This window comes from Mustela lutreola, chromosome 10, assembly GCF_030435805.1.
Source record: "Mustela lutreola isolate mMusLut2 chromosome 10, mMusLut2.pri, whole genome shotgun sequence".
In the NCBI taxonomy this organism is placed as follows: Eukaryota; Metazoa; Chordata; class Mammalia; order Carnivora; family Mustelidae; genus Mustela; species Mustela lutreola.
The window spans coordinates 77017780-77089868 of NC_081299.1; the positions used below are offsets into that span (position 1 = coordinate 77017780).

General features: G+C 40.6%; 1 long non-coding RNA gene across 1 annotated transcript; it reads right to left on the bottom strand.

The window, feature by feature from the left end:
* Positions 1–3986: 3986 nt before the first annotated feature.
* LOC131809902 (uncharacterized) lies at positions 3987–51150 on the bottom strand. Its single transcript, XR_009345328.1, has 7 exons — positions 51014–51150; positions 47590–47813; positions 44503–44593; positions 26074–26317; positions 16653–16759; positions 12814–12914; positions 3987–4284 (listed from the first exon to the last, which is right to left on the bottom strand). It is a non-coding gene; the product is annotated as an uncharacterized LOC131809902 (long non-coding RNA).
* Between the last annotated feature and the right edge of the window lie 20939 nt (positions 51151–72089).

A 72089-nucleotide genomic window follows, 5' to 3' on the forward strand; every position in this document is an offset into this window, starting at 1 on the left:
TTCTATTGTTTTTTTGGTTTCTATTTCATTGATTTCTGCTCTGATCTTTATGATTTCTCTTCTCCTGCTGGGCTTAGGGTTTCTTTCTTGTTCTTTCTCCAGCTCCTTTAAGTGTAGGGTTAGGTTGTGTACCTGAGACCTTTCTTGTTTCTTGAGAAAGGCTTGTACCGCTATATATTTTCCTCTCAGGACTGCCTTTGTTGTGTCCCACAGATTTTGAACCGTTGTATTTTCATTATCATTTGTTTCCATGATTTTTTTCAATTCTTCTTTAATTTCCCGGTTGACCCATTCATTCTTTAGAAGGATACTGTTTAGTCTCCATGTATTTGGGTTCTTTCCAAACTTCCTTTTGTGGTTGAGTTCTAGCTTTAGAGCATTGTGGTCTGAAAATATGCAGGGAATGATCCCAATCTTTTGATACCGGTTGAGTCCTGATTTAGGACCGAGGATGTGATCTATTCTGGAGAATGTTCCATGTGCACTAGAGAAGAATGTGTATTCTGTTGCTTTGGGATGAAATATTCTGAATATATCTGTGATGTCCATCTGGTCCAGTGTGTCGTTTAAGGCCTTTATTTCCTTGCTGATCTTTTGCTTGGATGACCTGTCCATTTCAGTGAGGGGAGTGTTAAAGTCCCCTATTATTATTGTATTATTGTTGATGTGTTTCTTTGATTTTGTTATTAATTGGTTTATATAGTTGGCTGCTCCCACATTGGGGGCATAGATATTTAAAATTGTTAAATCTTCTTGTTGGACAGACCCTTTGAGTATGATATAGTGTCCTTCCTCATCTCTTATTATAGTCTTTGGCTTAAAATCTAATTGATCTGATATAAGGATTGCCACTCCTGCTTTCTTCTGATGTCCATTAGCATGGTAAATTCTTTTCCACCCCCTCACTTTAAATCTGGAGGTGTCTTCGGGCTTAAAATGTGTTTCTTGGAGGCAACATATAGATGGGTTTTGTTTTTTTATCCATTCTGATACCCTGTGTCTTTTGACAGGGGCATTTAGCCCATTCACATTCAGGGTAACTATTGAGAGATATGAATTTAGTGCCATTGTATTGCCTGTAAGGTGACTGTTACTGTATAGGTCTCTGTTCCTTTCTGATCTACCACTTGTAGGCTCTCTCTTTGCTTAGAGGACCCCTTTCAATATTTCCTGTAGAGCTGGTTTGGTATTTGCAAATTCTTTCAGTTGTTGTTTGTCCTGGAAGCTTTTAATCTCTCCTTCTATTTTCAATGATAGCCTAGCTGGATATAGTATTCTTGGCTGCATGTTTTTCTCGTTTAGTGCTCTGAAAATATCATGCCAGCTCTTTCTGGCCTGCCAGGTCTCTGTGGATAAGTCAGCTGCCAATCTAATATTTTTACCATTGTATGTTACAGACTTCTTTTCCCGGGCTGCTTTCAGGATTTTCTCTTTGTCATTGAGACTTGTAAATTTTACTATTAGGTGACGGGGTGTGGGCCTATTCTTATTGATTTTGAGGGGCATTCTCTGAACCTCCTGAATTTTGATGCTCGTTCCCTTTGCCATATTGGGGAAATTCTCCCCAATAATTCTCTCCAGTATACCTTCTGCTCCCCTCTCACTTTCTTCTTCTTCTGGAATCCCAATTATTCTAATGTTGTTTCGTCTTATGGTGTCACTTATCTCTCGAATTCTCCCCTCGTGGTCCAGTAGCTGTTTGTCCCTCTTTTGCTCAGCTTCTTTATTCTCTGTCATTTGGTCTTCTATATCACTAATTCTTTCTTCTGCCTCATTTATCCTAGCAGTTAGAGCCTCCATTTTTGATTGCACCTCATTAATAGCTTTTTTGATTTCAACTTGGTTAGATTTTAGTTCTTTTATTTCTCCAGAAAGGGCTTTTATATCTCTCGAGAGGGTTTCTCTCATATCTTCCATGCCTTTTTCGAGCCCGGCTAGAACCTTGAGAATTGTCATTCTGAACTCTAGATCTGACATATTACCGATGTCTGTATTGATTAGGTCCCTAGCCTTCGGTACTGCCTCTTGTTCTTTTTTTTGTGTTGAATTTTTCCGTCTTGTCATTTTGTCCAGATAAGAGTAAATGAAGGGGCAAGTAAAATACTAAAAGGGTGGCAACAACCCCAGGAAAATATGCTTTAACCAAATTAGAAGAGATCCAAAATCGTGAGTGGGGAGAAAGGGGATAAAAAGAGGTTCAAAAAGGAAGAAAGAAAAAAGAAAAAAAAAAAGAAAAGAAAAGAATATTTTTAAAGAAAGAAAACACCTAAGAAACATGTAAAAAAAATATATATATATATATTAGATAAACTAGTAAAAAATCGTTAAAAAAGAAAAAGGTAACAGTTAAAAAAAAATTTTACCCGAAGGCGAGAAAAAAAAAAAAAAATGAAAAAGAAAAAATTAAATTAACTGCAAGACTAAAAAAAATCACAGGAAAAAAGCCATGAGTTCCGTGCTTGGCTTTCTCCTCCTCTGGAATTCTGCTGCTCTCCTTGGTATTGAAACCGCACTCCTTGGTAGGTGAACTTGGTCTCGGCTGGATTTCTTTTTGATCTTCTGGGGGAGGGGCCTGTTGTAGTGATTCTCAAGTGTCTTTGCCCCAGGCGGAATTACACCGCCCTTACCCGGGGCCGGGGTGAGTAATCCGCTCGGGTTTGCTTTCAGGAGCTTTTGTTCCCTGAGCGCTTTCCGTAGAGTTCCAGAGGACGGGAATACAAATGGCGGCCTCCTGGTCTCCGGCCCGGAGGAGCCGAGAGCCCAGGGCCCCACTCCTCAGTGCGCCCTCAGAGAACAGCGCCCAGTTACTCCCGTCTGCCTGACCTCCGGCCGCGCTCCGAGCTCACCGAGCCTGCGACCGGTTCAAGGTAACACGGAGCTGCGAGCTTACTGTCGGCTCTGTCTCTGTAGCCGGCTTTCCCGTTCCAATACCCGCAAGCTCTGCGACACTCAGACACCCCCGATCCTTCTGTGACCCTGCGGGACCTGAGGCCACGCTGACCCTGCGTGGGCTTCGCCCCGGTTTAGCCTCTGGAGCGATATCCCTCAGCGGAACAGACTTTTAAAAGTCCTGATTTTGTGCACGGTTGCTCCGCCGCTTGCCGGGAGCCGGCCCCTCCCCCCGGGGTCTATCTTCCCGTCGCTTTGGATTCACTTCTCCGCCGGTCCTACCTTTCAGAAAGTGGTTGTTTTTCTGTTTCCAGAATTGCTGTTCTTCTTCTCTTCGATCTGCCGATGGATTTTCAGGTGTTTGCAATCTTTAGATAAGCTATCTAGCTGATCTCCGGCTAGCTGAAGCAGTCTCAGCTTGCTACTTCTCCGCCATCTTGACTCCTCCCCGAAGGAGTGCTTTGTTACACCAGCCTTGCCCCTTTAAACAGGTCACTGATTTCATTTCATTTCATTTTTGTTCACACCATACCTCTATCAGTTAACATTAATAACATTAATTTTGCTAAATTGCAACTATTTATTTTTATGCTAGTCATGAAAGGTAATACTGTATATTAATGGTTTCTGTACACCTAGCATATAGCTGACACACATAAGCGCCAATTCCAGTAAATATTGAACCAATGAAAATATGCATGCCCTGGCTGTATTTATATGCCCATATTTACCAGACAGATGTCTGATTGAATTAGCAGCTTTAAAGGCTGGCTTGTATCACTATATAGACAAAAATATCAAGGGGACTTAACATACATTTTGTTTCTGTTCACTGATCCCTCACAGTTGTATGGCATTCAACCATTATAAAGCCCCTCAACATACATCAACTCATTCAATCCTTAGAACAACATCATGAAGTAGGAAGCGAAGTCTCAGACCTAAAGATTACATAGTTCCAAAGACCAAGTAACAAGAATGGACTTATTCTGAGAAGCTGGACCTCCTCTGACATTTACTGCAGACTCGACTTTTAAGAAAAATCATAGGAATTTTGAGACTTTTATTTTGTTATTATTTTTAATATTTTTTAGAGACTTTTACTTTTGTTTTTCTGACAGCAAATAGACATGAAATCAACAACTTGGTTATTTGTTCTATTTTGCTCATGTCATAGATTCAACATATCAGAGTTGAAATCTTTCATCCATTCCTTTAAAAAGGGTCTGGCAGCTTTTGTTTGAATGCTCAGTTCTAAGAATAGGAGCATCTTATTTTGTGGAGGTAAAATGTCCATCTGGAAACTTGTCTCCATGGTCTCAGTTCTTTCCTCCATCAGCACAGACACTCACTTCTTCCTCCGCTCCTTGTATGAGATGGCGTCCAGGCTCCTTGCTGTTTCGTGAGTGGATAAAAGCTGGGCTTGGTATGTGACCTCAGTCACTCATTATGTGCCAACAGTGAGTAATTATGAGGATTAAAAGTAACAACCCACGTGACACACTTAGCTCAGGATTCAATAAACTCTTTTTAAAATATTATTTTAATTATTAAAATATATTTTTATTATCACTATTAATCTTGGTCACCCTCTGAACATATTCTAGTTTGTCAATGTGCCTCTTAAAATTCACCCCCCAAATTCAGACAAAATATTTCAGATGTAAGCCATATGTTTAGTAATTAATGAATTTGATTAATGTTCCTCTAAAACTTGGCAGATGAGAACATCTCTTTCTGTATGATAAAAAAAATCATATGCATAAATATCATGACTAGATTCAGACATGTAAATAGAGAAGTAATTGATCTACCTCACTGTATAAGTTTAGGTATATCATATGGTGGTTTGATTTATATATACTGTGAATTGATTGCCACAACAGGATCAGCTGACATCCATCTTTTCATATAGATACAATAAAAAGTTAAAAAAAAAAAAAGGAAAAAAGGAAAAGAAATTCTCCTTATGGCGAGAACTCTTAGGATTTCCTCTCAAGATTTTCATATATTGTACAGCAGTATTACATTGTAAGTATATTCCTAGTGCTTAGTTATCACTGGAACTTTGTACTTTTTGATCACCTTCTTCTGATTCCTTTTTCTTTTTTTTTTTTTTTAAAGATTTTATTTATTTATTTGACAGAGAGAGATCACAAGTAGGCAGAGAGGCAGGCAGAGAGAGAGAGGAGGAAGCAGGCTCCCTGCTGAGCAGAGAGCCCGATGCGGGACTCCATCCCAGGACCCCGAGATTATGACCTGAGCCGAAGGCAGCGGCTTAACCCACTGAGCCACCCAGGCGCCCTGGTCTCTTTTTCTATGGGCTTTTATTCTTTTTTTTTTTTTTAAGATTTTATTTATTTATTTGAGAGAATGAGCAAGCATGAGCGGGGGAAGGGGGAAGGGGCAGAGGAAGGGGGAGAAGCAGACTCCCCTGAGCAGGGAGCCTGATGCAGGGCTTGATCCCAGGACTCTGGGACCATGACCTGATCAGAAGGCAGACACTTAACTGACTGAGCCACCTAGGTGCTCCTATGTGTTTTTGTTCCTGTTCTTCTTTTGTTTTGTTTTAGATTTCACATGTGAGATCATACAGTATTCCTTTTTCATCTTATTTCACTTAACATAATGCCTTCAAGATCCAACCATGTTGTCACAATGATAGGTTTTCCTCATTTTTATGGCCAAATAATAACCCATTAGATATACAAACACCACAACTTCTTTATCCCTTCTTCCCTTGATAGGCACTTAGATTGTTTCCATGTTTTGGTTACTGTAAATAACGCTGTTATGAATATGGGGATACAGGTCTCTTTTCAAGTTAGTGCTTTTATTTCCTTTGGATATGTTCTCAGAAATAGAATTGGTGGATTATATGATATTTTTGTTTTTAACCTTTTGAGGAACTTCTATACTGTTTTACTTTTTTAAAAAAAATTTATTTTATTTATTTGAGAAAGAGAGAGAGAGAGCACAAGCAGGGGGAGAGGCAGGCAGAGGGATAGGGAGAAGCAGACTCCCCACTGAGCAGGGAGCCCAATGTGGGACTCGATCCCAGGACCCTGAGTTTATGACCCTTGCCAAAGGCAGACATTTAACCACTGAGGTGCCCAGTCACCCCCTCCCTACTATTTTCCACAGTAGCTGTACCAATTTGCAATCCCACCAAAGTGCACAAGGTTTCCCTTTTCTCCACATCCATGCCAGCATTTGTTACCTTTTGTCTTTTGATATTAGCCATTCTAACAGGGATAGGGGGATATCTCAGATACCCATCAACCTTTTATATTCCTTTGGAGAAATGTCTATTCAGGTCTTTTCCCATTTTTAAATTGGGTTATTTGTGTGTTTTTCTTTAAAGAGATAGGATAGAATTTTTTACTGTTTTTATTTTAATTCTACTGTATATTAATACAGTGTTATATTAGCCTCAGATGTACAATACAGTGATTCAACGATTCCATACATCACCAGTAGTCATCAGAACAAGTCCCCTCCTTAATCCCCATCACCTTTTTCACAACCCCTTTCCCCCACCTCCCCTCTGTTAACCATCAGTTTGTTCTCTATAGTTAAGAGTCTATTTCTCCATTTATCGATTTCTCTTTCTCTTTTGTCTTTGTTCATTTGTTTCTGAAATTCCACATGCGACTGGAATCATGCTATTTGTTTTTCTCTGACTGACTTATTTTGCTTAGCATTATACTCTCTAGCTCCATCTATGTCATTGCAAATGGCAAGATTTCATTCTTTTTTATGGCTGAAAAACATTCATATATATATATATGTATATACATATACATATATACCTATACATATATATATAGTGTGTGTGTGTATATATACACACACCACATCTTCTTTATCCATTTATCTATCAGCGGACCTTTGGGATACTACCTGTGTTTTTTTTTCTATTGAGTTGTATTAGTTCTTTATATATTTTGGATATTGACCTCTTATCAGATATATGGCTTGCAAATATTTTTCCCAGTTCTGCAGCTTGTCTTTCCACCTTGCTGGTGGTATCTTTTGCTTTGCAGAAGATTTCAGCTTGTTGTTGTCCCAATTGTTCATTTTTTATTTTGCTTCTTATGCTTTCAGTGTCATATCCAAAAAATCATTACCAAAGCCTATGTCAAGGAGCTTTATCCCTATGTTTTCTTATAGGACTTTCATGGTTTCAGGTCTTATAGTTAAGTCTTTAAACTATTTTGAGTTAGTTTTTTTTTTGGGTGGTGTGAGATATGGGTCCAGCTTCTTTTACGTGTAACTATTGAATTATCCCAGCACCACTTACTGAAGAGACTATCTTTCCTCCACTGAGTATTCTTGGCTTCTCTATCATATATTAGTTGATTATTTTTGCTTCAGTTATTTCTGGTCTCTTGATTCTGTTTCATGGGTCTATTTGTCTGTTTTTAATGTCAGTACCATACTGTTTTAATGACTACAGCTTTATAGTATAGCTTGAAACCAGGAAATGCGATACCTCTTGGTTTACTCTTCTTTCTCAAGATTTCTTTGTCTCTTCAAGTTCTTCTGTGGTTCCATATACATTTTAAGAGTGTTTTTTTTTTCCTACTTCTATAAAAACTGACCTTGAAATTTTTATAGAGATTGTACTGAATCTATATATAGCTTTGGGTAGTATTGATATTTTAACAATATTAATTCTTCTAATCTATGAACATAGAATACCTTTCCCTTTACTTTTGTCTTCTTCAATTTATTTCATCAATGTCTTCTAGTTTTCAGATTAGAGATCTTCACCTCCTTATTCCTAAGTATTTTACTGTTTTGGTGCTGTTATAAATGGGATCAATTTCCTTCCAGATGAATTTCCAGAAATTTCATTGTTAGTGTATGGAAACACTACTGATTTTTGTGTGGTAATTCTTTTATCTGACAATTTTACTGAATTCATTGATTAGATCTAATTTTCTTTTGGGTTGAGTCTTTTGAGCAAGTTATTTAAAGGAATTGTTTCCTAAGGTGATATAAGACTATGTGGTTTGACCGACACTTAAAATGCTGTAAGAATTCTTACACTAAATGTAAGTAAAAGACTTGCTCACACCAACCAAGCCTGTTCTGTCACTTTAGCTGAGGATGTTCCCCAGCAACAAAATTGAGTGTCGGGACACAGAAGGGAGTACACTGGAAGATGGGAGTTGTAATCTCATTATCAATAGCTAACATATTATGACCATGGTGGCCTACTGTTTTAATATTGCAGCACGCTAGGCTGTTTTTCACATACACTGTCTTCAGCCTGGAATTACCTATTGGAAAAATTCATAGGTCCTGCTATTGTTATGATACTGTGTTACAGACTAAAAGCTTTTCTTTACTCAGGTAGGAGCTAATACAAATAAACAAAAGTCAATAGCTCCCCCATTTCCTACTCCCTTTCTTCCATTAACTTAGAATAGGAAATCAATACCTTCTTGTATCTTTATAGAGTCTCATGAACGTACATGGATGCAAGGAGAGATTACATAGTTAAGTGATTAGATGCTTACAGAAAAACAGAAAGGTAGATAGAGGGGAGAATGTAGGAAAGAGAGGTAGATAAATGATAGATAAAGAGATAGGCAGATAGATAGGTAGATAGATATGATACAATATGATATGACAGAATGAGAAGTGGAGGATACTATTATAGAAAACAATTCTGGCCGGGTGTCAGGATACTTGAATCCCAGTCTAGACTCTGCCATTAACCTGCTTGTGATTTCACTTAATCCTTTAACCTCCCTTCATTGTTGCAGCAACTTAGAGGTGTTGCCAACCAGCATGTTAGGCCATACTGGTAGGTCCTGAACCCTTAACAGACAGCTCTGAAAATCCACCATTGTCGCCCTATTTGCCACCATTCCTCCCGGTCAATAGTTGGCCAGGATTCTTAGTAGAAGGCACACTTATTACCTATACCTCCCAAACATACTCTCAGAGATGTCCATTTCCAGAAATGAGAGGTGGTTTGGGGTATCTGAGACCAAATGATGTCTAGGTTCTAAATTCTATGATTCACCATACATAAACATAGCCTCTTAAAATTTGCCATTCAGAATATATTTCCTGTGAATAAAATCCTTTCTGTGAACACTAATTTTTCTAAAGTCTGAGGAGAAGGCCTGTTTTTGAAGCTCCCTGGTTTTCTTGGGCCTAGACCAGTCAAAAGTGCTCAAATCTTGGGCAAAATCATGACATGTGGAAATGTACATACAGCTTGCTTCAGCTTTCCCTTTTTATGCTGTATTTCCCTCAGTGACAAGGGCTTTTGAAGGGACCTAATAACTTCCTGCTCTTTTAACTCCCAACTCACTATAGAATAAGAGAAGTTCTGATAATTAGTAAGTACACATTATAAACTCCTACATCATTATGGTGTGAAGAAGCTTACGGATTTTGCTGGAGTGTCTGTTGTCAACTCAGTTTCACCACCATGTCTACCAGCCAAGAACTACATCTCTCCCAACCCCTTGCCCGTATGGTCCTGGCCAGAGACAGCATCTCTTTCATGAAGACACACTCTTATGAGGATTGACAGGATAAAGAGGAGAGGCCATAAATCTTAGGAGGCAGTTCAGTTAGATGAATGAGTAGATATGAGGTTCTAAAGAATTTCCACGTGAGATTCTAAAGAATTACCTCCATCAGTGCTACAGACGGAGAGAGAGGGCTGGAAATTTCCAGAGGTCCTTACAATTTATACTCTACTGAATCACCTGTGTTAGTATAGCACCCTGAGATCATTGCCACTGGCTTCCCGATCTTGGTTCTCCTAACTCTTCCAGTGATTGGTTATGCCTCTAATTCCCTGCACTGAAATTCTTCATAACTGAAATACACAGTGACTTCTGCTTTCCTTGACCACAACTGGACTCCATTGGCATTACCTGATTCAACTATTTATGGGTACGTGAGTCCACTTTGGGACATATCTGCTGAGTTGGCGTTCAATGTATTCTTAACACTTAAAGCAATATGGAAATTGCTTGCTTTGGAAACAGCCCATTGCATGGGACACCTGGGTGGCTCAGTCCCTTAGGCATCGGCCTTTGGCTCAGGTCATGATCCCAGGATCCCAGGACTGAGTTCTGCATCGGGCTCCTTGTTCAGTGGGGAGGCTGTTTCTTCCTCTGCCTGCCACACCCCTGCTTGTGCTCTCTCTCTCTCTCTCTCTCTGACAAATAAATAAATAAAATCTTAAAAAAATAAAAAAAGCCCATTTCGTTAAAGAATTGCCCCAATTGTTAGAAAGCATACCATAGTGTAAAAGAGAATGAGCATAGATTTTATTTTAATCGCAAAAGCCTGGCTTTGAAACCTGTTCGCCACTTAGAAACATTGGGTGGGGGCACCTGGGTGGCTCAGTCATTAAGCGTCTGCCTTCAGCTCAGGTCATGATCCCAGGGTCCTGGGTAAAGCCCTGCATCCGGCTCCCTGCTCAGTGGGAAGCCTGCTTCTCCCTCTTCCACTTCCCCTGCTTGTGTTCCCTCTCTCAATATCTCTCTCTCTGTCAAATAAATAAAGTCTTAGAAAGAAAGAAAGAAAGAAAGAAACAAACAAACAAACACTGGGCAAGTTGCAACACTTTTCAGCCTCAGTTTTCTTTTCTGTAAAGTGAAGGCAATAATTGTACCTACTTTTCAGGGTTGTTATAAGGACTAAATGAGATCAAGTTTAGAAGCCATCTTTTCCTTACACTAAACCAAACTGGCATTCACATAACTTTCACACTTTGGGCCTAATTCTGTTATCTGGAGTCATGCAGGCAGGGCCCCAGCTGGCCCACAGACCACCTTTGTCAGAGCAAAAGGCTGACTCAGCCTGGCATCGGGGCATATGGCTTAGTGAGCAAAGAAAGAACTGGATTTCACCCCCCACTGCCCCTTAGCTGAGCACCATTGAGCACCCTCGAGCCTGAACAACTAACTACTGGGTCACTGCAGACAGATTAAATATAATCTCTCATGAAAATCCTTCATCTATTTTAAGACATCTCTCAATTCCTCAAATCACCTTTCCTCTTCTGTCTAAACCAAATATTACCAATTAGATGAGGGAGAACTGCCCCCATACTGAACAGTGCACTCTTCATTAATGAATGACTCAGCCAGAGGATGGATATACTGGAAGACTAATTACATCATCTAAGAGTCGTTCCCACTAAAGTGTCACCTTAATCGCACAATTGCATTTTTAAATGTTACTGTAGAGGTTTATCCTCTTGTTGAAGACCGTTGAACATTGGGGACAATGTGGGGACAGATGTGTGGGTGTCTCCTGCTGAGTATGAGGAAGGGGAAGGTGTGTGGAATCCTCACTTGGCCTGCCCAACTAAACCTAAGGGGCTCTGGTTTCATCCTTTAGGTCAACCAGCCAGGAGAGGGTGGGACCAGGGGGTGATACCTACTTTCCCTCCAGGTGGCTGACCCACTTCAACTTTTGTTGGACCCCAGGTAAGAGAACAAATGGAAGCCTACAGATCATAAGTCTAAATATTAAGAAGCTCTAAATAAAGTTTAAAACTGCTAAACAAAATGTTCTATCTTACCTTGACAAATACATATTCATAAAGACAAAATTGAAAAAATATGTGTAAAACTATTTTTTAAATAACTGACAGCAAAGTATCAAACATGACTGAATTAATTATTATTGTGCATCTCTGGATGTTCTGTTGATGAGCTGGTGATACTTGGATGAGTAATAAAGACATCCATAATTCATTATCATATATTTGTTACATAAAATTAATTTGTCATCTTCATTTTAGCAAAATTACTAATTATATTGGTATAACAGAGATTTCCACGTGTTCTATTGACAGCAATGACAAATTAACAAGTATTTTCTCAGTCACCACAGTTCATATATGTAATATGTATATTTTATTTCATTTTGGTTTGGAGAAACTTCACTCTGCTAAGGCAGGAGCAATGGGAATTGTCAATAAAAGTCTTAAACCAACTCTTGAATTAGAAAATGAACTTTACATATGAATTTTACATATGCTTAAAAAACTGTAATGCAGTCACATGTAACAAAGTAGCACTTTTACAGAAAATATTATAAACTATTTTAATATCAAATGCACTATTTCATTTTTAACCTGAATATGATATAGGAATATCTTTTTTTTTAAACAGGAATATATTTTTTAAAAGGACTTTTTTTCTTTTCAAAATTAATTATTTTTATTAACATATAGTGTATTATTTGCCCCAGGGGTACAGGTCTGTGAATTGTCAGGCTTATACATGTCATAGCACTCACCATATCATAATCTTTTAGAGGAATATCTAGATATATACAGTATTATATTTTTATTTTACATTTTCTAATTGGGTTATTATAAAGGAAACAAAAATTAGTAGGGCATTACTTAACTTATTCAAATCTCTCTTCAGTTAAGACTATACTTTCATGTACGATGGCCAGAAATATGGTCTCCATTAAAATTAGAAATTATTGAAAATTACTTACACATGAATGATCTGTTTTTTTAATCAAGACTTTTATGTTATTTAAATAAAGCTTAATTTTAATTTTAGAAAAAATTATCTTATTAAGCATTTTCATCAGGGCAAAACTATTTGCAATTTTAGGGTTCAGAGGCCATCAAGTTACAAATGTAAAGAATAGGTAGCATGTGCCCTAAAGGTGACATCTAGACTAACAAATGCAATTTTAGGAGTGATATCAATTGTAAAATGTTCCTTTCCTACTCTACCCAACTGTAGTGAATGTTGCACCAGTTCCTGAAGACCTGGACCCAAGCTGGAACAGAGAAGCAAGAAGATGGATGCTTGGTGCTAGTGGGAAATGATACTTTATTATGCAAAAATCTATAACATTCACACTGTATGAGAGGAAGAATTTGACAAGTTCATTTGTCTTTTCTCTTACCTAAAGCGCTTCTGCCCATCAGATTCTCCCTGCACTCTGAGGCACCGTCTGACTCCTGCATAGAAGGTGGTATTGTCCACAGACCCTTGTGGCTTCAGACGCTGTTTAAGGGATAAAGGGCAAGAGATGAAGAGATACATTCTCCTGGGTCTTGAACTGTGTTAGTCACCACAGTGGGTCACCTTGCATCAATGCTAATCACCAATCCTGCGTGACAGAGGTGACTGTGTGCTCTTTAACATACACGTTTGTGTCTGTGTGTGTGATCTGCGGAGCCCCAAAAGATAATACTGCTAGGAAGCTTCCCTGCTCTCTGTGGAGGTCTGACTGACTCTAGCACAGGGAGGCTTTCTGATATACCTTAACCCAGGTCACATGCCCCTGGGCCTTTTTTGCCTGAAGGTTTAGTCTCTTCACTCACCTTCTGCTCAAAGTCTTCTACACACTTCTTTTTGTTTGGAGTGTCTTTGAAGCTACTGATCAAGAATAAACTGTTTTTGAAATAGTATATCCCCCTTTTTGATATCCTAGAATGAACCCCTCTGGTTACAAAGTTTCTTGCAAAAATTTGCCTCTCAATTAAGGGAGGTTCTACTGTAATTTATAAACTATACCCTGGACACATACCTTTTCTAGAGAAGGGAACTACCTTTAGGATAAACATCTCCTTTCTGCTTTTTACAGTCCAAGAATTAAAGAAATTTTCAATAAACAGGAGTTCTTGTTTCTTGGTTTTGTTTTTGCTTTTTTTTTTTTTAAGAATTTACTGTTTTGATTTACTATCTTGTATGCCAGGAATCTACTGATCTCAATGAAGCTTTTTATACTATGTTACAGTTTAATAAGATCACATGTACTCAGTAATCAAAATAATTTGAGGAAAGTGCTTAAAACAGTGCTTAGCATGAAGTAAGTACTTAATACATGTAAGCTTTTTTAAAAAATTTCATTTTTTATTAACATATAATGTATTATTACCCCAGGGGTACAGGTCTGTGAATCCCCAGGTTTACACACTTCACAGCACTCACCATAGCACATACCCTCCCCAATGTCCATAACCCCACCGCCCTCTCCCGACCCCCCTCACCCCAGCAACCCTGTTTGTTTTGTGGGATTAAGAGTCTCTTATGGTTTGTCTCCCTCCCAATCCCATCTTGTTTCATTTTTTCCTTCCACATGTCAGCTTTTTAAAATTAAGATTGCTATGATTATAAATTTAAATACGGCTTCCCATTCTCCTCCACACAAATTCTCTCCTGTGATCGTGCTGATCGCATCGTGAGGTATGCAGGGCAATGATCTCCCTTCTATAGATGGTACAAGTGAGAGCCAGACAAGCTGAAGCTAATGGAAAATCCCATACTTGTGCATGGTAGGCTACAGCCCAAGTTCTTGAATTCTTACTGGTCAAACAGAAGAAAGCGCATCTTTTGCCCAAAGCAGTTAAATCTGCACCCCCCCCCCTTTTTTGGTGTTTTCACCAAAGTAAGTGCCACAATAGTCCCCAGATAGCAAAACACCTTGAGCCTAACACACACCTAACACGGTCAACAGCTTCAAGATTCTGAGTATGGATTTCAGTAGGATGAAGTTGAGTTTATAGGACGTGAGATTCCAAGTTTCCTCCTTAAGGGAAGTGTAGGTCAGATCCGTGCCTGCCTTTTACGGGTAATGCCAATAGGTCACTGATTCAAGCAGAATGTAACTGGCAGACGGAGCGCCCATAGAAGTTCCCCAAATCAAAGTTAGCACATGGCTGAGAGCTGCTGGAGACGTGGCTTTACTTCTCTGGTGCCCCTAAAGATATACTTTCCCACTGCCCTCTCCACAAATGTTCTCTTTGTTTCCATGAAAGTTCTCATTAGGAGGACTGAAAGGCCTTTCTTCTGGTGCTAGTCATTCCTCATGGACTCTGCCCCCCTCCCAACTTCATTCCATGTACTTCTATTGCATGTATGGTCCCTACTACAACATTTAGCTTTGCAGTGTCTATCTCAGACAACAAGTGAAGCTTCTCTCCATAATTAGATTTTAAGCAACTTAAGGGAAAAAGCTATATGTACACTTTTATGCCCCTCATAGTACCCAGCACAATGCTGAACGTGGGTAGGGGTTCAATCACATTGGTCAATTCTCAAACTTTTTGCACTCTTAAAAAATCATTGAGAATCTAAAGATATGTTGTTTATGGGATTTTAGTGTCCAATACTTACCATATCAAAAATTAAAACTGAGAAAATTCTAAAATATCATGGCAAAACCAGACAATAGAAGTGTGATTTTTTTGTTATGCTTCTGTATAAATGCATGGAAAATTTAGGATTTCAAAATAACAATTGATTGGAAAATACTGAGGTTACAGAGACTATACCAGGTATATAATTGAAGATAACTACTTAAAGCACAGAAGTACAGAGAACAATTGAATTAATCCCAGAAAATGCATTTTTAAAAAGATTTTATTTGACAGAGAGAGACACAGCAAGAGAGGAAACACAAGGAAGGGGTGTGGGAGAGGGAGAAGCAAGCTTCCTGCCTATCAGGGAGCCCAGTTTGGGGCTCTATGCCAGGATCCTGAGATCACAACCTGAGCTGAAGGCAGATGCTTAATGACTGAGCCTCCCAGGTGACCCTGCATGTGTTTATATACTAAATTTATTTAACTACCTTAGAACATTCTAGAAAACACAAGTTTACATGAGCATACATTCCATAAATTGTCAAAAGAATGATATTACTCCATATTGTGCAGTCTTTGGAAAACTCCACTGTACACACATGAGAGAATGAGTGAAACAGGCCAAAATCATTTCAGTAGTACTGTAAAGGAAAAAAGAGAGAGAGAGAGAGTTCTGGCTTCGGGGATCCCCTAAAAGAGTCTTGGGAACCCCTAAGTGTTCCAAGACCAGACTTTAGAAACCAGTGGATTAAATTATAGTCTTGGTTAGTTAGACCACTTAAAGATGCTCATCATAACAAAATTACTACTAGAAAATTATAGGACATTGGAATCTACATTCTAGTGATTGACATTTGTAGTTGTTACATACTGCTGTAATGAATTAACTGTCTACTTGTATTAGTTATTTAAGTATCCCTAAATTTAATAGTTTACATCTATAAACATGTATTATTCGCAGTTTCTGTGGATCCACAGGCATAGTTTAGGTAGGTGCCGGAGACTCACGGTATCTAATGAGGACCAGGTCTGTGGTCTCATATGGAGGATCACTTGGCAGAGAATCTGCTTCCATGCCTGCTTATATGGTTGTCAGCAGGATTTGGTTTCTCAAGACTATTGAACAGAAGCTTTGGTTTCTCACAGTTGCCTGGAGGTCCTTGACATGTGGACCTTTCTGAGGGCAGCTCAGTCTGGCAGCTGGCTTTGCACAGAGCAGGTGAGTGACAGTAAGACAGGGGTCCCAAGATGAGAGCCTAGTCTGATGACAGATGTTATTTCTTAGAAGTGAGTCAACAAACCCAGCCCACACTAGAGGCGAAGGGACTTCCAAAGACATGATTACCAAGAAGCTGAAGTCACTGAGTCCCATCTTAGAGGCTACCTCTAATAGCATTTTTTTTTAAAGATTTTATTTATTTATTTGACATAGAGAGAGAGATCACAGGCATGCAGAGAGAGAGAGGGGGAAGCAGCTTCCCTGCTGAGAAAGAGCCCGCTGTGGGGCTCGATCCCAGGACCCTGACATCATGACCAGAGCCACAGGCAGAGGCTTACCCCACTGAGCCACCCAGGGGCCCCTAATAGCATTTTCTTTATTGGAAAGGGAAAGGTATGATTCAAAGAATAAATGATAAGCAAGTAAGCAGTTCCTCACATTGCTGTTAGCTTCTGCCCAGCTTCCTCTTGTCATCACACCAGTCCTTTCTTGCGTGGCTTGTACTACTACAACCTGTGAAGTCACTTTATATCCGTGAGAAGAGCCTTGGAGAGAAGAGACTAGCTTTAGTTTCTCTTATTTAGGTTTCATTAGGTTGTCTATTATAATGAACATTTCTCATGCTGGGCTCTGCCAGACTTCTAGCTGTCCTTCAAAATCCATCTTTTCCATATTTCTGGGTACATGCCCACCTAACAAGCAATTACATTTCTCAGCCTCCTCGGCAGCTAGAAGTGACTACGATCCTGAAGTTTAGGATAATGGGATGTGAGAGAAAGAGATGTGTGCAACTTCTGTGTCATCTCCAACTTAGGAAGGGCTCCCCATGCTGGATTTTGGCTCATCACTGTCCCTCTCAGCTGGAAATGATGACAACTGGAGCAGCCTTGGAAGCCATATGTTGGGATGGCAGATCCACCCCGGCTTCATGGAGCAGACCTGCCCGTCCAGCCTGAATCAGCCCAGCTGTTCTTTGAGAAAGAAACTTGTATTTTATTTAAGTCACTATTTAGGGGGCTTCTTTGTTATTCCCCAGCTGTTATTCCCCAGCTTAGACAAATGAGACTAGAGGCCAAGACAGAACTGTTTCACTCTTAGTTTAAAACACCATTTTAGTCTATAGTGGAGGATATTGTGTAAGTGTGGGGACAGAGGATATATGAAAAATCTTTGCACTTTCCACTCAATTTTGCTATGCACCTAAAGCTGCATTAACATCTATCAATTTAAAGCAAAACACTGTTATACTCTCAGTAACAAAAAATATTTTACACAGTCATTCATTTATACCATTCAATAAATATATGATCACCTACTATGTACCAGATACACTGAGAATATTGTAGTGAAAACCACAGTCACATTCTTTACTTTTGTAGAATTTTCTGGCTAGGGAAATCAAAGTTAAATAAGCAATTATTTATGCATTAATTAATTACAATTGTGATTAATGCCAAGAAGGAAAGTACGAGTGCCTTGTGAGTATATAACAAGAAGGCCTAAGTCTATGAAACTCTAATGGAGATCATGTATATTTTAAAATAAATAAATGTTTAATGAAAATAATTTCACATTGTAACACATTTTTATTTGTTGAAAGAATGCCCAAGGCAGTAAAAAAAAAAAGTTGGCAAGTGACCTTAGCTTTCATTTCCTCATCTGTAAAGTTCAAAGATCTAGATAATTTGCATATGGTATTTAGCTTTTCGCTTTCTTACATCTCTATCCCCATGCCAGATCTTTACCTGCCTAGTAAGACCTAATTTAAAAAAATTTTTTTTCAAATTTAAATTTAAATTCGATTAATTCACATACTGTATTATTAGTTCCAGAGGTAGAGTTCAGTGATTCATCAGTCTTATGTAAGACCCAGGGCTCACTATGCCATGTGCCCTCTTTAATGTCCTTCACCCAGTAACCCCATCCTCCCACACCCTCTCCCCAGTAAGACTTAATCTTTTTAAACAGCTACAACAATGTCAGATTTAGATAAAAGACATTCTTTGTTCCCAAGAATAATCTGAATATATATGGAAAGGGTCATGTTCATCCATGTTTCAATGAGATAAAATGTACCTAACGGAGAAATCAGGCGAAGATCAGAGAGAAATGAGTTCAAGATCAACTTGGCATTTCACTTTTTGTGTTGATCTGGTAAAACAAAACAAAACAACAACAACAACAAATGGAGAGGGGCACCTGAGTGGCTCAGTTGGTTAAAGCATCTACCTTGGGCTCAGATCATGATTAAGATGGAGCTCCTTGTCGGGCTCCCCACTCAGCGGAGACCCTGCTTCTCCTTCTCCTTCTGCCTGATGCTCTGCCTACTTGTTCTCTCTCTTTATCTCTCTGTCAAATAAACAAATAAAATATTAAAAAAAAGAAAAAGAAAGAAAGAAACGACAAAATGGAGATGATGAGACTCTCTTTCCAAAACAAAAACTAAATGTTAAAAAAAAAAGGGGAGGGGGGCAAGATATCTCCTCTGCTGACACTCTGCTAACATACTGATGACTCAAGTTTATTTCTGAAGTGCTTTGAGCTCTTTGGAGGTGAGATAGGCCCCAAGTAATACATCTGGGGTAAGGCCTCCTGAAGACGAGCACTTGGTCTCTGCTAGTTATGACATCAGTTGTCCTTTTGCTCTTCTGTAATTCCTTCCCTGTGCTGATATTATGGGAAAAGGATGGCAAGCTAAAACAGAGATAAGCTCAAACTTTGGGCCTATGAGAAGTCAGAGAGGCAGTACATAGTCAGTAATCACATAGGCACTACACCTAACCTACTAGCTCTGGCACTTACTGGCTGTGTGACTTTGGGTAAGTTACTTAACTTCTCTGTTCTTCTGTTGCCTCATCTGTAAAATGTAGGTAATGGCAATGACCCCATACATTGTTGTGAGAATTAACTGAGTTTTAATTCTATGTAGAGTTCTTATAACCAGGGTCTGGCATGTGACAAGTGATTATTAGTTATTATAATTAAACCCACTTGGATAAGAGCTTTCCTTTACAGTAGTTAGAGAATTTTAAGTTGGGTTAAGCCCTCAACAAAGAGGAGGGATGCAAGTAGAGGCAAAAAAACACAAAAAACAAAAAACAAAAACAAAAACAAAAAAACACCCCGCAAAGAAGAGTTCTTTGAATAATCGGCTGTATTGTTCTCAGAGAAAACTCTGTTTTGTACAAGACCCCAAAGCTCTACCTAGCCTTGCCTTGTCCTGGTTAGAAAAATGAAAGAAAAAGCCACTCCTGTTCCTTGCTCTTTTTTTGGTAGAGAGGAATTTTGGACCCTCGGAGTATGGCCATGATCCAATGAAGTTTTCCCACCAAAGCCTTCACTATACTTGAAGATACATACTTCCTCATCCATTTTTTCCCTCCATCACTGGAAAGAATTTAAAATCTTATCAAAATCACCAGCCTTTCCCAGCAAGTCACACATCCCCAAAGCCAAGTTCAATCACACCTCTCAGTGAAAGGAACCTACACTCCAGAAAGAGAGGGTCGGCAGCTCCTCAGCACAGCGTAAATTAATATCACAGCTGCCACTTTTCGTAAGAAAATCAAAACCAGCTTTTCAGTTTGTAAACATAAACTTCACAGACCACTGTAGGAAAGAGTGTTCCTAAGTATTCTGAATTTGCAACACCCAGAAAAACCTTCAGAGTGTTATTTACAGTATTTGCTTCATAGGGAGGAGAATTAACATTTCAGCGACTCAGGGAACCAATGCACAGATAGGAAAGCAAGCAAGCAAATTATTGAATGATTACTTTTTAAAAATATGTCACTGTGCAGAAAAGTGTTTGGAGATACACGGAAAGCCTGTGTCACTGTCTGACACTTCTTCATTATCACTTCAATAGCCATGCATCCAGGGGGTAGGAGCACAAACCCTTAGTATTTCTGACTTCCATGAAACACTTCATATAAAAATAATGACTTTCATGCTTGGAGCCCCACCCCAACATATTAGAAAATATCATGTTCTTACCTTAAAGCAGTGCTTTTTGTATCTCAAAATATTTGAGGCGCTGTTTATTGCATTTTGTGCTTAAATGCATTTAATTTGCAATTTACTGTTCTTGATGAAGTATTATCAATAATGTATTTTCCCCATATTCTACCTTTTTAAAAAACCACAATGGAATAAAGTAAAAACATATCAACGGAAAGATTGTCTTCACTTGGCAATGCCGAGTGAATTTGAACTTTCCCTTTCCACAATGCAGTCATTGCTGTAGAACTCCGAGGGCAGATTACTGCTTTTCTAGTACTTGAGTGTATCAGGACATGGATTTGCCAACAACAGCTGCAGCAAATTCCCCTGACTGAGAAGAATTACAAGTATTATCACCTAGATCGTTAAACTGGGTTCATAGATTGCAGAATGTCTTCAATCAATTCATCTTAGATAACTTGAAGCCAGCTGGACCCCCTCAGTGAGAACTTGACTTAATTGGCCAATAAGTGGCTGAAAAAGGTGCATGCTATTTGATAAAATTACAGACTGAGCAGGTGATTACAGTTTGGAGAAGCACCGAGTGTAGACTGCAGGTCAGCCCTTTTGGGGAGGTCTGAGTTAATGTCCACTATTAAGTGCTGCTGTGAAAAATGGTGGCTTGCTTGGAGCTCAGATGGAAAAGAAGATCCAGGTCAGGCTTCAGCTGATGGAGTGGGTGAGAGGCACACATTTATCATCTCTTTGGCCTCATTTCTGCCTTGGTAATAGTCCCACACTAACCACTCCAGCAGTTGCCTGATTTTCTGTTTCCCTTTCATTTTATTGGCATAACTAAAAATATTGCCCTAGCCAACAAATCCATCTGGAAGGAAAAAGCCACTTTTTCCTCAATAACATCCCAAGAGTCTTTTCCACTGAAAGGTTAAGGAATCAAGAAGTTGAAGAACATACCATTTATACATACATATCAATAGTTATCCTCTCCCTCTAGTGAGGGGGTTGAACTATGATTGTTTGTACGTTAGATTTCTACATTTGTATCAGCACAGTTTAAGAATATGGGCAGGGGCGCCTGGGTGGCTCAGTGGGTTAAGCCACTGCCTTTGGCTCAGGTCATGATCTCAGGGTCCTGGGATCGAGTTCCACATCGGGCTCTCTGCTCAGCAGGGTGCCTGCTTCCCTTCCTCTCTCTCTGTGATCTCTTCCCTTCCTCTCTCCTACTGTGATCTTTCTCTGTCAAATAAATAAATAAAATCTTAAAAAAAAAAAGAATATGGGCAAATCAAAATTGAAATATGTTACCAGACTGTTGGAAGAAACTATTAAATAGAAACAAGTCTTTCTTCGTGTTGAAACAAAGGTTTCTTAATATAGTGCTTCCATGGCATTTTTTTCCCCTGCCACTAAATGTTTTAGCCAGTTTGCAAAAAAAAAAAAAAAAAAAGAAAACTTTTGACAGATTTAGTTCAAGATTTCAGGTTAACAGACCTGCAACAACACATTGTCACTTGAATTATTGGTGTTAGACAATAATATGGCTTTATTCGGGGGGAAGTCCCAAGATGAACGTTCCAGTGCACAATGTATTCATTTACTCCGATTCAGAAATATACCTGTTTCATGAACTTTTACTAAACAAAGTAATTTTACTACATACTAATCATCATCAGGGCTTTTAGTAAGTAGAGAGATGGAAAATAATTCAAACGAAGGCCATAGTTTGAACTACAGCCTAAGCAATCAGACACATCTGAAACTTCCTGGTGTTCTTAAGAAAAATGAGTTCACCAGCTTGCGAATGCCAACTGCATCACTAGTATCCCTTCAACTCCATTTTTAAACTTACTTTGTTAGTCTGATCGATGATTCTGAACTTTACTTTGCTCATTAGTGTGCCGTTTGGACAGACATAACTGGAGTACAGTGAAAGAAATCTACATGGCACTTGAATGGCCATGTTCACTCCTTTATGGTGGCATGGATCTTCTTTCCACGCGGAAAATGTAATCCGACCTTGGAGTCTCAGCATCTGCTTATCCCTCTACCTGGAATACTCTTCCTCTAGCCTTCAGGCCTGTGCTCATAGACCTTCCCAGCCACTCTACCTAAAATCACCATCTACCATCCTATCCTGTTCCTTGCCCTGCTTAATCTCTTCCAATACTATAGATTTATGTGCTTATTTTATACCTCCACCAGTAGAATATAAGTTCTATAAAGATCGGGGCATGGTTTGTCTGGGCCTAGCATATATTATATGCTCACTAAACAGGGATGAATGGGTCTCTTGTCCAGGAGCCACTAAGAATATAATTTATAGGTTGTCATAAGACAAGCCACCAAGCATTCACCGGCAGCACTCCCTAGTAGAATTTGTCAGATAACCAGAGTAGTTCAATAGCAGATCCAAGTTCATAACATACAGCTCACCAAACTTCTCAGCACCCGCATGTCTCCCAGAGCCCTGCCACAGCCCAGTTTATTTTTCCCTGAAGCCTTTCACCTCTGCTCATACCTTTAATCTCTCCCACACTTTCCCACTCCTCAACTCTCTCCTCTGGCCACGGTCTCTCATTTTTTTTTTTTTTTAAGATTTTGTTTATTTATTTGACAGACAGAGATCACAAGTAGACAGAGAAGCAGGCAGAGAGAAAGGGGGAAGCAGGCTCCCTGCTGAGCAGAGAGTCCCATGCAGGGCTCCATCCCAGGACCTTGAGACCATGACCTGAGCCAAAGGCAGAGGCTTTACCCCACTGAACCACCCAGACACCCCACACAGTCTCTCATTTTGACTTTCATCCAGTTCTCTCATTTTCCTTAATATTTCATGTTTCCAGCTGGTTTGTAAGCTCACTGAAGGCAAGAAATGGGCTTTAGATAATGTTCCTCAATCCTCACTGCTTCAATCCCATAGAAAATATATGATAAGTTTATATAAAATTGGAAATATTTTCAAATAGAAGCTATTTGTTTGCATAACAAAAGTAGGTAACATTTACCTAGAGGCCCAACTCAGCCAGGCAATGTGAATTCCATTTGTGGAATGGAACTATGTCATTTATTCTTCCCACCTACCACAGAGGTAGTTTCTATTGGTAGCTGCACCTTACGAGTGAGGAATACAGGACCTAGGAGTGCTTGGATGTGCCAGAAAGACTAGGGTTCACCTGGCTTTAAATCCAGGTCATTCTGTTCCAGAGCCTGAGCCCTTAAGGGCATTGCTCTGTGGCACCTGTACCTTGCAGTCTTTTGACTTCTCTGCAAATCTCTCTTTGCTTAGGCCTCAAATCTTCCAAGGACAAACTGAAAGTCAAGCCTACTCTGCAAGTCTTAAACTGTTTGTCTTGTTTTTATCTCATCTTTGTTTTAAATTATTTGTCTCATTTTTTATCATAGCCATCAACCAGGTCTGACTAATGAGAAAGCAAATTGTTTTCAACGCAGCAGCTTATAAATCAACACCTTATGATACCTCAAATCTGCACTGATTTTCTGAATCACCTCCATGCCACCAGTCTCCTGCTTCTAAAATATTTTTTAAGACTGATCTTGGGGAAAAAAAAGTAAAGTGGGGGTTGGAGGATCAATTTCACAAGCTTTTTGATGACCATGTTGTTTGAGGACTACATCAGCTATTTGAAATGGAAATCAATTTCTGGGTGAGAGAGAGACGTGGCGGCTATAATTTCCTCCCCTGTCATTTATTCTTAGAGTGTTTCAGTGAAGAGTTAAATCAGGGGGCACTGGATGGGTGCACACATTTGTCTCTTACCCCGAGATATTTCAGGTGAAAGGGCAACACTGAATTAAGCATTTAGTGTATTCAAAACCTGTGACCCGGAGCTGGTGCCTGAAAGCATCATTGATAATAGGGTTGGAAGCACATTATACTTTCCTGGTACTTATCTCATCTTGCCTCGGACAATCTTCTCCAGGAGTCATAATTATCCCACTAGGAAAACTGTCCCATTGTCTGCTAGTCTTTGCTGGCAGGAAGTTTTTCTTGCTCTCTCCGACTGTATCCTTTCTCAGCAGGGCCCATTATTTCTCATTTAATTAGTAGCACTTGATATAAATAGCCCTTTCTCTTCATTTATGTTGTTTTCGTGTAAATAATTACACAGCACTATGTTCCCTCTCCCTATAGGCACTAGTTTTGCGGGCTGAGACACAGGATTGCAAACCACAGGCTTCAGGATATCTTTTAAGCATGACTTCACCTTTTTCAGATGAACAAGGTAAGCACAAACACATTTGTACTGATGGTGGACCTTCAGGAACATGGGAAATTAGACCCTTTCCTCTAGGAAGGGATACAGATGGTAACTGGCTGGCAGGCCCAACTACCCAAAGATACAGCTATGGCTGTGTCTAATGGAATGTCTGCTGGGGCCCAGGCACTAAGTGCTAAGGGTACAGTAGTGGACAAGCCAGCTGCAGGCCTTCCCCTCACGGGGCCTACATTCTAGACTGTTGAGGTGAATGGATCTGAGACAATGAAACAGTAGGGGGAGACAGTGCTGTCAAACATTTATGTGCATACAGATTTACAGGGGCTTTGTTAAAAGACGGATTCTAGGGGTGCTTGGGGGGCTTGTTTGATTAGTGTCTGACTTTTGATTTTGGTTCGCATCATGCTCTTGGGGTCCTGGGATCAAGCCCCATATTGGGCTCTGCTCTCAGCATTCAGTCTGCTTGAGATTCCCTCTCCCTCTTTCTCTGCCCCTCCCCCAATTTGTGCTCTCTCTCTCTCTAAAATAAATAAATAAAATCTTAAAAAAAAAAAAAAAAGATTCTGATTCAGTACATCTGGGTGGGGCCTGAGAGCCTGCATCTCTAACAAACTCCCAGGTGACGCTGACATTGCTAACCCAAAAACAAGATTTTGAGTAGCAAAAAGTCTAGTCTCATCTCTACTATCAAGAGAACTTTTGGCACTTGGACAACTTCCCTAAAAAAGTCTTATCTTCTAGCAAATGGTGCTCTAAGATCAATTCCACTAAGTTGTTGTGAAGTGAAATAAGTGTAAGAGCATTTGGAAAAATTTTAGGTGCTTTATAAATGAATAGTATCATAAGGAAATAATATTCTTGTACTCAATGCCTTTTTGAACGTGAGATTAACCAAAAGCTGATGTGACATTGTTTTGAATAGTGATTACTTCCATGTCTCTTAAACTGGGCTTCCAAAGCCCATATCTTTAATTTTAAGACCAAAGGAGTTGAGCTTCCAAGTTAAGATGCCATCAGTAAAGAAAGGCTTCCGTTTTTTAAGGCACCAGGACATCCTGACTTCCCTGTGAGATGTTAGTAGCACCAGGTACCACCATAAAACAGTCTTTGGATGGGACTTGAGTTTTTTGATATTTTTCCTAAAAAAGAATAGGACATCTAATTGGCTGGGAAATATTGAAATTGGGGGTTCTTTTAAGTAACTTTTCGAGCCATGGGTGTCATTAAAGGCAAGGGTTTGGCTTTGTAACTTATTAGCTATGTAACTTAGGGAAGTTTACATAAGTTACATAAACTCACTAATCCTAAGTTTCCTCGACTGTAAAATGGGCATAATAATGGTATCTAATTAAGGATGCTATGAGAGGGGGCACCTGGGTGGTTCAGTGGGTTAAGCCTCTGCCTTCTGCTCAGGTCATGATCCCAGAGTCCTGAGATTGATCCCAGGGTCCTGAGATCGAGCTCTGCATCAGGCTCTCTGCTCAGCGGGGAGCCTGCTTCCCCCACCTCTCTGACTGCCTCTCTGCCTGCTTATGATCTCTATCTGTCAAATAAATAAATAAATAATCTTAAAAAAATAAATGCTATGAGAATAAAATAAGTTAATGTATTGATGTCTTCAGGTCCTTAGCAAGCCAGTATCATTGTCTATTTCTCCTTACCAATATTTGGAAGAAATAAATGTGGCCTTGGTCTAAGTCGCCTGGGATCTTACACACGTTCTGGTTCTTCCTTTGGTCAAGAGCTTTGTGCTGGGTCCATGTCACTGTCTTCTGTGGGCTCCCATTCACACTGTGGGCTGAGCTCCAGGAGAGCCAGGGCTATTTTAAACCTCAGTCTTAGAGAAACTGGTCTGGTTGATAGTGAAGATTACTTTCAACATTCAGAATCATAGTCTCCATACACCTGAAATTAATGTAATACTGTGTGTTAACGATACTGGAATTTAAAATATTAATTAATTGATTAATTAATTTAATCAGTATTTTGACCTCGCCAAAAAACCACACAAAATCATACTCTCCATACAAAAAAAAAAAAAAAAAAAATGGTACAAAGAGGAAAAAGGGCAAAAGTGGTCTACTGCATCCACTGGGCTTTACTACATACTGGGGACTGGGGTAACACCATATGAACATTACCTGTGCCATTAGCTCCACTTTCCAAATGAGGAACTGATGTTCAATGTTGTTAAGTAACTTGTTCAAAAACCACAGCCACTATGTGAACTCAGCCATCTAACTCGGCGGTCTGTGGTTTAAAAACATTTTCATACACCTTAGCTCATATGATGCCTGCTCAGGTAGGACAGTGAATCCTCACCCTGCTCCTGGCACCATTCGTGGGGGCCAAGCTTTACACCCAAAGTACCTAAAAGGATACTGAGGTCAAAGAGGCCCAGGAGGATCTTCTTCTTCAGGGTCCACCAGCCAGCATGGAGGTGAGTCATTTGATCACCTAGCTTACTTGTTATAGGTCGGATTCCCAGGAAATAGACTCTGAGATGTGTGCATAAGAGGTGGATGGTGCGTGGGGGTGGGGAGGAGTGCTCTCCAGAACAACATCTGTGAGAAAGAGTATTGGGATTAAGGACAAAGGCCTCAGCCAATCCCCCAGGGTGCTCTGATGTCAGGACTGCCTTCTGAATTATCCACCTTGAAAGAAGACCCTTAAATTCTCCTACTGACCTGTCACTGGATGCAGGATGCCTGGGGGTGGGGGTAGGGACATGACCTTGATGACCTGGGGAGAGTGACTCAGCTGAGCCCTCAGCCATCAAGAGCTGGAAGAATGGGTGTGTGGGGCTAAGGGGTGGGGAAGCAGTCTGGGAAGTGCTTGTTTCTTGGCCCCTCCTCCTTCCTGGCCTTCTCTCCCACACCAAGAGGTTAATGCTAGAGGTTTGAAATAGGTGGGTAATCTCCTGGGATGTGGCAAGCTGCATTCACGCCTTTTCCTGCCTGGTAAGTTATGGGATGGAGATGGGAGCAGGGAAAATGGTACCCAGAATGCCCACATGGTTGCAGCGGCACACAAACTCATCTAATCCCAAAGCACCACACATTGAACATTTTATCTGCATCCCTGGGATTTTCAGTTAAAAAAAAAAATTTCCTGTATGTGAGAAATTAAAAATAAAAAAGGAACCAGAAAACAGTCTAAAAGCACATTACCAGGAAATTGTTTCTACTGTGTTTATGACTGTTCTTAATGTTTTATGAATATGCTAAAAAAAAAATGCTCGGGCATATTTCCTTGGGCACTCTAGTTAATTACTTATTCCAAGTGCTTCTACTCCATTCCTTGCAAAATGTGTTGTGCATTAATTCTGATTATGTACAAAAACCCACCTGCAAGGAAAAACTCTGAATCAGTAATGCTGATAAAATGAGCAGCCCTCCTGGGGCTCCACTGAGAAAGAGGATACTGGACAGAATTAGAATCTTGTAGCTAAGGCTATTCATAATGTCATTAACATAAAGGCAATTAAATGAGTTTTTAACCTACAACCCTTTATTGTTATTAATGAACATTAGAAAAACACAGGAGATAAAATTGGTAATTATCTCTGTACCAAGCTATGCAATAATGTGTTTAAATATAAAAACAAAACAAATGATTATTGTTAGTATTTTCAGTAGCAGAAACCCCAGGAGCAGCTCCGTCATATTTAATCACATGGGCCCACACCAAGAGGGTTAATTAAAAGAGGGTTTTACCTTCTATGTGCCTGGTTATTCAGTTTAATATGGAATCAACAAATGTAAATGTAAATTTGCAAAATATCCTGAACAGTTGTTTCTGCCTGCGGGTTAACCACCTTTACAGAAACACTGACTGATTCCTTTTCCTTCAGGACAATGGTCTATGGCTCCATAATCAAGGTTTTTCTTTTCGAAAAAATTACCACATGATGCTTTCAAAGTCCACTCCGGGAACAAGTGTATAAATCCAGGCTCATCACCTAAGCTTACTGTTCAGTAAAAATTATTTAAACATTTGAAAAAGATACATAGATTTAAAAAGTAATGGTAAATGAGATTTTCATCACTCGGCTATATTCAAAGAGCCTCCAGTTTGATTTTTTTTTTTTCTTTCTTTATGCAAGCTGTTTAACAGCCTATAAATTAGCCATTCTAGACAGGACGTGTTTATGAGGACATAGTAGTTAATGTATGATACAATACCCTGCATCTAATAATAGCTTCCCATTCATTAGTTTAGTTTATACATCCTACAATTCAAAAATGTTAGTTGTTCCAACCTGGTTTTGTTTCCAGAGCCCATTTTTAAGATGATGTATGCTTCTTTCTAATCTACCATTATAATGGATTTGGGGGCAAAGAATACTGTACAGCGGTGACCCTTGGAAACAGCTTTTGAACAACTGCCCGATGACCAAGCTGGAGCTTTCTGTGCTCGCCTGGTGTTTCTCATACAACCAATTCTACAAGAGAAATCACTTTTGCATTTTTTTTTAAAAGGCATTTTATAAAATAAAATAACCATAGCAACAACCGCTTACATGTGTATATTACTTTACAGTTTACAAAACACTTTTGATAACTTCGGGAGATACTGAGATCAAAATTACAACAGTCTACATTTACTTTCATAGACTTAGTCTGTCTTACATATTTTATTATATACATAGAGTTTCTCTATCTACGAGCAAACCCTTTGGGGGTACAGGAAATTTAGCCACACACCAGGATCAGAATTCAGATAAGGGAAATAAGAAGGAGCAAGCTTTTTTCTTAAATGTTGATTATGCCGCCCAAAGCTGCTGGGGCTTAGACTTTAAGGCCAAGAACGAATCTCACAAGATCAGCTACCCAATACAAAGCAGACAGAATCAGGTTATCCAGGAACAGCATCGAAGCGTTGTAAGGCAAACCCCTGGATTCTTATCCAGGCTGCTTTTTGGAAGGAAGGAGGCTCTTGACAGACACAGTGGCAGACATTCCTGTCATTGGCCCCTCCCTTCTGCCCCAGCACTGTCGATGTTATAGGCAGAGCAAGGCTAGGACCCAGCCCCCTGGGACCAAGCACCGCTCAGTGACAAGTCTCACACACAGGCCCACTGCCAGTGTCAGGTGAATCCATGGCTCAATGCTAGTCACCTTTTAAGTACCAGATAATCATTCTCATAAAAGGCTCTTTGTCTCCGATCTCATTTGGCCACTGTGCTGGGCTGGGATCAAGTCACGGCACATGGCACCTCGTGCTTCTCTAAGGATCCAGGAAACTCAAGCTTGTAAGGCCCAGACAGTCGGTCTATATTATACTTCTAGATTTTAGAGCAAGTAGTGACTTTACCCTATAAACTGAGAAATGTTTCTTCTCACACACAGAACTATGGGATGGCGGGGGCGGTGGGGGGGGGGGCGGGAGGAGGGAGAGTAGGAGGGGAGAAGTATTCATTGAAACCATTTGCATTTTCAAGTTCCATTATTCCCGATCCCTCCGAACATGCTGCCCGGCTGGTGCCTCTGCCATGTGGCAGACGCAAGCTCAAGGTCAACCTCCGGCTGTTAGCCAAACAATTGGGAACCACAGCACTCTAAACTTCCCCCTTTCTTGTCACCTTCCCTGGCTATTAACCACCCCGAGGGCACCCTCAGGGGCCGCAAATTTTCTCCTGGCGCCTCCCCTGACTTGTGAAAGTTCTAGGGGCCTGTGAGGTGAATGATGAGCAAACACAGGGCCATATGCAGGGCCTTTGATGATCTGACATCAGACAGCCGAGAGAGCAGGGATGGTGGCTGGGCGGCTGCTGTATGGTTGACCCTTTGATTTGACTCATTCTGGCTGCCCTGCGTGGCTGCTGCCAGTGGGCCAGCCGGAGAGAAGGTGGCCAAGCAGCAGAACAATAGCGCAGCCTTTCACAGCTGGAAAATCATTTTTTAAAGACCTCCAGGAGACACCATTTGGTCCTGGCAGCTGACATTTGATCTGGGGAGTGCGGAGCAGATGATGCCGAAGGAGGCCTCTCCCAACCCAACCCACTCCACTCCCACTGTGGAACTGCTCTTTCCTTCACCTTCCTGCCCACACCCAGGGGGAAAAAGCCTGGGGAAGTCTTTGTGCTAAATCTTCTGTATGCAAAGAGAGTGTCACCTGGGCTCCTCCAGCCCCGGCTCATTTTTCACTAAGCTCTCAGAGGGATAGATGATAAATACTATTTATAACACAGATTCCTGCAGGAAAGAATGGTGTCAACTTCACATTCCAGACACTCAGGGAAAAAGGAAAATTCTTTGCAAACGGTCCCATTTGGACAATTTTGATGGGCCACTTATCTATGCCCAGGAGAGTGATGCACAGTCACTTAAAGTGGCAGTCACTTTTTAAAAAAAATACTAATTGCATACAATTTGTCTGGAGTCTGTGCAGTTCGGTCTAAGTTTAAATGATTATGATTAAGAGTGACGAGTGCTATGCTTAGAGTGACCATGTGTTTTATCCCCCAAACTATGACAATTTTGAGACTGAAGGGGGTGTTAATAATTAACTCCCCAAATAGATGTAAACTGGGACTGTTTTAGGTAAACTGGGATTGCTGAGCCTTTCTATTGTTTTCACCTTATCCTCACCAATATCCTTCTCAGAGAAGAGACTATAAAAGTCATGGAGGTCAAATCTGCTTTCTAAGATGTCAGGGTTGGGGCAGCTGGGTGGCTCAGCTGGTTACACAGCTGACTCTTGATTTTGGCTCTGGTCATGAACTCAGGGTTGTGAGATCGAACCCCTTGTCAGGCTGTGTGCTGGGCGTGAAGCCTGCTTAAGATTCTCTCCCTCTCCTCCTGCCCTTCTTCCGCTCTAAAACTAATAATAAAAAATAAAACAAAATGTCATGATATTAGTTTGATCTGCTCTCTCTCTCTCTCTCTTTTTTTTTTTTAAGATTTCATTTATTTCTTTATTTAAGAGAGAAAGAGAGACAGAGAGAACAAGTAGGGGAGACGGGAGCAGCAGAGGGAGAGGGAAAAGCATATTCCTCACTGAGCTCAGAGCCCAACACGGGGCTTGATCCCACGACTCTGAGATCAAGACCTGAGCCAAAATCAAGAGTTGGATGCTTAATCGAATGAGTCACCCAGGGTGCCCTGATTTGCTCATTCTTAAAAGTCTTAATTCTTGATCCACACATCTGTTAAGTCTTGATCCACACATCTAATTACCATAAAGCAAAATGAGGATAAGAATAAAACCTCACATTGCTACATTTTGAAGAGAGTACTGGACTAGCAGTCAGGATACATGTTTTTAGCTGCTACTACTACTACTATTAAGTACTACTACTGCTACTATCCTGTGTTAGTCTTTCTACCAAGAATTACCATTTATTGAGCACTTACTATGTACCAGGTACTGCATTATTAAGTAAGAGTCTATGCAGAATCTATGGAGAGCCTAATAAGCCTTCATGAGGCTAAGCAAGAGTCTACACCAGCACTAAGCTAAGCAACTTTTAGACACAATAATCCATGAGCTATTATCATCCTCATTTTACAGAGGAGGAAGCCGAGGCTCTGAAAGTTCAGTAGTTCTGGCACAAAGTTCACACTCTTGGCTGCTATCACACACTGCCATGAGGAGCCTACTAGGAGCTGACTGGGATATACCTCCTCCTCTTCCAACTCCCCAGGGGCATTCGCTCAGTTTTAGTTATTAAATAGTTACACGTGTATAATACAAAATTTTAGGACACCTGGGTGGCTCAATTGGTTAAATGTCTGCCTTCAGCTTAGGTTGTGATCCCAGGGTCCTGGGACTGAGCCCCATGTCAGGGTCTCTGTTCAGTGGGGAGCCTGCTTCTCCCTCTGCCTCTGCTCCCCCTGCTTCTGCTCTCTCTCTCTGTCAAATATATAAATAAAATCTAAAAAATAATAATAACAAATAAATAGAATTTCATTCTGTGGCTTCACAGCCCCTGAAAATTTATAGAAGCATGGCCAATGATCAATAATATAAGATGATGTAGGGCAAAATAACTGAGGCTACGAACGGTCAAGATTCTGTGTTAGCTGGAATCATCTAAACTTAGGACTTCAAGAGCCAAGGGAACCACAAAGGCAGAGGAGGTCCTTGCCTGTGGCAGAACTCTGCTGGTATCTGCGGAATGGTTTGTCCATCTGATGCTCAAACCCACCTCAACATCCCTTTGCAGCCTCTGCCTGAGCATTTCCAGAGAAAGGCTGCTCACTCTTCACTAAGGGAGGTCATTTCCTTCTATAGCAGGATGGCTATTATAAATTATTTTCTTATGTTGAGCCCAAATTCCAAACCTCTGTAATTGCCACTCTTTGGGCTTGATGTCACTCTTTAAGCCCCTACATAGCGTTTTCTGCTCTAATGCTTTCAAATAGAGATGCTCCTCCCTTTACCAAGTTGTGACTTTCCACCTGTCCTTAAAGCCATTGGTTTCCAAGTCCACAGTGACTGAGAAGGTTTTGTGCCTGCAGTCCTTGGAAGCAGTTTTATAAAACAGAGGTATGTATTGGTACTTCAAAGCTTTCCAACCAGGCATACTCTTTCTTTGATGCTCTAGTTTTATTGGCTTCCTTTTCCATTTATAATCTAGCTTTATCTACACTAAATCATCTGTTGTTCATCTGTTGAGTCATAAAAGCTTCCTTTTCTGTTGATCTGTCAGGGTCATGGACACCCCTTAGCAGAAGTACAATAGTTGTACTTACCTAGTACAGGGTCTATACTCAGGGACTCTCAATGCATTTTGATGCTGTAGAGATTCAAACCTTTGACCTAAGAACCCTCTATGGCCTGTGACAAACCTTCAATGTCAATGTGCTCCCCAATCTGAGGCTACAAATTCTCAAACCAAATCTTTGGCTTTGACATCATAGTCTGGGGAACCCACCTTTTTTCCTTTTGAAAACTAGAATTATACTTGCTCATCTCCAGTAGTGGTTTCTTTAAAAATGCTCGATTTTAGGTTATTTTCCTTTCCCTTCTTTTACCAAGAGTTGGATGAACATCCAAGTGTAAAGCTTTCCTTTATTCTCTACAACCATGAAAAAGGAGCAGAGGGAAATCAGATGCAGTCCAAAAGACATTATAGGTAATTACTTAAAAATTAATAAGACTCGAGGGTGCCTGGGTGGCTCAGTTGTTAGGAGTCTGCCTTCAGCTCTGGTCATGATCCCTGGGTCCTGGGATTGAGCCCCACATTGGGTTCCCTGCTCAGAGGGAGCCTGCTCTTCCCTCTCCCACTCCCCTTGCTTGCATTCCTGCTCTCACTGTCTCTCTGTCAAATAAATAAATAGAAGCTTAAAAAAAATTAACAAGTCTCGTGTAGTAACATATTTCTGACTCTGCTAGATCTCCGTTGTGTGAGATATATATATAATATTTATGTTTCAGAAAAATTCTGGATTGAAACAGAATTGGGTTCTGCACATGATCCACTTTCCACTGATTTCTTTTTTAAAGATTTATTATCTACTGGGGGGGTGGAGAGAGAGTGCCCTCAAGTGGAGGGAGGGGCAGAGAGAGAGAGAGGAAGAGAGGGTCTTAAACAGACTGCACTGAGCTCAGAGCTTGGCAATCTCACAACCTGAGATCATGACCCTGAGATCAGACCTGAGCCAAAACCAAGAGTCAGATGTTTAACTGATAAGGCCCCCCAGACGTCCCTCTTCTGACCTCTTGAATATAAATCATTACCCTCATTTTTAAAAAAAATATTTTATTTATTATTTATTTGACAGAGATCACAGGTAGGCAGAGAGGCAGGCAGGAAGAGAGGAGGAAGCAGGCTCCCTGCTGAGCAGAGAGCCCGATGTGGGGCTCGATCCCAGGACACCGGGATCATGACCCGAGCTGAAGGCAGAGGCTTTAACCCACTGAGCCACCCAGGCACCCCTCATTACCCTCATTTTATAGGTGGAAAAACACAGACCAAGGAACCCTTGTCCTACAGCTCCTCAGTTTGTGTATCAGTAGTCACATGTGGCTTGTTCATCATGATTTGATAAATACTGGATGAGTTTGAATAAAGTTAAGACAAATGATTAATTTGGGTATAGAATTCAGATTTTAGTAGATTTATCAGCAAGTGTCATTCTTACGTATGTGCCCTATATCACACACATTCACTCATGCCTCAGAACTCCCAGCTCTCACTTGGTGAATAGTTTTGGGATCATGTTCCAGGAAAAACATGGACAACTTTGGCTGTGCTTTTGATGAAATGCCTTTCCATGTAAAATTCTGGAATGTTGAAGGACTAGGTGTCCATCAGCTGGAGATGTATTCTACATAGACTGTTCTCTCATTTTGGTTCTTTGAATCTTTTTTTTAAATTATTTTTTTTTGGACAGAGAAAGAGCAGCGGGGTTAGAGGAATAGAGAATCTCAAGTAGACTCCCCACTGAGTGCAGAGCCTGATGTGCTTTACAGTCATTGGACGTTCAGATCATGATCTGAACTGAAACCAAAAGTTGGATGCTCAACCGACTAAGCCACACAGGCACCCCCAGTCCCTTGAATCTTGATTTAAACTCCTTTCATAAGAATACCATGCAAGGTCTGGGAGGTGTTACCTTGCATAGTAATGGTGAGGAAATCTATCTTCAGCCGGACTTTGTCTTTGTCAAAATGCCCAATGTGTGTGTGTGTGTGTGTCTATGTGCGCGCGCGCATGTCTGAGCTCATTCCTACAGATACACACATAGAAGCACCTACCCAAATATACTTGAAAGATAATCTTGAGCACCTACCATGTGCCGGGCCCACTGCTAACTTCTGTCAATTCAAATTAATATAAAATATTGTAAAAATTCACGGTGTAGTAGAAGAGGCAAACAAGCAAGTACTATACAAAAATAGGAACAGCCTGTTTGAGAGACAAGTGTGCATGAAAGAGAGGAGAAGGTCCCAGAGAAGGCTTTATTTGAGCTGGATCCTTAAGAATGAATAGAAATTGGCTGATGAGTGAGAGAAAAGAGTAGTCTAGGCAGGGAAGAGCCCACCCAAAGGTGTGAAAGGGTGTGACACTGCAGGGAACCGAGCAGTTTAATGCAGTGTAGACTAATTCACACAGCATGCAGGCAGTGGAAGCGGGAGCAAACTTGGATGGGTCTTGAACATCATGTCAGAGTCTGTACTTTATCCCGTAGGTGTGTGAGAAGCTGATGTAAATCAAACAGATGGTTATGTAAGTTCCTAAGGTACTTAGTAAAGGCGTATAAAGAAAGTATTACATATATAGTAATATATATAGTTATGCTGTAGTGTTTGCTGTGTACCTTGGGTTCTCTCAACCTCACACTACTGGCACTGGGGGCCAGATGATCTGTGTCCTGTGCATTGCAGGGTGTTTAGCCCATCCCAGGCCTGTATCTCTTAGATGCCAGTGGCACCTGCCCCCCAGGTGTGACAACCACAAATGCCTCTAGACATTGCCAAATGTCTCCTGAGGGCAAACCTGCCCCAGCTGAGCACCAGTGATGTGCCTTTTGTGGTAGGTACTATGCCAGGAAATTCTTCCAGAGACAAAGTGAAAGTACAGAGTGAGTCAGAGGGGGAAAAAAAGAAAAGAAAAAGACAAAGAAAAAGAAAAAAGCAGTTTAAGATAATCTGCAGCAGCTGGAGAAGTCTGCTCTTTAAAGAACTCAAAAATTGTTTTCTACCAAGTAGTCTCTATTTCCCTGGTACTTTCAGCCCTTTGACTATGTAATTAAGTGGTCTTATTCCTGGCCATCATCCTGGGGTGATGCACGGGGGACCAGTGCATCCACTCTGAAAAGCATCCTTCAGCCAACTGCATTAGGTAAGGAAATGTGCTATATTCTAGCACCCGCAAGAGGAAAACTGTTGTCATGGGTGGTTTTTACATGGGAACTATGCCAAAGTCAAACACTTTTTCAGGAAAATAACTCCAGTGACTGAGGAGCATGTGTGATGGAAGCAGAAGAGATGAGGGGTCAGGCCCAGAGAGCCCAATAAAGAAACCATACCTGTACTCTAGGGAGAAAGTAGTGGAGACACCACTGATGTAGGAACTGTAAGAATGAGAAGGATGGGGCCCCTCAGGGGACAGGATTCCAAAATAGAATTGACAGGATTAGTTGGTTAGACAGAAATGAGAAGTTAGAAACTAAGGAAGATCTACGTTTCTGGCCTTAGACAGTGGTTTCACTCAAGCATTATTGACCATCAGTAATACAGAAGGACCAGATGTAGTGTGATCCTTTTTGCCTAAAAAATAATTTGCTAATCATTTTAAGAGTAGCTATTATTGGGGAGGGTATGTGCTATGGTGAGTGCTGTGAAGTGTGTAAACCTGGCGATTCACAGACCTGTACCCCTGGGGATAAAAATATATTATATGTTTATAAAAAATTTTAAAAAAGAGTAGCTATTATAGTTACAACTAATTTATAAATTTGGAGCCATTATAATCACTATTGATTCTTATTGACATCGTAATATCCCATATTAATTCCTTTAGGAAAAGAATGAGTATATGCTATGTCTTGCCCTTGTTCTGATTCAAATTGAAAAGAGAAGACACACATCTATAAAAAGATCAAATTATGGAACAAAACAAGCCTATTCACGGATGGTTCAAATAAATGTGAAGTGCATTTCTGGCAACGAGTTCTGTGAGCTCAGAAAAGAGCAAGAGCAAAAAACACATCTGGGGCTTAATCAGATGGAGGTGGACCTGACATACAAGTTAAGATCGGAAGAGTATATGTATGTTCTACCCTTTAGAACAGCAGTTCTCAGAATAGGTCTGGGGAACTCTGGGGAGATCCTAGACCGTTTTGGGGGGAGTCTATGAAGCCAAATCTATTCTCATAACAATATCAAGACTTTATTTACCTTTTCCTCTCTCATTCTCTCACACATTTACAGAGAGCTTTTCAGGGGATACAATGACACGTGATGACATCACTACTCTGACAGTGAAGGTAATGTGCCCTGTATACTACTGAGTCTTTAAATTATCTGTTTTAATTTTGAGTATGGCAATATCAATCTCTATATAAGCCACATAAACAAAAGCTCCTTGGAGCACAAAAATTATTTTATGTGTACAGGGGTCTTAAAACAAGAAAGTCTGGTTTGGTGCAAAAAAAAAAAAAAAAAAAAAAAAAAACCAAAAACAAGAAAGTCTGGGAACGGCTGCCTTAGTCTACTAAAAGACATGTTTGACCTTGACCGACCTAAGCTGCAACATGTCACCTCAGTGACCCACAATGCCTTGCTCTAGGCCTTTTCATACTTTTGGCTCAGAATCTGCTCTGTTGACGGTAATTTAGCTTCTCTATAGATCTGAAGTCATGGTTCTATCTCCAATTTTTTGTTACTGATCAAAAATTATTTTGCTCAACTCAATTTTAATGTCTCCTTAGTATGAGTTGGTGCCATAGACTTGAAGACCTCAATCATAAACACAGTCCATATCCTTTCAAATTCTACATATATACTTACAATATACAAGACAAAACCTTTCTTTCTCTCTCTCTCTCTCTCTCTCTCTCTCCCTTCCTTCCTTTCAAGTAGGCTCCACATCTAGCATGGAGCCTAACATGGGACTTGAACTTATGGCCCTGAGATGAAGACCTGAGCTGAGATCAAGAGTCAGACTCTTGGGTGCCTGGGTGGCTCAGTGGGTTGGGCCGCTGCCTTCGGCTCTGGTCATGATCTCGGGGTCCTGGGATCGAGTCCCGCATCGGGCTCTCTGTTCAGCAGGGGCCTGCTTCCTTCCCTTCCCCTCTCTCTGCCTGCCTCTCTGCCTGCTGTGATCTCCCTCTGTCAAATAAATAAATAAAATCTTAAAAAAAAAAAAAAAAAAGAGTCAGACTCTTAACCAACTGAGCCATCTAGCCAGCCCAGGAGACAAATCTTTTCGAAAAACGTAACTTTCCTCAAACCTACCCCCCACTTCCATCCCAGCTAATGCTCATGTAATTGTCTAGAATTTTAGTTTCAACTTGTTTTAAGCAGAAAAAATATTAGTGGTATTATGGTTATACTATTATACTACTGGTTTGAATTGGTGAGAATCTAAGGATTTTAAATTTCCAGTGTCCTTGGGGCATTTGGCTGGCTCAGTCAGTTGAGCATGTGACTGTTGGTTCTGGGATTGTGAGTTCAAGCCCCATGTTGGGTGTAGAGATTACTTAAAAATAAAATCTGAAAACAAACAAATAAAAGAATAAATTTCCAGAGTCCTTGTCTGTCTGAAAACACCATTATTTCATCCTTACTTTTGAATAATAATTTGGTTGGACATAGCAAATGGTACATTTCTGGTTATACACTTGGGTAATGGGCAAAGTGATTTTTGTTCTGTTCATAAGCAAGCAAAGAGGTTTTAAGTTCCTGCTTCATGTGGGGAGTGTTGGGTCCCAGATCCCAGTTGCTATTAAGACTCCAGACTTGGTGGCCTTATCTACTCTTGGCTCACCGTGGGCTGTGCAGTTTTAGTCCTTGCTAACCACTGAGTTTTCCTTCCCATTTCTAATCCACAAAAACTTTCCTGTTTTATTTCAGGCTATAGAGTTGCATATATATTTAATATTTTACCTATCATTCCTATGCACTTGGAGAAGAGTGATGTTTCTGCATGTGTTTGAACCACCATCAGACCTAGAGCTCTGAGCCTATATCCTCATAATGGAGCTGAGGGATCTATTTGCCAAGGTCCAGAAAAACTAAATCTTTTTGACGTACCAAGCAGGTATAAAATGCAAAGCACCAAATTAGATTTTGTTAAAGATCCTAAATTAGAACTGAGCAATGCTGTACTTGGATTGGTTAGTACAAATTAAACGGAACTATTTCATTGAAGTTTATGGTCATGTAGGTTAATTAAAAATTTCTCCTTAGAAATATAGCCCCCAAGACTCTATGTAATTTAAATAGATTCTACATTCATGCAGAGTGAGAATGGCAGTTTCAATATTTAATTCTTGCTTCGTAAACTTTGAAGCTAAAAACACATCCTCCCCAAGTTGTGAATACTCTTTATGTTGGATACAACTCACTAAAGGAAACTTGGAGTTGCTAGGTAACTTGGTGCCTGTGGAAGGCTTCTGATAAAATGTATTTAAATCTGATTTCCTAAAGCAGATGGGTAAACTGAAGGGGAAAATAAATTCAAATGATCTGATATTGGTTTTTCATGCTAACACTAAAATCCTTTTGCAGTCAAGACTCATACAGATCTTTTTAACTGGGCAGGTTTAAGGTGGCCTTTCTTTTTCTTTTCTTTTTTTTTTTTGTAAGATTTTATTTATTTATCTGACAGACAGAGATCACAAGTAGGCAGAGAGAAACAGGGGGAAGCAGACTACCTGCTGAGCAGAGAACCCGATGCGGGGCTCAATCCCAGGACCCTGAGATGATGACCTGAGCCGAAGGCAGAGGCTTAATCCACTGAGCCACCCAGGCACACCTAAGGTGGCCTTTCTGCAGAGAGCATCGCATCTCATTTTTTGTGATATGAAGCCATCCAAACTTTATGAGCTGAATTTCCTCCCAGAAACTGAGGAAGATCCATGAAGAATGAACATCACATGGAGAAGGAAAGATCTTTGAATAGGTATGCTTTACTTTCCTCTTCACTGGGTGCAACCTTTCTGGTAAAGTTAAAGGACATCACTGGGGTGGTCTTCTCTTAACTTTTCCATATTTTTTTTTTTTTAACTCAGGTCTTAATAATAAAAACAAATAGTCAAAGTGAGATTCAATTGCTGGGTAGTGAATCAGCCAAGCCAGAATCCCTTAGTCTTCAATGGTTAGTCCAGAAGCTCTCAGAAATAAGAAGAAACTGAATTTATACAGGGAATGTATATAATGTAACTATGAGCATCACCCAATAAGTGACTTACTACTCCCTGAGTTTACATAGGTTGAGAATGAATAGAAGCTCCCTGTTATTTCTCAAGGTTTTTTGTATGAGCTCATAGGTATTGGAGGCAAGTGGTGGTTGGGCAGTCGTGATACATTTCAGGAATTCTCCAGAAATTAAGGAGACACTTCAGTCACCCTGTAACTCACAAGAGTCACTTTATCACTCAATCCTCTTTAACCTTTAGGGTTGGTGAATTTGCACAAAAATAATTCAAAGGAAATCTAGTAGTTAATTTATCAATTCTGGTTACTAAAGATACCCACATTCTGGACACGAAGCCCAGGAAAAGTGTCATCACCTCTCTGACAACATGCATAAAAAACATAGCTGAAATAAGAAAAGGAAAGTGATTCTCAGAACCCAGCATATGTGTCTCTTGTTACTGCATTGTGAGGATTTTCACCATGAGAATAAAAAAGGGCACTCTGGGAGGAGGAGACAGCCATGGGAGGGAGGTGTAAACAAGAATGGCACGTTGCAGAACTGCAGCTAAGGGACGTGGCTCACACTGAGTGGCTACTGCCTGGCAGGCACTGTACTAGGTTCTCCACCTGTGTCATTTCACTTAATTATCACAGCAAGCCTACCCAGAAGACATGATTTTTTTCCATTTTATAGGTGATAAAACTGAGGCCCCAAGGGGCCGAGTGACTTAAAAGAGGTCTCACAGCTCATGAATGGCAGAGCCAGATTCAGAAACAGGTCTGCCTGCTTTGAAAGCCTATGTCACTTCCTCCGGAGACTCAGGACCCTGGGGAGGGAGTAGGATAATAGACACTCTCATATACTGCTAATAGGAGTGTAAATTGGTTCCACTTTTTAGAGAGAAATTTAACAATGTCTGTCAAAATGTTAAGTGTACGCAACCATCAGATTCAGCAACATTGTCTTCTGGGAATTTATCCTAGAGATGCACTTTCACAATTACACAATGATGTACGTCTAAGGGTGTTCATACTGGCATGGTTTGTAATAGAGAAAAACTGAAAGCATCCTAGGTATCCCTTAACAGGAGACTGGTTATAGTAAGGACCACACTATCAAATACACTGCACTCATTAGAAAGAAAAAGGTAAATCTATGTGGATACATGAAAAGATAGTCTTGATATTGCTCAATAAAAAAGGAAGCTGCATAAGAGCATCGACCTGTGAGGGTGGATGGCGGGAGTATGGTCCTTTTGGAAGCATGCACCATTTGCGATTATCAGTGGTGATCTAGGGAGTGATGAACCTGAGGGTGGTTCTTGGTAAAGTGGAGAGGGAAACTTTTACTTTCACTTTGTAGCATTCTAATGTGATTTTTTTTCTAATAAGCAAGAATTACTTTCATAATAACAGAAAAAATTTTTACAAAGGCCCTTTGTGAACTTAGAAAATAATGGAAGGTTTTTACAACACAAAAATGAAGTGGGTCAGGATCTGTTGGAGAATAAAGGGAAGGCAGATGATGATTAGGGAGCTAATGATTGCCAAAGGTCATATATGTCTTCATGCTAATTGCCAACACAGATTTACAAAGAACTTCAGCACTGGAGGGAGTGCACCTTGAAGGCAGAGGACCAAAAAAGAAACTCTTCATGGTATTTTGGATATCTTGTCAAACCAACCTTGAAATGCTCTCATAGTCTCTCAACCCCATTCAGTGCCTGGAATCTTCAACATATTGTTCTATTCATACACAGCACAATTGGTATAAAGGGGGCCTAGTAGGCAGCTCAGGTAGGAAGACAAGTCCTTTTCCCCAAAAAAACTTGGCTGCTGCAAACCATACTATTCTCAGGATGGATGGGGGTCATGAGTGGCAGCTGTAGCCCTTTGTGCATGGAAATATTCTTCCTCTGATGTGGAGGCAGATTGCATTTGCCTGATTAATCCAGCTGTACACTGGAGAAATGAGAAAAGGCCCAAGCAACCCATATGTGCTATAGATTCTAAAAGGAGCTGAGCTGATCAACAGGGGGTTTTTGCCACTGCTTTTTCTGATAATGTCAGCATGGCCAGTATTATTCCATTGGTTTTCTTCACTCTTAGGCTAAATGAAATTCATGCCAAGTGAATTCCTCTGAGATGTTTCAGACATTTCAGGGCACTTTTTGCAGAACTCATGACTGAATACTTGTTCTGAACTTTTGGCATGGAAATACGTTTTTTCAGTTTTCTCCTAACTGCTCGATGCTTCCTATTCTTCTAATTTTGTTTCAGTTAGGTTTCCTTAGGCTGTTAAAGCCACCATTTGCACTTTTCCTAATAATAACAATGATAGCTAATATTTATTGGGGCTTATTAAGAGCCATGTACATTTAAAGTATTTTACATAAATCAATCAGTTTAATCCTCATTACAAACCTATGAAGTGGGTACTGTTACTACCTCCATTTAACAGATGAAGAAAGCATAGATTAAGAGGTCAAGGAACTTGCTCAAGCAATAGAGCTAGGATTCAAAGCAGCTCAGTCTCTCCAAAGCATGTTTATTTAACTACATGCTCTATTACATCACAATGAAGGTAACTATCTGTCTTGTAGGAGACAGTAGAACAGAAAATCTATCTGAACAAAGATAATTCTTATGTTCTCAGCAGTTTGGGTATCTCTTCCTTGTTTTTCTCTCCTCTCCAGAGAATTCTCAATTCATTCTCCTTAACATGGAAAGGAACTCTACCCAGAATCCTCAGCTTCACCATCAACCATGCCTCAAGGCTCTAGCTCCTTTCCTGCCAACTCAAGCCCACATTGATGTCTTCCTCTAATGACAATGTTTGCCTTTGTTGGCAGTACCATACGATTAGCACATATTTTAAAAATATCCTATTATCTAATTATCTAAAATACATAATTTAACACGTTCTTCCGATCATGCCTTTCTCCCCAGGCTTTAAAGGGTATATCAGACACTTCTTGGACTTCATCTCACATCCTCTCAGCCCACCTTCTATTCCAACTTCTACTGCAACAACAAGCTGTGCTCAGGAATGACCCGACAGGGATCTTGTCACAGGTGGATCATAAATTTATTATACTCTCTAGCCTGAGCTTCTCTGATAACCTGAGTGGATATCTGCAGGAATTAGCTTAGCACTCACACATAAGCATTCCGAGGGATTAACATCCTTTGAAGAAACCCTTGACTAATAAGGATGGAAACTGGTAGTAGAACTGCTCTCTTCTGCCCTTGTGTAGAAGATTATGAGACACATTCTGGATGGCCCACAGTGCTGATCAGATTAATAATGCCCATTTTTATAGCTTTCTCTATAAGGACAATTGGGGAAGAGGCATATGGATGGACTTAGGAGGAAAAATGTAATGAGTAAAGATTATTGATTCTCATATAAATATCCATGAGCATCATTCATAGTGAATCAATAGAACATCAACATCAACAACCAAGTGGAGAGGATGACCTGTCTTCTGGATGTCAGTGAGCTTCTCTCCATGCCTGCTTCAGTACTGCGCAATGGGTTCATATTCATAATGACAGGGATAGAGATGAAGTGAGGGCACAACAGCATCAACTCTCTTTCACTAAGACTAATATAGTCCCTGTCATGGCTGAATATCCATCCATTAAGGAGACTAGTCAATTAATTGGTAGCAAGCTGATTACATCAGACCCAATGCCGTTACGGGAATTGGCACCTCCTTTGGATATGTTTGCCTCCCCTAACCATATTGTTGCTGCCAACACTACTATCTGAGGATTTATATAATGCCTTCTTTGCCAGTATGGGATCCCACCAACATTGCCTCAGACTAAGGGACCTATCTGATAGTAAAAGAGAATATGATAATGGGCACATGTCTATGAGACTGATTGGTCTTGCACTGTACTTGATCATCCAGAGACAGCCAGCAGTAGAATAATGGAAGGGCCTATTAAAGCTGCATTTAAGGTGCTAGCTTTAGCATAATACCATATAAGGTTAGACTGCAACCTCCAGCATGCAGTATATAAAGAACCAACAGTGTAGATCCTCTATAGCTAGAATATATAGATCCAAGAATCAATGGGTAGAAATCAGATTGGTTCTTTTCACTATCATTCTCAATGATCCACTTGTGAAATCTTATTAAGGAAAATTGACCCAATTACTAGGAGAAACTAGGTTTCCTACTACACAATGCAGGTAATAGGACAGAAAAGAATATTATCTAGGACCCAGGGATTCAAGCCATCTTTTGGTGAAAACTCCATACCTGATAACTGGAACTGGAACTGCAGCCACCTCAGTCCATAAGGGTTAAAGCAACTCGGGCCTCTTGGGGATGCAGATCTAAGTTGCCCCATCTAGAAAGTAACCAAGACCAGCTGAAGTGTTGACAATAAGTAAGGGAAATCTAGAATGAGTAGAAGGTGAATATGATAAATATCAATTACAGTCTTGGGACCAGTAGTAGCAGTGGGGATTGGATATCATTACATTAACCTTCCATTCCCCCAACTTTTTTTTTTTTTTTTTAAAGTAAGCTCAATGCCCAACATGGGGCCTGAACTCACAACCCTGAAATCAAGAGCTGCATGCTCCACCAATTGAGCCAGCCTGGTATGCCCACATTAGCCTTCCTCTATCAAGTCTTGAAGGTTCTGTGAAGAAAAAGGTAGCACAATAGGGGATAGAGAATAGCAGGGTGGGGTGATTATTTTAAAAAGAGTGGTCAGGGAAGCTGTCTCCGATTATGTGACATTTGAACAGAAACTTAAGTAAAGTAGAAGAGCAAACCATAGGGGTACATGGGGAAGAACATTCCAGAAAGAGATGTTAGCCAGTCCAGAGGTTCTGAAGCAGGAGCGTTTGAGGAGGCTGGTATAGCTAAGGGGGAGTGAACAAAGAGAGAGTAGTAAGAGATGTGCTCTGGAAGCCCAGACCATGAAGGGCACTTAAGTGAAGACTTCTGATTTTATTCTGTGTAAAATAGGGAGCCATCAAGCACATTTTGAAAAGATGTTAGTGCTCTGTGAATTGGCTGTAGGGGGACAAGGAAAAGAAATGGTAAGGACTATTGCAGTAGGGTGTTTAGGATCTCATTTAAGATGGGTTTTAAGATGGATCTCATTTAAGATGGAGTTGCCAAACATTGGGTTTTGGATAAGATTGGTGTTACTTTTCTTCAGGGCTGGCTTTAAACTACTCCTAAGCAAAAAACAAAACAAAACAAAACTCTTCTACTTCTTATAAATCTTTTATAATGCATAACACAGCCCAATGGGACTAGTAGTAAAGGCTCAGAAAATGCCTATCATTTTGTGATTAAAACATCTATTTGGTCTTTGCTAAGAACTCATAGAAATAATGTCTCTCCATTGAAAAACATAAGTGACATGTGGTTCCCAAGATCTGGTCTATAATTTTAACATAAATCGCCTGAACTCATGACAGAAATCATGCTCCTCGCCACACACAGATCTTCTCTTTGAAGTCTCGTAACAGTCCTGGAAGGTGGGGTTACTCTGTGCAAGTTTACAGACGAAAAAACAGACACTTGGTGGGGGGTGTTGAGTATGTTGCCCCAGATCATTAGGGAGTAAGGGACAGAGCTCTGGACTTGAATCATGGGCTGATTCTAGAGCCTATCCTCAACAATGACAACTCTGAACTACTCACCATAGAGAACTTTGGGAAACTCCCACGTTCTTGGGTGGCTTAATCTTATTTTTATAATCTTTCAGATTCTTCTGATTATGCAAAATAGCTAACATTAACAGGAAGAGCTGATTTTTAAAAGTTTCATTTGCCTGGAAGAAAATAAATAGGCCGGTGATTCTATTTGTTTGTTGAGATCCCCTAAGTTAGAATGATTCTCTTGCTTTTGGAAATCATTTGCTCCAATGACAAGAGTGGGTGGGCATTTCATTCCAGCTCTTTTTATGGTATCTGTTGCAGTTACCCTGCAGTGTGACTTTTTTCTCAGAAAGCCATAGTACTGTCTTATTTCTACTTAAAAAAAATCATTAGTGTAGTTGCATTGCAGAAGAAGGGAAAAAACAGATGTGTGATCTGCCCATGAAACAGAGTAGTTGCCCCACACAAGCTCAGCCTTTTTCATGTTCTAGCTGTGAGCCTGTCCTCATGCTGGGGTGGAGAAGCTCATTACTGCTCAGAGTAACCAAGAAACCAGGGCTGGGCAAAGGGAAGAGGGAGACCAAAGGCCCAGAGTGCTCCCACCAAATTGGATCCTGGAAAGTCTGACATGGGGGCATCTACTACAGTCACTCAGCAGCCACTTGCTTTTCATGACGAAACAGGAGGAATAAAGGAGGTCATTCTAATGGACTAGAGCATTGCCCAGTATTTGCAAGTGGGTAGAAGGGTGGTCATGTGGGATAATGGGCGCAAAGAGTAGCAGATACTCATTTGTCCAGCCTGTAAATACCCAGTTTTGATGTTTTGTCGAATCTGCATCTCTCACAGAAGGATAATGAAGTGTCTGCAACTCAGAAGATCTTCCAAGGCTTAGACACGGCACTCCTTCTCACTCTTCCTTGCCACTTCTATCTTACTGGCTGCCCTCGCACTTTGTGCTAGTGAACTTCTGCCGCTGGACTCGGCATGCCCTGCCTAAATGGCATTTTAGCATGGATGTCCCCAGGTGCCTAGCAGCCTTGCCTAGATTAACGTGTCAGTGGCATATGGCGCAAATGGCCTGTCGTTCAGTCCCAGAATCAGTTTAAAATATCTTCCAGGCTGCTGAAGTCTTTGGCATGATGCCTGTGGCCCCGGTGTTTGAGGAAGGACAGCAAAATCGTCTGAAAATTATGTAGAGTGAATTTTCTTGTGTGAGAGCCAGAATCTGACTTCCTGCCTTTCTGCATTTCTCTCTCTCTCGCTTTCCCCTGGTATCTAAAGAAATAAGCATACATTCTGACATAGGGTGCCTAGGACAAAAAATAATTCAGAGAAAAATTTTTTAATATGTGCCATTTCCCTTTTGGGCCCCACATCTTGCTCTTCCTCCATAAAGAGAAGTACCTAGCTTGTGCTTTTTAAACACTGTTACATTTGGTCCTCTTTTTAAAAGCCCTCTGTAGAGGTATTAGATCCATTTTGCAGACAAGAAAACTGAGGCTGAGACAGATTTTTTTTTTTTTAAATGTTGCCAAAAACGTATTACACGGAAGTGGCAGAATAACAGTTCAGACCCAGGTCTGTTTACCTCACAGTCCAAATTCTTTCTACTCTGAGTCCACATATAGGTCTGAACTGATATTGTGCCTGCATCCGAGCATCTCTCGGGAGGGGGAGATTTTGAACTGCATTGAACTGCAGTTCAATGGGCAGAGCTCACAGTGGTCAGCGTCTCCATTGGTGTTGTCAGCAAGAGCTCCAGGATTCTTCTCTACAATCTCCTCATCATGCTCTTCTCTCAGTGTGTTTAATGGTGGGTCATTGTTACTGTTTAGTTGCCTGATGGGTTTGTCACTCCTAAATCCAAGTGACGAAGCAGGTCCTGCTGTCCTTGGGATTATCCCCTCTTGATGAGTGATGACCTCAGGACTGGAGACAGCTGACCTGCAGGCAGAGAGAGGGGGATGTCAAAGGTGCCTCCAGCTCAATTTGGACTGATGAACCGGAATAATTCTGGCAGCAGGGCTCATGGAATTGGCCTCAACCAGCAATCTCTCTCAATTTTTTGTGTTTGAGTGGAGTGTTTAGGCAATTTTCACTTACACCCTCTCTTTTCTATTACAGGCATTTGAAAAACACTATCACCTGTATTAGTTGTTACCACGGTACCAAATAATTATCACGGAACACAACTGCATTTGCTGGCTACTCTTTCCTGCCTGTCTGCTCAGCTTTGCAAGAATCTTTCATGTAAAATGCCTCTCAGTTCGTTATTCTGTCATCAAAATGCTATACCTGCTTCAAGGCCCTGTTCAATCATCTCCTTCAAGAAACCTCCTCCAAATCTGTCTATCCAAATAAATTATGGAATAATTATTATTACTCCAAATTCCTTACAATGATCATAATAATGGTACTTTAAAGCTGTCTAGTTGTCTGGTTGTTTTCTTGAATAAGTAATATCATTGGCCCAACATTTAAATGTGTACATTGTACAAATACTCAAAGTGAAAAAAGTAAGCTCTCAGTTTCTGAGCCTTTTAGAGATATTTTAATCTATTCGTGTGCTTTTTAAGAAATCCATCAATAATATAGGAGGATAATTGTTAACCTATGTTAGAGTTAGGTAAGAGATACTATGCTAAGTAAGCACTTTATGTGAAATATTTCATTGAGTCCCCCCCCACAACTTTATGACAGGGACTCATATTATGCATATTTACAAATGAGGGAAGGGAGGCTCAGAAAAGTTAAGTAACTAGCTGCTGATCACAGTTATAACATGGCAGAATTGGAGTTTGACGTTAAGCTGTCTAGCTGCAGAGCTAAGTGCTTCACCACCATTCTACAGGCCTCCAAACCACCCTCTCGTCCTCTCATATATCTATATCTGGTTTTCCAGCTGCATTGAAGGACATTTAGGAGGAAAGGAAGCTGTGCAGTACAGCTAATGGAAAGTGTGCTTGGGAAGCAAATTCTTTTTTTTTTTTTTTAGAGAGAGAGAATCTTTTTTTCTTAAGATTTTTAAAAATTTATTTGTTTGACAGACAGAGATTACAAGTAGGCAGAGAGGCAGGCAGAGAGAGAGAGAGAGAGAGGAGGAAGCAGGCTCCCTGCTAAGCAGAGAGCCTGATGTGGGGCTCGATCCCAGGACACTGAGATCATGACCGGAGCTGAAGGCAGAAGCTTAACCCCCTGAGCCACCTAGGCACCCCAGGAAGCAAATTCTGACCATGAGACTTACTATCTGTGTGACCACAGTAAGTTTTCAAAATTCTTTGAATCACTGTTTTGTTATCAGGAAAGTGGGAAAATGCTACCTACCCCCAGAGAGAGACAGAAGTGTGGTGAGGAATAAAGGGGAGCAGAGGGGGAATAAAGAATGGCACGTAAGAGACATTCAGAAATGGTAGGTACTTTATCAAGAGCCATGTCTTTTTTAAAGATCCATTTGCTGGCTTCCACTGTCCTGTGCAGAGCTGGGAGGAAATGCCCACATGATGTGTGGCATAATACATCATAATACAGATCTAGCCTTTTGGATGGCAGGAAATTCTCAAAAGCCATCCCTGAAAGTAAATGCAAGGTGAGAGGCTCTTGTACCTAATGCCAATGGGACGTTTGTTGGCTGTTCAAAGAAATGTATGGAGTAGCACGGAAGACTGGCCTAGCAGTTATATGCATTATAAACCTGCTCTGAGGTTAGTAAGGAGAAATGGAGTGACTAAGACAAGAAAGACAGGAAATACACAGGGACTTTGCCTGGAGCCCTCTTTCCCTAGACAACCCCATGGTAACTCCTTTAGTTCCTTCCAGCCCCCAACTCCACTTTATTTTCAATTTTTTCCCACGCTTTTCACCATCTATCATATGATATAATTATCCTGTTTATTGCATTTGTTTCTCACTGTCTGACTCCTCCAGAATATAAGCTCCTGAGGGCAGGGTCTTTGCTTTCTTTGCTGATGTATCCTAAACACTCACAACAACAGTGCCTGGTACCAGTAAGTTTCTGTTGGAGGAATATGTTTTCCAGATAAGGAAACTGAGGTTCAGTGACTTCACTTGGATAAGTTTGTTAGCTAATAACAGAGTCAAGACTAGAACTCCATTTTTCTGCCTCCCATTCCAGCTTTCTACTAAATCATTCTCCAGGATAGAGGAGTATATGTCTAGGATTAAGGAATGATTCGGCTGTTGAGAAATCCAGACAAGACTGGAAATGAATGCATATAGACAAAATAACTGAACCATAAAAGTGACAGCAGGAAAAAAATCATAGATGTGGATGGTTGTGTTGATTTTTTTCAGAATTTTGTTTAAGTACCTGAGACTCTGCTGTCAGTTTATCTAGTGAAATAAGATTCATGATCAATGTGTAGAGACGGAAATTTCAGACCTCATTATACACAAACTGAAGATTATTCCTTTGCTGTCACTGCAGCATTTGACACGCCAGTGAAAACAAAAGGAAATCTGTCTCAGACGCCCCTTTTAGCTTTGACAGATGTGGAAACGCATGAGTTTGGGACGTTAATTTTTGGTTGGATGTTAACTGTGAGCACGTCCGGAGATGATAGCACCTGGCTCACACCTAGATGAAGCCCAAGTGATGCAATCAATTTCAGTCCTGGACCCCGTCCTCCAATCCCACTTGCTTCTCTTATCTCAAAAACAAAGGCAGTCTCTGCCTTTTCCCAGGCTAATCTTACACCTGAGCTTTCGGTCACGTCCCCTCCTCCTGTCACTCTCTTTCTTGAAACTTAAACCTGTCCTTTCCCCCACAATGTGCAGATATGTTCAAATCTCCTCCCTGCCAAAGCAAGATAATGAAAACCTCCCAATATTCTCTTGAATCAATGAGCTGTTGATGTGTAACAAAGTGCCCCCCAAAAATGGCTTGAAGCAATAACTGTTTTTATTAACTCATAGTTTAGTGAGTCCTTCAGGAAGTTCTGTTGAGCTGAGCCAGGCTCCCCTGACTTCAGCTGGACCTGAAATCTTGACTGTACATCCTCATGAGTTATGCAGTCAGCTGGTGGTCGGCTGGGGCAGGGTGGTCAAGGATGATCTCCCTCATGTGCCTGGCAATCAGTGAGTTATTAATTATGGTGAAGTGGGGGGATGGGCCACTGATCACTTACCCAGCAAGTTAGCACGGGCTAGTCCAGCCAGGCAGGATTTCGAGAGAGCAGAAGTACACAGGGCCTTTTTAGCTGGCACACACTATCACTTCCACTTCATTTTATTGGCAAAAGCAAGTTTTAAGGCCAGCTGGGGAGCAAGGAAATAGATCCTACTTCTTGGTGGGAGGAGCTGCAAAGTCACATAGCAAAGGGTGTAGAGTCAGGGAGGATGAAGCTTTAGGTCAGTTTGCAACCAGTGTACTTTATCTCTCTTCATCCTTAAGCTTCTGCCCAGATATCTCTTTTCCTTCACATCCAAACTTCTAGAGAGGGTAGCTGTCTCTTGTGTTACCTACTTTCTTACGAACCAGTCACTCCTCACCCAAATGACCTCATCTTATTTTTCTTTTATTTATCTGAGAGGGAGAAAGAGCAAGAGAGAAAGAGCACAAGCTGGGTGAGGGGCGGGGTGGGGAGGAAGCAGACTCCCTGCTGAGCAGGGAGCCCCATGCAGGGCTCAATCCCAGGACTCCTGGGACCTGAGCTGAAGGCAGATGCTTAAACTACTGAGCCACCCAGGTGCCCAATGCCTCATCTTATTACCACCACTCCATTTTGATGCAACTGCTCTCTTTAAAGACAATACCTCAAATATTTAATATAAATTACCTTCAGCATTCATTTTACTTAACCCCAATGTACAATTTGACCCATATGGTCATCCCCTCTTCCTTAAAACTCTCCTCCCTTACCTTCTATGATTCACTTTCTCCTGACTCTTTTTCTACCCTTCCGACCATTCCTTCTCAGATTCCTTGGCTCAGTTATGTTCCTCCTCTGGCCAGTCAGTATTAGTATTCCCCATGTTTCTGTTGTCTTACTTTTTTTTTTTTTTTAAGATTTTATTTATTTATTTGACAGAGATCACAAGTAGGCAGAGAGGCAGGTAGAGAGAGATGGGGAAGCAGGGTCCCCGCTGAGCAAAGAGCCTGATTTGGGGCTTGATCCCAGGACTCTGGGATCGACCTGAGCTGAAGGCAGAGGTTTCAACCCACTGAGCCACCCAGGTGCCCTGTTGTCTTACTTTTCCTTTCCTTCCTTCCTTCCTGCCTTGCTGTTTTCATGCCTCTCTCTCCCTTCTTATGCTAAATTCTTTCTGGAATCTAATCTAGTTAAGTGGATACTACATCTCTATTCTAACTCATCTGTTGACCTACAGGAATAGAGTGTCAATGCCTAGTGGAGGTTACTATGGACTTCTCAGATGTAAAATGTGTCTAAAACCGAACTTAATATCGTTCTATCTTTTTTTTTTAGATTTATTTATTTGTTTATTTGACAGAAAGAAATCACAACTAGGCAGAGAGGCAGGCAGAGAGAGAGGGGGAAGCAGGCTCCCCGCTGAGCAGAGAGCCTGATGTAGGGCTTGATCTCAGGACCCTGGGATCATGACCTGAGCCGAAGGCAGAATCTTAACCCTCTGAGCCACCCAGGTGCCCAATATCTTTCTTTCAAAACGTGATTCTGTCTTCAATTTCTCTATTAACAGTTTTGCAAATCTTTAGATTCACTGAGCTAGAAACTGGAGACTGTCCTTAACTCTTTCTGCCCTGCGCTCCTACAACTCAGGATACTAAATCCTATCAAATTCCACCTCCCAAGTATCCCTTCAGATTCACCCCGTCCTCCCCACTTCTCATCCTCAATTGCCCACCTAATGCTGGAGGCTTTTACCAGCTCCCCTGATCCCTCTTTGCAGCTGGGTATGTTCCTGAAACACAAATCAAACTGTGTTACTCCTCTGTCTCATACACTGCCACTGGCTCATTTCTGCCAAGATAAAATTTGAACTTTGTATTAGATGGTGATCATCATCTACAGAAAAAAAAAATATATTCCATGTCATTTCAGAAATAGAAATGTAGGGGCACCTGGGTGGCTCGGTCGTTTCAGTGTCTGCCTTCAGCTCAGGTCGTGATTCTGAGGTCATGGGATAGAGCTCCCCATGGGAGGGGGGGTGTCTCTGCTTGATGGGGATCCTGCTTCTCCCTGCTGCTCCTCCTGCTCACGCTCTCTTTCTCTCTGTCAAATAAATAAAATCTTTAAAAAAAAATAAACAAAAAATAAAAAGAAAATATTATAAGGAAACAGTGATGGACTTGGCACAATTATGATATGTCAATGCATCTTCACCCTTGTAAAAAAAAATGTACCATTGGTGAGCCATGTTGGGAGAGATTGATAATGGGAGGGGCTTTTCTTATGTGGCAATAGGGACTGTTCAGGAAATCTCAGCAACTTTCTCTGTTTTATTGTAGACTTAAAACTGCTTTAATAAAATAAAGGTTTTTTTTTGTTTTGTTTTGTTTGTTTTTTTTTTAAAGAAGAAGGAATCCTAAGGAAAGGAAAGAGAGATGGAAGAGAGGGAGGGGCAGACTTTCATGAAGGAAGATGTACAACCAGGCAGCATGGGAGTTCATTGGGATAGTGTCCCATGTCTGCTGGCTCCTGTCTTGCTTTCTTGTGTTCTTCAGATCTGCTTCATGCCGTGACTTTGCCGCATTCTCCTGCAGACTCCTCTCTACTCTCTCCTCACCACCCCCTACATGTTCATCAAGCACGTGGCCCCCCCACAGGCATTCTCAAGCCAAGTCTACCTAACCTTCATATCTCCTAGAGTAAGTTGCTGAGAAAGGAAATCAGATTGTTTTAGCTTATGAGTCAAGTAAGCTCATATGGACCAAACAGGCCAGCCTGAGGTTCTCATCTTCAGTACGATCTGTAGAGAGTAATGTTCTTAAAGAACACAGAGTAGGCTGAGCAGATAACTTAGACCTACTGTATTCCTTAATACGGCATGGTATTTTTCTATCAACTTCGATTCTTCTCCCACGGCAATGCATTATCCACTCCAACCACATAGAATTATTCCCCATTCCCTGAACATGTGCTCTTTTTCATATGCTATTCCCAATAGCTGCCATATTCTTCCCTTCCCTAACTTCCTGGGAATCTCTTTTTATTCTTCAATGGTCAGTTCAAATGTCACCTCCTCAATAAAGCCCACCCTTGCCCCTGTTAGTTGCTCTCTTCTCTGGGAATGCTTAGCACTTTGCACTTAGCTCAATTAGACTATAGATCACACCAAATTGAAATTGTTTACCCCTTTGCTAGATTATAGGCTTTTTTTTTTTTTTTAATTGGCAGGCACTATTCCCAGTAGCTAGTACAGCATTGGGCTCATACATAGAGACCCGAAAAGCTTGCTGAATGGATAAAGATGTGAATGACCAAAGTCTCTCCACCAGTGGTTCTCAAAGTGTTCTCCTGAATCAGAAGCATCAGCATCATCTGGGAACTTGTTACAAATAAAAATTACTGGGCCCCACCACAGACCTACTCAATTAAAAACTCTGAAAGTAACTGTAGTAGGCAGAATATTGGCCCTACCCAAAGCTATCCATGCCTTAATCCCTGAACACTCTTAATATCTTATATTACAAGACAAGGGAGAATTAAGGTTAGAGACGGAAATAACATGAGAGTCTGTTGACTTTAACACAGATTATCTTGGTTTATCCAGGTACGCCCAATGCAATCACAAGGATCCTTAAATGGGGAGACAGAAAAGTCAGAACCAGGGAGATGGCATCTTAAAAATGACTTGACCAGCCATTGTTGGCTTTGAAGATGAAAGGGGAATACTAACCAAGGCATATGCACAACCTTTAGAAGCTGGAAAAGGCATGAGAACAGATTCAAGAGCCTCCAGAAAGGAACTTGGGCCTGCTGAAACCTTGATTTTTACCCCATGAGACCCATTCTGGAATTCTGACTTCCACAGTTATAAGATAATAAATTTGTGTTGTTTCAAGCCACTAAATTTGTGATAATTTATTAAAGCAGTCACAGGAAACTAACATAGTCAGGACTCTGTGTTTAGCAAGACCTCCAGGTGGGTCTGCAGTTTCCTCCCACTATGCACTCCAGCACCTGGGACAAAGCCTCCTACAAACCTCCTTTTTCCTTGTATTTGCTTCTGTGACTGTCTCTGTGTGGTTCACCACTGCATCCTGGCTCCTAGCCCAGCGATGGCACTCAGTACCTATAGTAGCTAATACTCACTGAGGTTGTCTTTGTGTAAAGTGCTATTCTAAGAACTTTCCGTGACTTAACTCACTCAGCCCTTATAATAACCTCATAGAGTAGGTAATACTATCATCTCATATTTTATACATGAGTAAACTGAGGCACAGAGAACAAAAGCACCTTGCCCAAGGTCCCCCAGCTAGTAAGTGGCAGAGCAGTCCAGAGTCCATGCTCGAACCCTATGCTATGTGGTTTATAGGCAGGGTACAGAATAAAATTGATGGGTGAGTGAATTAATGAATAAATGAATATGAAACAGTAAGTCTCAACTGAGGACTTTAGAAGGATGTTTGGGAAGCAGCAGCAGAATTCTAAGACAATGTTATCTCACTTCTGATTGAGTGGAGAGGAGAAGACACATGCCTCACCTGTGTGTATGTAGAATAGAGCACCTGGAAAGGTAACAGGGCGGCAGGAAAGGCTGGACTGGCTAAAGATGGCAGAGGATAAGACTAGAGAGAGTATACTTTGAGTAGGGATGGTGGCTCTCAGGAATGAGGCAGGTGGGAGCTGAAAGGTAACAGAAAGGGCAGGCCTAGACCTGGCTTTTCGCCACATTATCACCAGCATCTAGGCTAGGTTAGACCGTCAGAGGCCCAGAGCCCAAGTCAGCAATGCATATTTGTTGAATGAAAGGGATTTTTTAAAAAGATTTTTATTTATTTATTTGAGACAGAGAGAGTGTGTGTATATACACGAGGAGGTTGGGGACAGATGGAGAAGCAGGCTACCCACTGAGCAGGGAGCCCAATGACATGGGGTTTGATCCCAGGACTCTGAGATTACGACCTGAGCTGAAGGCAGACATTTAACTGATTGAGCCACCCTGGTGCCCCTGAATGAAAGGGATTTTAGCGTGAAATTGTTCTAGGATCTTCAGGCTTTTGTTTCAAGTTTTTCAAGGAAGATTTCTTATTAGATTCAGCAGAACTCTCAGCTGTGACATAAACAATATGAGGGGAAATGTTGAACAAAAATCTATGAACTGGAAGAAGTGGAGACGGGGAAGGAGAGATGTTCACTGACCACTGTTCAGTGGTCAAGACCTGGTGTCCAAGGAGTGTGGCCATCATCAGTCAAGAGACCTGTAGGCCTTGCTGAATAATGGGATGCCAGCATTTATTCAGTGTCCACTGTGTCAGCAGAAGCATGGTGCTTTCCCCACTTGAGCCCACTGAAGTAAAGTTTCCCCACAGTGGGCAGAGCCCAGGAAAAGGAAACCAAGGTAAGCAGGTCATTTTAATTTAATTTCATTTTAATTAGTTTCATTTTCAAGATAAGGTCCTAGTCCTTTTTTTTTTTTTTTTTTTTTTAACTACAGTGAAATTTGGGAAACCCCTTTTAAGTGGATTTACTTTCAGTTACCTTTTTCTAGTATCAAATTTTCTGCATTACTTTGCAAGGAGACCTGCTCTGGCCCCACTGCTCTATGCACTACAGCAGGTAGAGAGCTCAGGGGACCAGCAGCCAGGAAGCTGGGGAAGGCAGAAGAGAAGTGAGCCCAAGTTACCTGCAACACACAGAACTCAGTGTTGGATGGGTCAAGAAGAGTGTCATGAGAAGAGGATAGCATTTGGTGCTGGATGGTCCTAGGTTTTAAATTCCACTCAGTAGCTGTGTGATACTGTGCAAGTTACTCAACTTTTCTTAGTTTCCTCAACTGTATTGTTGGGCTGCTCATCTTATCATACTGGGCTGTTGTAAGGCTAACAAATGATCATTTCTGTCCAGTAGCCACCAATGTTAGTTTCCAACTGAGGATGTCACTCCTACCCTGAGACTCACTTTCTACTCATGTGAAAGGATTATTTATAAATGCCATAAAATACTGAAATGAGAAGAAATGCTCAAGTCTCTGTTTCACTCCTCTCTTTCTTCTTTAGGTCCTTCATCCTTTTTGTATTCTCGCTTCCCACCTCCTAGAGATGTCGCCTTCTAGACAGAACCTGAATATAATCTAGGGGTTTGATACCATTAATAATGTATTGGCTTTTTCTATGTAGAGTATACTGCTGGGTAGCTGAAGTTCAGGAAGGTTAAGTCACCTGGCCTAGGCCACACAGCAGTAATGTAAGAGCCAAGATCGAAAGCCAGAACACTCTGACCTTAAAGCTAGAGCTCTTTACTTAGCAGGCTGTCTCCTCTCGGTGGCAACAATTTCTCAAAGCAGATCTGGCTCCAAGAGTAACCCAAGACTTGTTCCAGAGATAGAAGCAGAGCACCCTTTCCTACCAAACAAAGGACAGTAAGAATTCACGTCAGGAGGAGCTCAAGCATGGAGCATCATCATCCCAAAAGGTAGAAAGCACTGCAATGCTCTGTAGACACCTGGGCCAGTTAGAATCCACTTACTGGCTGGGTGATTTTGAGCAATTTACTCAACCTTCCTCTTAGTCAATATCCTGAAAATTGGGAATAAAAAGAACATAACCAACTTCACCGGGTTATATGTGGATCAGGTGGAGATAAGGTTTATAAAGAGCTTAGTACTAGGCACAGAACAAGTCCTCAGCGCACACCAGTCATCATCAGCCGACAGGGAGGGCAGGAGCCTCTGCTCCTCACCTGTGCGGTGGGTAGGCGGGACATGTGCTAGAATATTCAACCTCAACAGAAAGGCATCTGGAAGAAATACAGGCCAATAAACACAATAATCAAGTGAAAAAATTGCATATGCTTATTCTTTTCACTTGAACAGGGAAACTTGGGCAATTAATGTTTGAAGAGGAATGTGAAGCAAACAGAATGAAGTTAACCGTTCCCTCATATTAATGTCATATGACCCCAAGCCTCCAAAGCCATTTTGGTTGCACTAAGAAGACCATGCCCAGAGTGCCTCATTAAAACTTTACTAACAATAGCTTTACCACCCATGAAAAACTGTTTTCTTCTCCCTTCCTGTGAAATCACCCCAGTTATCTCTTAATAGAGACCCTCAAATAAACAATATTGAAGTATAATTAGTAATGCTCCTTCTTCAGTTTCCTACTTTGTTGTACATCTTCCCAGTATTCCACCACACTGAGAATTCCAGGCTGGAAATAGCTGCCCCTCACCCCAGGCTTTGTCTGTTTATTTCATCTTCCTCCTCAGGGGCAGCCAGCAGAAACTTTCTAGAAAGTAGAATTTGTTTGAGATCCAGCAAGGTTTTCTCCAGCACTTTGACTTCCCTGATGTCCTTCTAACATGGATAATTTTAGTAGGGGTGCCTCTGTCCAGGAAACCAGAAGAATAATATTTCTGTTTACAGAGAACCGGAATCCCAAGTCTTAGTCTGGGAAGAACTGAGACTCGGTGATGTGGGGACCACATAGCCAGGGAGTGCCTTACTGATTCAAGAAGCTTTTTTCCCCTTTTAACTGGCATATCAGTTGTCACAGCCTTTCCACATTGTGACATCTTGTGTTCCTTACTAAAATAATTTTTTTCATTTGTAATTCTCATCTTCCCATTATTGGTGACAATGCTATCAGAGTCCCCTTCAAAACCATCTATTCTGGGCTATATCCTTACTTCTGTATTGATTTTTGGTGCATTATCTTGACTCTAAGCCACAAAAAGAGTCAGAATCTGCCCCAAGTCTATCTCCAGGGTACCTGTGACCTGTACATTTGCCAGCGCTATTTCCTCTTAGCCTTCTATCTTCGATACGGGTCTCTGTTTCAGCAGACTGTGTGTAAGGCAAAACTCTTTTTGAAGATATACTTGCATTTTAAAAAAAAAAGTGTGCTATCAGTGAGTATCAATTATAATGAGGCACTTTTACCATGGCTTGATAATGTTGGAACCAAGGAACAGTGACCACTGAGCTGAGAGCCTTGCAGCTACATTTTATTAACCCAAGTCAGGGTGCTAAGTTGATTTTCAGACTTGATTGACAGAACCCTTTCAACATCAACCCTGGAAAACTATTAGGAGGCAAGAATCCCATCGAGGCATTCTGCTTATAATAGTTTTAATGCAGAAGTGCATTTGATCAGCAGCATGCTGAGCTCATATCATTTCCAGAGTGAGTAGCAATGTAGTTCCAGTGTCATTTACCACAACCAATTATGGTACAACCTGACAACATTTAAAACAGAATTGGATTAAGAAAAATGCATTCTCAAGATTGTAGTCTGAGTGGCAAACTATCAGACTTTCAGTGGATCTCATTTTGCCTCTCTTTCAATATAAGAGCAAACTGAAGAAGAAGATGAAGAAGGAAGAAGAGGAAGAGGAGAAGGAGGAGAAAAAGACACTTTTAAGGGCCAGAGGTTGAAAGCATAAAAAAGCAGGATACAAATGCTTTCTTTTTTCTGCTATTGCAAGTCTTCTGTATACAAGAGTCAGTCTTTCTTCAAGTACTAGATTCACTCCCCAAAATCAGAGAATGCATTTCTCAGCCCTCTTCACCATTCTTATCCTCCACAAAAAGCACCAGTTCTAATGAATAAAAATCCTTGTGATATAATAAAACATTATCCATAAAGCCCCCACTGTGTTCAGAGGTTCTACTCCAGTGGCAATATTGACTGATCTGTGGAGCGACAGAAGGTTGTCTTCTAAATACTTCACACCTTAAGAGGATCAGACAGCCAGTGCTATCTTCTGAATTAACCAGCTATGAAGTTCACTGGGATAGTCCACTTCGGGTACCTGTCCAGGAAATCAAGTATCAAATACTTTCTTTAAAAAAAAAAAAAGCTTTACTGAGTTATTAGAATATAAAAGTGTTATGCTGCCCCAAAAAATCAGAAAATATGCAGGAAAGCAATGAAAAATAAGGGTATCATTCAGACATAAGCACTGCTGATACTCTGGCATCACCTACACACATATTGGCAACAAAAATGTTATTAAATCCCTTCCTTTTCTTCTTCTTTTGTTACATTGAAGCTACATCCTGTTTATCAAACTTTAATGTGACTAAGAATCACCTGAGGGATTTTAAATACATGAATGGCTGTACCCCACATCTAGAGATTCTATGTCAGTAAGAAAGGCCTAAGACCCAGGAATATGCATTTTATCAAGCACTGCAAGTGATAATTCTTAAACTACACTTTAGGAAGTAAACATTTTTGCAAATACCTATCGTTCATTTGATGATTTTCTTAGGATAAAGTTCTAAAAGTGAACTCTTCACTTTGGCACAGGCTATGCTATGCAGCATTTTATAAGTTACTTTATTTGTAGTTACCTTGTTGATAAAAGGGTTAGGTCATGAAGACAGGTATATGTCTCAAGGCAGGTAGAACATTGGAGGCATGGGTGAACAGGGTAAGTCTGTTCAAGGGCCCTTAGAATCGGCCTGTCAGGTGTCTGTGGGATGCTTAAATCCTTTTCAAACAACCCCTTGAGGTACCTAGATGGCTTAGTCGGTTAAGCAGCTAACTTCGGCTCAGGTCATGATCCCAGGGTCCTGGGACGGAGTCCCCGCATTGGGCTTCTTGCTCAGCAGGGAGCCTGCTTCCCCCTCTATCTGCTTCTCCCCCTGCTTGTTCCCCACCCCCTCTCTGTCAAATGAATGAATGAATGAATAAATAAATAATTTTTAAAAACCAACCCCTTGGCTCTTCCATGGAGCCTGACAATGAGAAAAGTTGAGGTGGGATGGGGCAAAGACACATGGTAAGAGTGGGTTTAACATCTTGGTTCCTGAGAGGGAAGGATGCCTGTCACTGCCATTTGCCTAGGAGATTGCTACCGACAAAGAATCACCAAACAAGACCATTTCATCCCCAAGCTCCACGTGTATAAAGTCCACATTTGACTGGCATTCTGTTTCCAAGTTTTCCAAAAGTTTGAGAGATGAGAAAGAAAGTATACAGGTATTTCTCCATTTCCGAGATATGAGTGTGCTGAAGAAAGTACACATACACTCACTAATGGGAACAAAGGCAGGCACGCATTCCCTACTTATAATCTCCCAACTCCAACCAGAAAGAAGATTTCCAACTATAAGCTTCATGTAAAGAATAATTTTGCCCAAGGTCACAAAATATGGAAATCAAACAGGTAGACATCCAATTTCAATCCTTATAAGAAAAAAAGTTTGTCTTTCATCTTGGGGGGTAAATGTTATTGAAGTATGACACATAAAAAGAAAGTATTCAAATCACAAGCTTACTAGCACAACTTACTGGTATAAATTAGCATCCAAATCAAGAAACAGAAAATACCCCAGCCCCAGTCATCCCCTGGTGCCAGCTTACAGCCAGTATTCTCCCCAAAGATAGCAACCATCTTGATTTCTAACAGTTTTAATTGGTTTGACCTGTTTTTGAGCTTTATATAACTAGTATCATATACTATATGCTCTTTTACAGTTTTTTGGCTAGATTTTATAAATCATTAGTCTAACTCGTTCTGTTGTATATAAACATGTCCCAATATTGAAGCACAAATATCCCCCCAAAAGAAATTGAAAAGTATATACTTTAAATAAGTCAGTGTCCATTTGTGCCACTAACATTGAATAGCTTTATCTAAATTGAGCCCAGCTGAATTTCAGGGGCCCTTGAGTCTGTCCACAGGAAGTAATAATGATCCTAAAATGCTACTCTCTGGGGTGCATGACAGACAATGTGAGAGGCAGTAAAATGCAGTAGAAAAAAGATGAGTTTTTGGAACCATATTTAACTCAGTTCAAATAGAATAATCTCCACTTACCAGCCATACTATCCTGATGAAGTCACATAATCTCTCTGGGGCCCAAATACATAATATTTGTTTTTTTACTTACTTCTATTCCTGTAAAAGTGGGGGAAATATCTCATTAGGTTGTTGTGCAAATTAAATTAAGATCACAAATGTAAAGTAGTTGACGTATATAAGAGGTGCCCCCAAAATGTTCATTCTCCTTTCAAAGATCAAACATTGATTATCCATCAAATTCAGCCTGTTGTGCATACACAACCTAAATAAATATATTTTCATTTCCTTTTTAAAATGTATTTTCAACAGCAACTATCCCAACCACTAACTAACAAGTTTAACATCGTTTGGAAACGAGGGTTGTGATCCAAGGGAATTTAAAGTTGTTGACAGAGTCTTTCGCAGAACTGTGAAATGTCACTGTTCATTCTTTGGAAATCTGAATGGCATCATGTCCCTCACATATCCCACCATGCTGACCTAGCTGTTTATTTATTAATGATTTCCATGATAAAACCATCGTTCTCTCGGCTTCCTGTGATGGCCAAAGAGCACACAAAATCATCATTTTCCAACGAGGGCACAAAGAATCCAATGTACTTCCCATGACATTATCAATTTATTAAGAGCCCTGATGCCAATCAACTTACAACGGTCTTTCAGTTATACACATGCTCGGTCGTGTAACAATCATGTGATTTCTGCATTTTCACCAGTATCCATATTAAACCTCTGACAGATTGCTAATGAGCTGATGTTGGAATGACAGAAGAGTCTGTTATCATTTGTCCATTCACAGTTTCCTCACCAGCCCATCTGTGCTCGGAACAGAGCCACCACGGAGCATGCAGGCTGGGACAGTTTCTCCATTTACACCTTTTGCCTTCAGAGGCCTCTGGGAAGCCTGTCCCTAATTAAAGATTTTAACAAACATATTGCCAGCTTTCTAACACTGTTATTAAACTGCTCTCTTTTGTTAGGAAAAGGTGCTGTTTGTCAGCAGTTCGTAGATTTAGACATTTAGTGTGTGTTTCTGTAGCCCAGCAAAATATTTGTGGTTTTAAAACAATTCAATTAGTGTGTTATGCATGCATGTACCTGCATGCACAATACATATGGTACACATGCTATCAAAATCCCATACAATTATTCACACTCGCAAGCACCGAAAAAGAAACATGTGTATTTTTCTGGGCACACAGACTTCTCTACAGAACAAGGCAGAGCTGTGGAATATTCTAAGGTTGAATACGTTATAACAAAATGATCAGACTGAGATCATGGCTCAGATACTTTGGGGTAAGGGCAAAGTATTTTACCCGAAATGTTTGTATAATTAGGGCACACTAAAAAGAATTTGATTTCCCTGCTAGAATATACATAGTTAGGAAGACAGATGTACCCTTGTACTAAATGTCGAACTATTAGAGTGGTAGTTCTCAGTGTGGGTGCGGTTGGGGCGGAGTGGGGAAGAGGGATATGGGGCCGACTGAGAAGCTTTCATGACACCATTTCCCACCACCATCATCAAATTTGGATGTTCTCCATTGCACCCAGCTGAGAATCACTGAAAAGTGTTCTGAAGAAATAAGAGAGATGACGGAGCTGACAGCTTCTTGACCAGAAAAAGCTCTCCAATCATTATCCTGGAAATGGGTTCATTTTCACTTTTCCCATAGCTGAGTGTAGAGAGGGCTGGTTCCTCTGGTAATGGCTATGTAAGGTTTTTCAGAGTAAAGTCACTGCCTAACACTGAGGGGCCTGAGAACTTCACCATCAAAGCAGGAATAATATTACCCAGGAGTCCAGCTCCTTGAAGATCAGAAGGTAACTTTGAATGCTGCTTTGGGATGACTTCTACCAGTGACACTGTGACACTGAAAGACTATGAGATGCATCTCCCAGTGTGCAAGTTTTGTGGCCACTTATCATTTTGATTTAATGCAGGTTTTGATGCTTTGATTTAATTCTTAAATATAAGCAGGTCTGAGGGAGATGTCATAAATCATAAGGGAGGGTCCTTGTCCTAAAATAATGTGCCTTCTAGAGAGCTAATACACATATATAAAAACCAAATACTCTACCTAATGTCACAGGGTGGCCAATGCTAAGAGCCAGATGATTGACACAGATAAAGGAGAGTTCAGAGGCTGAAGACATCACTTCTAGAGAGGACAAACTAGGAAGGTGTAGGACTCAGTGTTTGAGGGAGGGAGAGAAGACATTGTGAGCTGAATAACAGTGGGAAAAGGCAGAATTATTTGGGGAACCTTGAATAGGCTCTTTGGCTAGAGCAGAAGTTAGTGATGGAAAATTGATAAAGGAACGTTTCAAAGGTACAGGGTCACATTGTTAAGGCTAAAGAGCTGTACTTTGTGTGTGTGTGTGTGTGTGTGTGTGTGTGTGTGTGTGTGTGTTTTAGTTAACGGATTTATTTTTCCCTTTTAGATATTTATTTTTATTTTTATTTATTTTTCTGACTTAAAATTTTTTTAAAATTATTTACTTGTCAGAGAGAGAGCAAGCACAAGCAGGGGAAGCAGCAGGCAGAGGGAGAAACATGCTCCCCACTGAGCAAGGAGCCAGATGTGGGACTTGATCCAAGGACCCTGAGATCATGACCTGAGCCAAAATCAAGAGTCTGACACTTAACCAACTGAGCCACCCAGGCGCCCTTATTTTGTAATAATATCTTCTGTGAACAAAGTTTTATTTTTTCTTTTCCAATCTAAATAGCTTTTATTTCCTCTTCTGGTTTTATTTCATTAGCTAGGATTTCCAGGACCATGGTGAAAATAAGGGATGAGGAGGGACATCCTAGTCTTATTCCTGATCTTCTTCACTCAAAACCTTCAAGTTTCTCACGACTAATTACGATTTAGCTTTAGTTTTTTGTGTTATTTATCCAGTTGAGGACATTCCCCTTTATTCCTAGTTTTCTGAAAGTTTTTTTTTTAATCATAAAAGAATGTTGAATTTTGTCACATGCTTTCTCTGCATCGATTCATCTGATAATGCAATTTTTCTTCTTTAGCTTATCGATGTGTTAGGACCATATTAATTGATCTTGTAATGTTAAATCAGCCTTGTACACCTGGAATAAATTCCACTTGGTTCTGGTATATTATTATTTTTATACATTGTTGGATTCAATTTGCTATCATCTCACTGAGCATTTTTTAAACTTTTAAACTTTAAATTCAGTTAATTAATATATAATGTATTATTGGTTTTAGAGGCACAAGCTTGTGATTCATTAGTCTTATATAATACCCAGAGCTCATTACATCACATGCTCTGCTTAATGTTCATCACGCGGTTACCCCATCCCTTCAACCCCTCCCCTCCAGCAACCTTCATTTTTTTCCCTATGATTAAGAGTCTCTTATGGTTTGTCTCCTTCTCTGGTTTCATCTAGTTTTATTTTTTCCTCTCTTCCCCTATGATCCCCTGTTTTGTTTCTTAAATGCACATATCAGTGAGATCATATGATAATTGTCTTTCTCTGACTGACTTAATTCACTTAGCGTAATACCTTCTAGTTCCATCCATGTCATTGCAAATGGCAAGATTTCATTTCTTTTGATGGCTATTTAATATTCCATTGTATATATACACACGACATCTTATTTTTTTAAATATTTTATTTATTTTACAAGTAGGCAGAGAGACAGGCAGAGAGCGAGAGAGAGAGAGAGAGAGAGAGAGAAGGAAGCAGGCTACCTGCTGAGCAGAGAGCCCGATGTGGGACTCAATCCCAGGACCCCGAGATCATGACCTGAGCTGAAGGCAGAGGCTTTAACCCACTGAGCCACCCAGGCGCCCACATACGACATCTTCTTTATCCATTCATCTGCCGATGGACATCTGGGCTCTTTCCATAGTTTGGCTATTGTGGACATTGCTGCTATAAACACTGGGGTGCAGGTGCCCCTTTGGATCATTACATTTGTATCTTTGGGGGTCTTAGGGTAGCTCTATTTTCAAGTTTTTGATGAACCTCCATACTGTTTTCCAGAGGGACTGCACCAGCCTGCATTCCCAACAACAGTTTAGGAGGGTTTTCCTTTCTCTGCATCCTCACTAACATCTGTCATTTCCTGACTTGTTAATTTTAGCCATTCTGACTGGTGTGAGGTGGTATCTCACTGTGATTTAGATTTGTATTTCCCTGATGCCTAGTGATGTTGAGAACTTTTTAATGTGTCTGTTGGCCATCTGTCTTCTGCCCATTTCTTGATTGGATTATTTGTTCTTTGGATGTTCAATTTGATAAATTCTTCATAGATTTTGGATACTAGCCCTTTATTTGATATGTCTTTTGCAAATATCTTCTCCCATTCTGTCCATTGTCTTTTGGTTTTGTTGACTGTTTCCTTTGCTATGCAAAAGCCTTTTATTTTGATGAAATTCCAAAATTCATTTTTGCTTTTGTTTCCTTTGCCTTTGGAAATGTGTCTAGCAAGAAGTTGCTATGACCGAGGGAGCCAAAATCTAGAGTTGGATGCTTAATCTACTGAGCCACCCAGGTGCCCCTGGATCTGTCCATTTCCCGTACAGGAATGGTAAATCTCCAATTATAATAGTGGATTCATTTCTTTTTCCTTATAGTCCTCTCCGTTATTGCCTCATGTGTTTTGTTGCTCTATTGTTAGGCATTCACGTTAAGGACTCTGATGTCTTCTTGAAGTATGACACCTTTATCATTATGTAATGTCCCTTTTTAACTAATTTCTCTAATCTTCCTTGCTCTGAAGTTTGCTCTACCTGAAATTAATATAGCCACTACAGACAGCTTTAAAAAAAAAAAAAAAAGATGTTATTTATTCATTTGACAGACAGAGCTCACAAGTAGGCAGAGAGGCAGGCAGAGAGAGAGAGAGGAGGAAGCAGCCTCCCTGCTGAGCAGAGAGCCCAATGCGGGGCTCGATCCCAGGACCCTGAGATCATGACCTGAGCTGAAGGCAGAGGTTTTAACCCACTGAGCCACCCAGGCGCCCCAGACAGCTTTTTTGATTAGTGATTGGCATGATATATCTTTCTCCATCCCTTTACTTTTAAACTTTAAGTTTCTTTATATTTAAAGTACATTTCTTGGGGTGCCTGGGTGGCCCAGTCATTAAGTGGCTGCCTACGTCTCAAGCCATGATTCTAGGGTTCTGGGATCAAGCCTTGCGATGGGCTCCCTGCTCAGCTGTGAGCCTGCTTCTCCCTCTCCCTCCGCCTGCTGCTTCCCCTACTAGTGTTCTGTATTAAATCAATCAATCAATGAGTCAATCAATCTTTAAATCCATTTCTTGTATACCGCATACATTTGGATCTTGTGTATTGATCCCCTCTGACAATCTTTGTCCTTTAATAGTTGTATTTAGACCAATGATATTTAAACTTATTATTGGGTTAGCTGGATTAGTATCTACCATATTTGTTACTGTTTTCTATTCATTGCCTTTGTTTTTTATTCCTTTTTTTTTGTCTTTTGTGGTTTTAATTAAATATTTCATATGATTCCATTTTCTCTTCTTAATATATCATGTAAACTTTTTTTTTCTTTTTTACTTTTTTTAGTGATTGCCTGGAGTTTGTAATATATATTTACAACTAATCTGGGTCTATTTTCAAATAATACCCTATTGCTTCCTGGATAGTGCAAGTAATTTTTGATGCAATATATTCTTTTTTTTTATTGGCGTTTTAAATCTTTTTTTTAATTAAATTTATTTATTTTCAGCATAACAGTATTCATTATTTTTTCACCACACCCAGTGCTCCATGCAATCCGTGCCCTCTATAATACCCATCACCTGGTACCCCAGCCTCCCACCCCCCCACCACTTCAAACCCCTCAGGTTGTTTTTCAGAGTCCATAGTCTCTCATGATTCACCTCCCCTTCCAATTTATTCTTAATTCCTCTCTCTTGTCTCTTGTAGCATTGCTTTCAGTCATTTCACTTATACATAATACATAGACTCACATCCTAAGCAAACAATGGAATATATTATTGCTATTATTATCTTGAACTATTACTTGTTAGATTAATTAAAAATAAGAAAAATAGGGGCGCTTGGGTGGCTCAGCGGGTTAAGCCTCTGCCTTCGGCTCAGGTCATGGTCTCAGGGTCCTGGGTTTGAGCCCTGCATGGAGCTCTCTGCTCAGCAGGGAGCCTTCCTCCCCCGCCCCCACCCACCACCTGCCTCTCTGCCTACTTGTGATCTCTCTCTCTATGTCAAATAAATAAATAAAATCTTTTTTAAAAAGTAAGAAAAACAAAAGCTTTTTTTTATATATATTTTTTTATTTTTTATAAACATATATTGTTATCCCCAGGGGTACAGGTCTGTGAATCACCAGGTTTACACACTTCACAGCACTCACCAAAGCACATACCCTCCCCAATGTCCATAATCCCACCCCCTTCTCCCAAACCCCCTCCCCCCAGCAACCCTCAGTTTATTTTGTGAGATTAAGAGTCACTTATGGTTTGTCTCCCTCCCAATCCCATTTTCTTTCATTTATTCTTCTCGTACCCACTTAAGCCCTCATGTTGCATCACCACTTCCTCATATCAGGGAGGTCATATGATAGTTGTCTTTCTCCGCTTGACTTATTTCGCTAAGCATGATAAAGGAAACAGTTAACAAAATCAAAAGACAACTGACAGAATGGGAGAAGATATTTGCAAACGATATATCAGATAAAGGACTAATGTCCAGAATCTATAAAGAACTTAGCAAACTCAACACCCAAAGAACAAATAATCCAATCAAGAAATGGGCAGAGGACATGAACAGACATTTATGCAAAGAAGACATCCAGATGGCCAACAGACACATGAAAAAGTGCTCCATATCACTCGGCATCAGGGAAATACAAATCAAAACCACAATGCGATATCACCTCACACCAGTCAGAATGGCTAAAATCAATAAGTCAGGAAATGACAGATGCTGGTGAGGATGCGGAGAAAGGGGAACGCTCCTACACTGTTGGTGGGAATGTAAGCTGGTGCAACCTCTCTGGAAAACAGCATGGAGGTTCCTCAAAATGTTGAAAATAGAACTGCCCTATGACCCAGCAATTGCACTATTGGGTATCTACCCTAAAGATACAAACATAGTGATCCAAAGGGGCACGTGTACCCGAATGTTTATAGCAGCAATGTCCACAATAGCCAAACTATGGAAAGAACCTAGATGTCCATCAACAGATGAATGGATCAAGAAGATGTGGTATATATACACAATGGAATACTATGCAGCCATCAAAAGAAATGAAATCTTGCCATTTGTGACAACATGGATGGAACTAGAGAAAAATAAAAGCTTTTATTTATCTTCACTTATTTCTTCTCTAACACTCTTCCTTTCTTTATGCAGATCCAAGTTTTTTACCTATGTGAATTTCCTTCTCTCTGAAGAACTTTTAACATTTCTAGCAAGATAGGTCTACTGGCAACAAATTCCCCTCAAAATTTGTCTGAGAAAGTCTTTATTCCTTCTTCCCTTTTGTAGGATATTTTCATAGACACAGAACTCTAGATTGATGGCTTTTTTCTCTCAACCCTCCAATCTGTTCTTGCTTACATGGTTTTTGGGGAGAAGTCAAGGGTAATGCATGTCTTTACTTCTCCATAGCTAGTTTTTTCCCCTCTGGTTTCTTTTCTTTTCTTTTTCTTTATCTTTGATTTTCTGCAGTTTGAATATGCTATGCCTAAGTCTAGTTTTTCTTTTACATTTATCCTGACCGTTATTCTCTGAGCTTCCTAGATCTATCCTTTGACGTCCAACATTAATTTGAGGACATTCTTAGTCATTATTGTTTGAAACATTTCTTCTGCTTCTATTCTGTGTTCTCCCTCTAGTATTCTCATTATGCCTTTTGTAGTTTTGCCACAGTTCTTGAATAATCTGATCCTCTTATTTTTCTTTGCTTTTCAGTTTTGGAAATTTTTATTGACATATCTTCAAGCTCAGAAATTCCTTCTTCAGCCATGTTGTTTAGTCTACTAACGAGCCCATCAAAGACAGTCTTCATTTTTGTCACAGTGGTTTTGGTCTCTAGCATTTCTTTTTCTCATTCTTTCTTCTAATTTGTATCTCTTTGCTTAAATTATCCATAAGTTCTTACATGTTATCTACTTTTTTCCATTATAGCCCTCAGCATATTAATCATAGTTGTCTTAAATTCACAGTTTGATAATTCCAACATCCCAGGCATATCTAAGTCTCATTCTAATGGTTGCTGTGTTTTTCCAAAAGGTTCCCCCACCCCTTTTGGTATGCCTTGTTTCTTTGTTCAAATCCAAACATGATATACTTAGTAAAAGGAACTGCAGTAAATAGGCTTTTAATGATGTTGTGGTAAGGTGGGAGGTGGGTAGGAGGAGTGTTCTATAGTCCTATGATTAGGTCCCAGTCTTTTAGGGAGCCTCTTGGTTGTAAATGTCACAAATGCCGCTCAGTTTTTCTGCAGTTTGAGATGGGACAGAATGACTGTAGGGGGTGAGAGTTGGGTATTTCTCTTCCCGTAGGCTGGTTAGACTCTGTCAAAATCCCAATAGATTAGGCTCTAGTAAAATAGGTTCTCTAAGGCAGGTGTTTTCAAGAACAGGATGCTCCAGTGTTATTTCAATATGGCCACTCTCCTTCCCCTTTACCACCAAAAGCACAAAGGGAACTTTTATTTTTCCCCAGTCTTCTCTAGGAGAACCTGTTAGAGTTCCAAGAAGTAAAACTCAAAAGAATGTGAGGTCCCTTTCACTGTCGTTTTTAATTCACACATCTATCCTCACTGAGCTTTTAGCAATTTGACAATTGTAGTTCAAGGTTTTCTACCACAGCACTGATTTCTACAGAGGTTTCTGCTTATGAGTTTCAGCTCAGGTAAATTGTGATTCTCTGTATCTGCTTGTCTGTCTGTTTTTTTGTTTTGTTTTGTTTTTTTTATGGGCAGTGGTTTGCCCTATAACATCATTTCTCTGACAGATCTAAGAAGAGCTATTGATTGTTTGCTTATTCAGCTTTTTACTTGTTGTCTAGAGAGTGATGATTTCCAAGCTTCTTACATGCTGGAATTCAGAAGTCTGTATTTTATCTTTTAGGCAGGGCAGTTATTGAAGAGAAATAGGTAGGCTGACTAACTGGTTGGTACACTGGTTTTTAACAAGAAGATGACTTGATCAAAAGTTATTGTGTAATGGATTTTGGAGCTTAGGCAGCTGGGCAGCTCTGCTGTCTTGGTTAGCTCTAATCTGATCTAAGATGACCAAGGCTCGAGTAACTGGGGTGACCTGGATCTCATCAATGGGTCTTTCAGGCTCCAGCAGGCTGACATGGAGATGTTTTTCCTCATGGCCATGACAGAGTACAATAGTGCAAACAAAAATGTACAAGCTTCTGCTTATATGACATTTATTATCATCCCATTGGCCAAAGCAAGTCACATGGCTGAGCTCAGCCTCAAGGGTTAGGAAAATGGACTCCACCTCTTGAAAGGGGAATTACAAAGTTACGTGGAAGGATACAGAAAGGAGTGAAGAATTTGGGCCACAAATGCAATTAGTCTACCACATTTGGATTCAAATCCTAGTTCTTTTTGCCATGTGACCACAAGCAAGGCACCTGAAAATTAGCATAAAAAGAATACTTACCTCTTATAAGTGTGGTTGTTTGCATTAAATAAAATGACACGGGACGCCTGGGTGGCTCAGTTGGTTGGGCAGCTGTCTTCGGTTCAGGTCATGATCCCAGCGTCCTGGGATCGAGTCCCACATCGGGCTCCTTGCTCGGCAGGGAGCCTGCTTCTCCCTCTGCCTCTGCCTGCCATTCTGTCTGCCTGTGCTTGCTCTCTCTCCCTCTCTCTGACAAATAAATAAAATCTTTTAAAAATAAAATAAAATAATATAAAGTAACACATGTAAAATACTTAGTATAGTGCCCAAGCTACCTAAATAATAAATATGAAGACTTGTGGTAGCAGAAATAAGGCTTGGAATCCATATGGTCACTTGGGGTTGTGAGCCTGTATTAGGGTGATGTTAAGGGAAGTGAAAACACCTAGTGATATTTGAAAGAAATAGCAAAGGGTGAATTTTCAGGAATAGTGTTCACAGGCCTAAGTCATTAGGACAATGGTGATGTCCTTGTCAGAAGCAGGACAGTCAGGTGGTTGCTGATGTGGGGGCAGATATCTGTATGTCTACCCAGCTGGATCTCTAGCCTAGTCTCTGGGACTTACTATGAAAAGAATGTGGAGACATAGACAAAAACTCTCTCAGCAGGGCACAAAACATAGTATTTAACAATC